Source organism: Gorilla gorilla, chromosome 5 (genome assembly GCF_029281585.2).
Source record: "Gorilla gorilla gorilla isolate KB3781 chromosome 5, NHGRI_mGorGor1-v2.1_pri, whole genome shotgun sequence".
Classification (NCBI taxonomy): domain Eukaryota; kingdom Metazoa; phylum Chordata; class Mammalia; order Primates; family Hominidae; genus Gorilla; species Gorilla gorilla.
Genome location: NC_073229.2, coordinates 23574394 through 23645825, shown reverse-complemented (window position 1 = coordinate 23645825; position 71432 = coordinate 23574394). Strand labels below are relative to the sequence as shown.

The 71432-nt window shown below is 44.9% G+C and overlaps 1 protein-coding gene, 1 long non-coding RNA gene and 1 pseudogene across 5 annotated transcripts in view; 2 read left to right on the top strand and 1 right to left on the bottom strand.

The window, feature by feature from the left end:
• The window catches only part of LOC134758700 (uncharacterized), a 5756-nt gene extending 3758 nt beyond the window's left edge, over positions 1–1998 (top strand). Inside the window, exon 2 of one of the 2 annotated variants that reach the window (XR_010134173.1) lies at positions 1598–1998. This is a non-coding gene — a long non-coding RNA (uncharacterized lncRNA). Of the gene's footprint in view, positions 1–1594 lie in introns of both variants that reach the window. The other variant, XR_010134172.1, reaches the window with a different exon arrangement.
• A 20253-nt stretch (positions 1999–22251) lies between these two features.
• Positions 22252–31819, top strand: NRN1 (neuritin 1). 3 transcript variants are annotated; one of them, XM_063707304.1, is made up of 4 exons: positions 22252–22343; positions 22708–23132; positions 27340–27484; positions 30618–31819. In XM_063707304.1, the coding sequence occupies exons 2-4, from the start codon at positions 23078–23080 to the stop codon at positions 30844–30846; spliced, it is 429 nt and encodes a 142-aa protein (XP_063563374.1). In that variant the 5' UTR covers positions 22252–22343; positions 22708–23077; the 3' UTR covers positions 30847–31819. The 3 variants fall into 3 exon arrangements, with proteins under 3 accessions (XP_063563374.1, XP_004043279.1, XP_018885684.1); XM_004043231.4 differs by having other exon boundaries at positions 22313–23132; XM_019030139.3 differs by lacking the exons at positions 22252–22343; positions 22708–23132 and adding an exon at positions 25726–26121.
• A 24005-nt stretch (positions 31820–55824) lies between these two features.
• Positions 55825–57548, bottom strand: LOC101144694 (pyruvate kinase PKM-like; annotated as a pseudogene).
• Between the last annotated feature and the right edge of the window lie 13884 nt (positions 57549–71432).

Below are 71432 nucleotides of genomic sequence, written 5' to 3'. Positions count from 1 at the left end.
AAAAATCATGAACTATGCTCAACTCACTCTACATTTCTCATAACTTCCAAAATCTATTTTCTTCCTCATACCTGATGCATATACATTCTGCTCCCTGGCTCCTTCAGCTGTACTCACTCTTTAAGTCCCACAATTACCATTGTTCCTGGCCCGGACTTCAATCTGGCCTCCCACATTATTCCTGATACCACACCTGACCCCCATGACTGTATCTCTCTGATCCACCTGATATTCACCCCATTTCCCCATATTTCCTTCTTTCCTGTTCCTCACCCTGATCACGCTTGATTTATTGATGGCAGTTCCACCAGGCCTAATCGCCACACACCAGCAAAGGCAGGCTATGCTATAGTACAAGCCACTAGCCTGCCTCTTAGAACCTCTCATTTCCTTTCCATCGTGGAAATCTATCCTCAAGGAAATAACTTCTCAGTGTTCCATCTGCTATTCTACTACTCCTCAGGGATTATTCAGGCCCCCTCCCTTCCCTACACATCAAGCTCGAGGATTTGCCCCCACCCAGGACTGGCAAATTAGCTTTACTCAACATGTCCCAAGTCAGGAAACTAAAATACCTCTTAGTCTAAATAGACACTTTCACTGAATAAGTAAAGGCCTTTCCTACAGGGTCTGAGAAGGCCACCGCAGTCATTTCTTCCCTTCTGTCAGACATAATTCCTCAGTTTAGCCTTCCCACCTCTATACAGTCTGATAACAGACCAGCATTTATTAGTCAAATCAGCCAAGCAGTTTTTCAGGCTCTTAGTATTCAGTGAAACTTTTATATCCCTTACGGTCCTCTGTCTTCAAGAAAAGTAGAACGGACTAAAGGTCTTTTAAAAACACACCTCACCAAGCTCAGCCACCAACCTAAAAAGGACTGGACAATTACCACTTTTGCTTCTCAGAATTCAGGCCTGTCCTCAGAATGCTACAAGGTACAGCCCATTTAAGCTCCTGTATAGACGCTCCTTTTTATTAGGCCCCAGTCTCATTCGACACCAGACCAACTTAGACTGTGCCCCCAAAAAACTTGTCATCCCTACTATCTTTTGTCTAGTCATACTCCTATTCACCATTCTCATCTACTCATACATGCCCTGCCTTTGTTTACACTGCCGGTTTACACTGTTTCTCCAAGCCATCACAGCTGATATCTCCTGGTGCTATCCCCAAACTGCCACTCTAAACTCTTGAAGTAAATAAATAATCTTTGCTGGCAGGACTATGCTGAATCTCCTTAGGCACTCTCTAATCAGATGTCCTAGGTCCTCCCAATTCTTAGACCTTTTATACCTGTTTTTCTCCTTCTGTTATTCCATTTAGTTTCTCAATTCATCCAAAACCATATCCAGGCCATCACCAATCATTCTATACGACAAATGTTTCTTCTAACATCCCCACAATATCATCCCTTACCACAAGACCTCCCTTCAGCTTAATCTCTCCCACTCTAGGTTCCCACGCTGCCCCTAATCCCGCTTGAAGCAGCCCTGAGAAACATCGCCCATTCTCTCTCCATACCACCCCCCAAAAATTTTCGCCGCCCCAACACTTCAACACTATTTTGTTTTATTTTTCTTATTAATATAAGAAGGCAGGAATGTGAGGCCTCTGAGCCCAAGCCAAGCCATCGCATCCCCTGTGACTTGCACGTATACGCCCAGATGGCCTGAAGTAACTGAAGAATCACAAAAGAAGTGAAAAGGACCTGCCCCGCCTTAACTGATGACATTCCACCATTGTGATTTGTTCCTGCCCCACCTTAACTGAGTGATTAACCTTGTGAATTTCCTTCTCCTGGCTCAGAAGCTCCCCCACTGAGCACCTTGTGACCCCCGCCCCTGCCCACCAGAGAACAACCCCCTTTGACTGTAATTTTCCATTACCTTCCCAAATCCTATAGAATGGCCCCACCCCTATCTCCCTTCGCTGACTCTCTTTTCGGACTCAGCCCACCTGCACCCAGGTGATTAAAAGCTTTATTGCTCACACAAAGTCTGTTTGGTGATCTCTTCACACGGACGCGCATGAAACTTGCCACTGAGGCCAAGAATGTTCTCTGGTTCTGCCGAATCTGAGATGGAACCTCTGTTGATTGGTCAGCTTTGTTATAACATTGTTTATGACCTATTGCTTAAGACGTATTTCTGGGATGCAACCAGTTTTCCTGATAGCTGATATTTGTTTATTTACCTCTGCATATATTTATTTAATATGACATAACTTTGGCATTATATTAAAGGAAGGAAGGAAGAAAGAAAAGATGTTTCCGTGTGGTCAGGCTGAAAGGGCATTGGCAACAATTCATTGTATCTCATAGATTGGCAGAAATTTGAGTAAACTACTAGTCAAATCATATCACCCTCACCTTCTCTCCATTTTATTCCTTGAGTTTCCTAAGGCACTCAATAAGACAGATCCTACTTCCCAACACCAATATTATTGAGGAGTTCGCTTTAAAGGAAAACGAAATATACACATTAATAAAACTACTACTTTTCCATCAAAATGTCATTGTTACCACCACTGAAGAGGATTACAAATGGCACCTTAAGGTTAGGCTCAGTTCAAGGCAGATTATAACTAGTAACTATCGGCCACAAGCTTTTGGTACATTTTATCATGTTTTGTGGTTTAACACCAAACAATTAGGCCAAAGGGTGCAGGGAGTTGAAGCTCAATAAAGATCTGGGAGTCAAAGCAGTCATCTGTCCTTTTATTTTGCTGCTAATTAATATTTAATTGTTGTTTAGAGAGTATGTAAGTGGAAATAGCCATTTCCTTCCTGTGATCATCCTAGCAATGGTAGTTACTTCTCCACAAACAGAAACAAGAATTTCCTTTTAGCTGCTTGCCTGTGAATAAAGCCTCATGTATACATGCCAGCTAGTATGCTTCTAAAAGACTATGCAAGAATTTCACTTTAGCTAAGTTACTTATCTAAAGAAATAAACATTAGACTTTGAGTAGCCTTTGCTAAGACATTTGTTCCCATAGCTAAAGTTTTCTGCAATTTACAGTTCCTTGTGGTTTCATAATTTAGAGATCAGTTTATGGGGAATATATCCAAATCAATTTACTTATGCACTTATAATTACTGAAATGCTCCATCTTTCCAACAATACAAGGAAATACTTGCTTTCCTAGTATTTCTCATTTTTTCTAACAACACTAGGAAATGCCTAGTTTCCTACAAAGATTAAAATTCCCTAAACACTAGAGTTGAATACAAGCTTTATTTTTTAGAATTTCATCATGTTTGTGAGGATCCCCCCAAAATATACATTTTTCTCCTTTCTTAAACAGAATATAATATGTATATAATACTCTCCTTGGTTATCGGAAAGGCTGCCAACACTTACTACAGGTAGTTCTGGGGACGACTAAAGGGAAGTAAGAGATCAATTGCATTCAAAACTTGAACCCTTTCATGGAAATCACACAGTCCACCTTTGGGATTTATCATACCCCTTCTCATTCAAGTTTATAAAGTCTCTGGAGAGAAAGACATCCATTCCAAATCTCAAATACTCAAACACCCATCCACTGCCACACAAGCTCACAAAAAGAATACGCGGAGGAGTCACCAAGGAAAACCACTCTGCTTATCATAATTAGGCAGATGAGCAAACCCAATCCCCCCAGAGGAATCAGGTAGATACAATAAGATAAATCAGGGAAATGCTTGTGTGTAGAGAAAGAGGGAGAGTTCCACTTGTGAGGTACTGGAGAGCACATTGTCCAAAGGGGGAAGCTGCTGCTCACCTCCAGCTCACTGGGGCCAAGCAAGATTGCAGGTCCCCTTGCTGCCAGCTTTTCTGACTTTACAAGAGCAGCTAGGAGTACACATCTTTATGTGACAAGTCCCTGTTATTTACACAGTATGCGGAATAAACAAAAGCTGTCTCAGCTCAAAGGTGAACTGCGGGCTGTCTTTTGTCAACACCTAGTGAAAGGCATTGGACTCAGGCTCTTATATAAACACGAATTCTTGTGAATGAAACTCATCAACTGAGTGAAGCCACGCGCAAGCCCCAAAACTTCCATTTGGTGCACCTGGACCAAATTTTGTGTTAGAAATATTGATATCAATCCCAATCAGTCCTGTGGGTCCAGCCTCCTAATGTCTCAGAAATCCATCAACTTCTTTCCATTTTCACAGTTACCACCATCCTCAGATGAGAGAAAGACATTTATCCGAATCTCAAATGCTCAAAGACCCATCCGCTACCACACAAGCTCACGAAAGGAATATGCGCCTGCCACCTCTACAGCTTCCTGCACGGATGCCGTGTGACCCACCCAGTCCATGCTCCCCAGAGCTATTCATCGATGCAGACCCGTCTCTACCCTCGTGTGACACTGGCCTCCTTTGAAACTCTTCCATGGCTTCCCATCACTCCTAGAATAAACTTGAAACTCCTAAGGTGAGGTGCAAGAGGCCCTGCTTCTGTGCCACCTGGTCTTGTCCCTGTGTCCCCTTTGCTGTCCTCTTCACTGGCTGGGCTCTTTCAGACTCTCACATGCGCAAGCTCCTTCCGACCACAACTCCCTGTTTGTTATAGGTTTTATCTTTTCCTGGAATGACCTTCTTTTGGCTCTTTGCCCATTTTTCCCCTTTTTCCTTCAGGTTTCAATGTAAATATCATCTCTCCTTGGAGAAAACATCTATGATCCCCATGGTTCACCTCTGTATCTACCTGGTTCCTCTGGGGGGATAGGGTTTTCTCATCTGCCCAATTATGATAAGCAGAGTGGTTTTCCTTTGCGACTCCTCTGCATATTCCTTTCGTGAGCTTCTGTGGCAGTGGATGGATGTTTGAGTATTTGAGATTCGGAGTAAATTGTGTCCATCAAAATGATATGTCGAAGTTCTAACCCCGGTACCTGTGAATGTGATTTTATTTGGAAATAGGGTCTTTGCGGATGATTAAGCTAAGATGAGGTCATTAAGGTGGGACCTATTCCAACGTGACAAAACAGTGGAAATTTGGACACAGACACAGACAGACACACACACAGGAGGAATACCATGCGAACATGAAGGCAAAGATGAGGGTGATGCCGCTACAGGCCAAGGAACATGAAAGACTGCCAAGAGTTCCCAGAAGCCAGAAAGAGACCTGGGACAGATTGCTCCTCACAGCCCTCAGAAGGAAAGGACCCTGCTGACACCTTGATCTTAGACTTCCAGCCTCCAGAACAGTGAGAGAATAAATCTTTGTTGTTTGAGCCGCCCAGTTAGCGGTGCTTTGTTACGGCAAGCCTTATGAAACTGATACAACCACCCAATCTAAGTAGGTTCCTCCCGTGAGTACTTCTTTCTCATACTTTGAGAAGGCATGAGCGCCTGTTACAGTTTGTATTACTCACTGGTTTGTTTACCTGTGTCAAATACTTCTCTCCTACCAGACCATAAGAAGCACAAGGTCACAAACCATGCTCATTTTGTTCACCTCTGTATGCCTGGACAGCACCAGTCCTGCAGGGATGCTCAGTAACAGCCGTTTTCATTCCATGAATTGTGCTTTAATACTTCACGCTCCTTTTGGTTTTTGAGATGTGTGGGCAAAACTAAATAGTCCCAGATTGCTGGCCTGATACTTACTACTCCTTCTGCACTCTCAGAATCATGGAACTGTAGTGCTAGAGAGACCCCGGAAATCAGTTAGCTACCCACCACCACCAGCCCCCACTGGTTTTTCAAATGAGAAAATTGTGCCTTCTCCATATGCAACCAGCTGTCACTTCCTACAGCTGTCAGTCACTCCTGCTGCTGAACAGCAACCCTGTATTGGCTCCAGCTGCTAAGCCTGAGGGTCCAGAGGTGGCTTCCCCTCACCTGCAGAAGTAAGCACATGACTCTGTGACAACTGTTCACCGCTCAATGGCATTTCTGCTTTATTAGAATAATAGAATTTTATGCCTCAAAGAGTCCTGTGATGTCATCTGAGAAACCTCATCCCCTTATTTAATGGAGTAGGAAAAGTCTCAAGTCATATACACTTTAAAAGTAGTAAGACTGTGGCCAGGCACAGTTGCTCATGTCTGTAACCCCAGCACTTTGGGAAGATGAGGCAGAAGGATCGCTTGAGCCCAGTAGTTCGAGACCAGCCTGGAAAGCATGGTGAAACCCCATCTCTACAAAAAATAGAAAAATTAGCAGGGTGTGGTGGTGCATGCCTGTGGTCCCAGCTACTCAGGAAGCTGAGGCAGGAGGATCGCTTCAGCCCCGGAGGCAGAGATTGCAATGAGTCAAGATCACACCACTGTACTCAATCCTGGGTGACAGAGTAAGACCCTGTCTCAAAAAAATAAAGTTTTTTTTAAAAAGTCACAAGATTGGGCTGGGCTTGGTGGCTCATGCTTGTAATCCCAGAGCTTTGAGAGACCACAGTGAGAGGATCACTTGAGCCCAGAAGTTCAAGACCAGCCTGAGCGACATAACAAGACATCATCTCTAAAAAAAAAAAAAAAATTTAAGTAGCCAGGCATGCTGGCACCCACCCATAATCCCAGCCACTCTGGAGGCTGAGGCAGGAGAGTCACTTGTGAGCTGTGATTGCGCCACTGCACTGCAGCCTGAGTGACAGAGTGAGACCCTGTCAAGAAGGAAGGAAGGATTGAAGGAAGGAAGGAAGGAAGGAAGGAAGGAAAGAAGGAAAGAAGGAGAAAAGGAAGAAAGAGAAAGAAAGAAAGAAAGAAAGAAAGAAGAGAGAGAGAGAGAGAAAGAAAGGAAGGGAGAGAGAGAGAGAAAGAAAAAGAAAGAAAGAAAGAAGAAAGAGAGAGAAAGAAAGAAAGAATAAAGAAAGAGAAAGAAAGAAAGAAAGAAAAAGACAGAAGAAAGAGAAAGAAAGAAGGAAGGAAGGAAGGAAGGAAGGAAGGAAGGAAGGAAGGAAGGAAGGAAGGAAATTGCTGTGAATTACCCACTTCACTACTCTCAAGTTCTCCAGATATTCCTGAGCACTTCCCAATGGTCCACCTCCAATGGGCCAGGAATGTGCCCCTTGGACTTTTCTGTTCAAATGCCACCTGGGGCTGGCTATGCCTGGGGTGGCCCCAGCACAGCCCTGTCCTTGTGTCTCTTCTGTTTCCTTCTATTGACCTCTTGTCTACTTACCCCAAAAGTGAAACCTCAGTCTTCTCAACACAGCTGATGCAGGGCTGTAAACTGGTAGTGAGACTTTCCTGAAGGTTCATGAAGAATAGAAAGGAAATACAACACAGCAAACAACATACAACTGCTGCCCCCATCCACAGCTGTTCAAAGCCCTGCCTGGCCACAGCCTGCCTTCCCATGGTCAGAAAAGCTTACGGGGCTCTATCACCAGTGGGGGTACTTCAGGCTTCCCCCAGCCTCGAAGTCTCAGCCCAGTGGACCTCTGGCCACAGAGAAGGCAGAAAGCCCTTCTTTTAGCTCAGCCTAAGGCCCACCCACTTTCTGCTCTAAGACGAATACCTCCTAAAAATTTCACTCCTTTTAAGAAAGCCCCACCCCAGCCCTCCATGGTGTCATCTGTATGTGTGTGCTTCAGCTGCTATAATAAAGTGCCACAAACTGGGTGACTTTAAAAATAGAAATGTATTATCTCACAATGCTGGATGCTAGAAGTTCAAGGTCAAGGTGTTGGCAGGGTTGGTTCCTTCTGAGGGTTGTGGGGGGAGAATCTATTCCCGGCCCCTGTGCTAGATTCTAGAGGCTTGTCAGAAGTCTTTGGCATTTCTTGGTGTAGAACACATCACTCCAATCCCAACTCCATTGTTCACATGGGCGTCTTCAATCCGTCTTCCCTCTGTGCATGCCTGTCTCTGTGTCAAAACTTCCCCTTCTTAGAAGCACCAGTCATATCGGATCAGGACCCACCTAATAACCTCACTTTAACTTGACCTCCTCTGTAAAGACTCAATTTCCTAATAAGGTCACATTCTGAGGTACTGGGGGTTAGGACTTCAGCATATCTTTTTGAAGAGACACAATTCAACCCATAATACCCTCTGACCCCAGCAAGATAATCACACCATAGTCTCATAGCAATCTGTTTCTCAAAGTCTGCGTTATTCATTTTGAAATAGTGCCTCAACAACCGCCCAGTCCTGATTTGACTGCTTCAAGCTCATTCAAGTTTCTTATTCAGCACTCCCCCAAAACACTTTGAAGTCCGGGTTCACCCAGGGTTACATGTTTCACACACACACATACACATCAAATGCTTTGAACAATGTGTGACTATGTGACATTGAATAGTGACTGTGTGTATCAGGGGTGTGGGGTGCTGGTCACCTCTCCCTTTGTCCAAGGTTTTGGAAAGCAGAGGACACACGTGCACAATACACTGAATAGGAGACAAAGAAGAGCTTCATCAATCCAGACAAATACTCAGCACCTCATAGTAAACTGCTAATAAAACCTGGCTTAGGAAGAGGGGTGGCTTAAGCCTGAAGTCTAAGTGGGTCTCCCTCTTCCCACTCCAAATACATCTTGGGGTTAACATACCGCAACCACCTGTCTCTAGAGAAAGACAGAGAGAGATGAGAAGATTGCAGAGTGGGTTCCAAGTTCATGTACACAGCAAGTTTTCCACAGGTGCAATATAGGCCAACCTCAGGAGGCGCCTGGAAACACAAAGAAGACCATCACCCAGCCTAAGAACTCACCAGTCGCATAGTGACCTGACCCACTTGGGAGAAGTGACTTGAAAATACCAAGCTCCGAGGAACCAGCAGGGAATTGAGCAGCTGAGACACCAAAAGTGTTGCACTAATGTTCGCCTGAGTGAGGAGACCACGGTGGTCTAAAAATTGAAGGCTGAGGATAGAGAGAAGGCTTACTGTCTTCTCAGTTCCATGTACAATACATGCCACCTACCATCAGCTCTTTCAGTGCATCACACTTTCTCAACAACCCCCATTCGGTAATATCTTTATGCCCTTTTTAGATAAGGCATTAGGTAAGGAACCTAATGCCTAGAGACAGTATATAATTGGACCATGTTTCAGAGCCAATAAATTTAGGGAGGAAGCCAAAACTCAATCCCACATTGGGCTGTCTGACTCCAAGCTGTGACCCACAGTGTGAGCATTTCCATTTTGTGTTAATGAATGATTCATAATGATCAGGAATTCATTGATTGTGATCGGTGTGGTTGAATTTCCTGTTATTTTCAGGGCTAGACAGATTCACTTCCAAAAGTTTATTACCAGGAGCCTCTGGAAAGAAAGGAAATTTATCCAAAAAGTTTTCGTAAAGGTTGTACTCAACCCAGCCTCACACCAGGGACAGGGCTAGAGCCAGAACGCCCTTGTGGTGGCTGCCTCAATGCAAGCCAAGCTTTCTTTCCAGCTTCACAAAATAATTGTTGGCATTTGTGGCCAGGCTAACCTCAGAATAAGGGTTATCTCAGTGTTTCAGCAGCATAGGGTCTAAAATGGCATTTTTCAGAATTATAGTTGGGAAATACACACACACACACACACACACACACACACACACACATAATATATAAAAGGATATAATTCAAAAGGATGAATCAGTTGAACCTATTTTTAAAAAATTCACAGAAAACCTTAAGAGCAGGAAAGACGACACCAAACAGGCTCTGTCAGGAGAATTGGTTGCTCTTTCCTTTGTGTGGCCACAGGGTCTTGATGGGCAGGTGAAGCTTTCAGTCTCTAATGACAAATAGCCACTTTGTAAATGCCACTTTTAAACCTTCTAGGTGTAAAATAAAATGATCAAGTCAAACCATCTTCCATTGAAGCAAAGAAAGAAGAGTTTCCAAATTTAATAAATTTCCTGAAAACTGATAATTAGGTCATTCAGCAGGTAAAATAACTAGAAAAGGTGAATGTGGGAAGCTTCAGGCTCTCATCTCTACAAATGAGAGGGCTGCCTGCAAGGTAGGGGCTCAGCAACCTGCAACGAGATGATGGGAAATGCTGAGCCACAGTCATCTAAAGGTTGAGAATAAGCATCATCATGTAGTACACTTGCATTGGGTGAGAGTTTTGCAGGGTTTCAAGGTTTTTTAAGGAACACTGTTCTCATTGGGCATGGGCAAGGGATATCCTTCTGCTGGCCTGGGGAGTTCAGGGTAATCTCATGGTAAATATTATTGGGCTCATCCACCCAAATGTCTTTATCTCAGATGTTAGGGTACTACTCTTAGGCTACTACTAACCTAACTTGGACATAAGAGACGGATCAAGTCTATGCATTCATTCTGCTAGCTGTGGTTCCTTAAAATTAAATTGTGGGCCTCATTTTTAGCACAATCTGCAAGAAAACTCCTGAATGTAAGGGTATTTTTAAGTCTTAAACTATCCAGTATGGTAGCCACTAGCCACCATGTGTCTAATGAAGTCTTGAAATGTGGCTATTCCAAACTGCCACATGCCAGAAGTGTAAAATACATACTGGTCTTGAAAACTTAGTACCAAAAAGGTAGCAGGGCTTATTAATAAGTCTTTATATTTATTACATATTGAAATAATAGTTTTGATATATTGGGTTAAATCAAATACATTATTGGAATGAATCTCACCTGTATCTTTTTTACTTTTCACTTTATGGCTACTAGAAAATGTAAAATTACATATATGGTTCGTATTCTATTTCCATGGGGGCAGAACTGCTTTCAATGCTTCATGGCGTCTTCCAGGCTTTCCAAGTGTGCCTAGAGAGCAGAGTCGGCTATGCTGAGGTTGTTTTCCTTTCTCAAGGATTCTGAAGCTGTACAAAGTCAGTCAATTCCAATTTGCATCTGTCAAAACACATAGAACTTTATAGCACCAAGAATGAACCTTAATGTATGCAAATTTTTAAAAATCATTTAGGAGGTCAAAGAATCCCAAGACAGAATGCAGAATGTGACAAAAGAGTCTAATTATCTTACAAGTGTATGAAACAACCTCACTGAAGGGGGTGAGGGGAAAAGGTGCTGACCGAAGTGACTTTGAACTAAGTGGAGTCGAGTCTATAAGACTAAAGGCAAGAGGAACTGTACGGAAGCACTTTACTCAGCCAAAAAGTTGTTTCCCATAGTGGAAGAGGTTAACGATTCTGAAATCACTATACACACGTACTGTAACTGAACAATTAAGTACATGGCTGGCAGGTGGCAGGAGCCACATTTCCCACTGTTGGAGTGGGAGGTTACACAGCAGTGAGGCAAGGGGAGGGGACTAGAGTGATCCGTGTGTGATGGGTTAGAGTTGGAGACATCAATACGAACTCTTGTTTAACTTAACACAGATATGGATGGTTACATAGCAAGCTACTGATGGAAATGTGTGTATACACATACATATTTAACGTATTTCCTTGCTTAGTCAGCTGAGAGTGCCTAGAAGCAACAATACCTCAGCAGCAACAAGCACATTTAGTGCGCAGATTCTGTTTCCTAATACCATTTTCCGATAAAACGAAAGAGAGCTCCTTAGAAAAATAGCTGATTTTAGGCCTGGGGTAGAAAATATATATGATGAATGTAGAGAATTCTGTCACGCCAGAAAACAAAGAAGTGCTACAATAAAAGAAAAAGGTTCATAATTATGGGGTATGTTAAAGGAATATGACAGCCAACTGAAAGAGCTCCCAATGGTCAAAGCTGGAACAATTTGAGCAATAAAATAAATAAAGTAGTGTTGGATTATAACTCAAATCATAAAAGTAAATATCAGTGAGTCCACACTGATATAAATAAATGATTGAATGAATAAATAAATGAGGGATAAGAGACAAATATCCTATGCAGAAGAATTTCCCAAAAAATTATGTAGTTATTCTCAAGGATATGGAGCTTACCTCACCTACTCCATAAGTGAGGGCTGTGCACAGTGACTTCCTTCCAAAGAATACAGGATGGAAAGGGGCCAGAAAGAGTAACTTTATAGTGGAGAAACCTAGCAAACACTACCTGGGGCAGGTGATCAAGTTTAACATGAACAGTGATAAGCCATTTCTTAGTCAATTCAGGCTGCAATAACAAAATACCATAGAATGGGTAGCTTAAACAACAGAAATTTATTTCTCACAATCCTCCAGATGCAAAGTCCAAGATTAAGGTAGCAGCAAGATAGGTTTGGTTTTGAGGTGCAGCTGCTGTCTCATAGTAGGCTCACATGACCTCTTCTTTTTGTGTGCACGGGGAGAGACAGCAAGCTCTCTGGTGTCTCTTCTTATCTGATACCTTATAAGGGTACTAATCCCATCATAAAGACCTCACCTTCTAGTTATCTTCCAAAGGAATTATCTCCAAATACTATCACATTAGGGGTTGGGCTTCAATATATGAATTTTGGAAGGGACATTCAGTTCATAGCAGTCATAATGATAGCATTCTCTTGATATGTGATGAGAATGGCACTTAACCTCCACAGTCTTCTTTCCAAAAACACATAATCACAGTCTAGTTATGATAAAAATGTACGACAAATGTCCATTGAAGGACTTAATACAAAATAGCTGACTAGTACTCCTCAAAACTCCAAGGTCATCAAACACAAAGTCTGAGAAACAGCCACAGCCAAAAGGATCCTCAAGAGACAAGTAAATATAACGTGGTATCTTGGAAGAATTCTGGAGCAGGAAAATAACACAAGTAAAAACACAGGAAATCTGAATAAGTAGGAGATTTACTGATTATAAGAATATACCATATTAATATAATATAGTAACAACAGGGGAAACTAAGTGTGGGATGCATGGGAATTCTGTATCTTATCTTCACGATTTTTCTGTAAATCTAAAATAAAACTGTTCAAAAATAAACAGTTTATTTTTAAAAAAATACACAGAGGAATTTAGAAATTCTTCTACAATTGTCTTCCAGAACATAAATGAAACGGTTTAACAATAGTATAGACATAAATAAAGAGAAAATTTATGAAAGTTAGACAAATGACAAAAGAACATATTCAGAATGAGACATGGTAAAACAAAAGGATGGGAAATATGAAACAGAGGGTAAGACATATAGAAGACACAAGACACAGTGAAAAGGAACCACAAAAGACCCAGAATAGACAAAGCAATCTTGAGCAAGAAAAACAAAGCTGGAGGCACCATACTACCTGATTGCAAAATATACTACAAAACCATAGTAATCAAAGCAGTATGGTACTGGCATAAAAATATAAACATAAACCAGTGGAACAGAGTAGATAGTCCAGAAATAAATCAAATCATTTACTGTCAGTTGCTCTTCAACAAAGGTGCCAATAGCACACAATGGGATTAAATAAATAAATAAATAAATTGTAGTAAGGAAATTGTATATCCACATGCAGAAGAATGAAATTGGACCCTTATCTCACACTATCTACAAGAATCAACTCAAAAGGATTAAAGACTTAAACATAAGACCTGAAACAGTAAATCTACTAGAAGAAAACATAAGAAAAATCATCCTTGACATTGTTCTGGGCAATAATTTTTTGGATATGACTCCAAAAGCCCAGGGAACAAAAGCAAAAAGAGACAAATAGGATTGCATCAAACTAAAAAGCTTCTGCACAACAATGGAAACATAAAGTATATGAACAACCTACAGAATGGGAGACAATATTTGCAAACCATACATCTGGTAAGGGGTTAATATCCAAAATATGTAACAAACTCAAAGAACTCAAGATCAAGAAAACAAACAACTCAATTTAAACATAGACAAAGGAACTGAATAGACATTTCTCAAAAGATGACATCCAAAATGGCCAACAGGTGTATGAAAAAATGCTTAACATCACTAATCATTGGAGAAATAAAAATCAAAACCACAATGAGATATTGCCTTACACCTTATCTGGTTAGAACGGCTACTATCAAAAAGACAAAATATAACAAGTGTTGGCAAATATTTGAAGAAAAGGGAACCCTTGTACACTGTTAGTGGACATGTAAATTTGTACAGCTATTATGGAAAGCAGTATGGAGGTTGCTCAAAAAATAAAAATAGAAGTAACATATGATCCAGCAATTTCACTTCTGGGTATATATCCAAAGGAAATAAAATAAGCCTCTCAAAATACTCTCAAGTTTATTGCAGCATCAATCACGATAGCTAAGATATGGAACCTATCTAAGTGTCTACCAAGAGATGAATTGATAAAGAAAATGTGGTGTGCCTGTGTGTCTGTGTGTGTGTGTGTGTGTATGTGTGTGTGTATGTGTGTGTGTGTGTGTTCATATATAATGGAATATTATACTGCCTTAAAAGGGAAGAGAATCCTGCCATTTGTGACAACATGGTTGAACCAGGAGGACATTGCGCTAAGTGAAATGAGTCAAATACATCATGTTCTCATTTATATGTGACCTCTATGAGGTCGAACTCATAGAAGCAGACAGTAGAATGGTGTTTGGCAGGGGCTTCTGTGGAAGGGAATGGGGTGACCATGTTGGTCAAAATGTACAAAATTTCAGTTATGCAAGATGAGTAAGTTCTGGAGGCCTAATGTACAGCATGGTGAGTATAGTTAATAATATTATATCGTCTTCTTGACATTTGCTAAGAGTAGATCTTAAATGCTCTCACCACAAAAAAGGTAACCATGTGAAGTGATGAATATGTTAATTAGCTTGATTGGGGTAAATAATTTTATAATGTGTACCTACATCAAAACATTGCATCATACACAATAAATACATACAGTTTTCATCAATCATTCCTCAATAAAGCTGGGGAAAAATAAAATAAAATTAGAACTGAAAAAAATGAGAAGGTTTAATATGTGTGTAATTGGAAAAGAAGTAATAATTGAAGAGATAGTGGCATTAAACCAGTGATTCAAAATGTCTTAAGGACCCAAACAAATAAATTATTTTAAAAAATTCACACCAGCCAGATGCAGTGGCTCCACCTGTAATCCCAGCTACTTGGTAGTCTGAGGCAGGAGGATTGCTTGAGCTCACGAGTTCGAGGATGCAGTGAGCTATGATCCAGTGCACTGCAGCCTGGGTGACAGAGTAAGACCTCATTTCTAAAATAAAAAAAAACTTAATTAAAAAATGTTCCACATCAAGTATATCATGATGAAATAGCTGAAAACCAAAAATGAAAAATGTAAATGTAGCAAAAGAATAAAGATTAATTGTCTTCAAAAGAATAACAATTAGAAATGATAACTGAGTTCTCGACAGAAAAAAAAAAAAACAGAAACCAACAGACAATGAGATACTTTTTAAATGCTGAAAGAAACTGACAACCTAGAATCAAGTACCATGAAGGATATTTGAGGAAAATATAATTCAAGGATAACAGTAAAACAAAGCCACATTTGTACAAACAACCTGTTACTTGAAAGACTTCACTAGATAAAAAGGGACCTGGATGGAAGCTTTGCGATGCAAGAAGGAATGAACAACAAAAAAAAAAAAGGTAAATATGTCGATAAATATGTAGATAAATACGAATAAATACTAAATGTATAAAACAATAATAACAACACCCCGTTAGGTCTTAAATGTACAAAGAAGTAAAACACACAAAAAATGATAGTATATAAACCTGAACAGACAGCAAATGAAGTTATAGTTTAAAAAAATTATTGCATTTTCCAACAACAGGATAATACATACTAGACTCTGATAAATTTAAAACATATGCTGTAATTTATATGGTACCTCAAACCTAGTAAAAGGGTATGTAACTAGAGGGAGGAGATGGAATAATAAAAGATAATCAATCCAAAAACAAGCAATGGAAAAGATAAAAAGAAACATAGAACAGACAAGACAAATAGAAAGCACGTGATGAGATGGTAGATTTAAACCCAAATATATTGGTAGTTAGATATAAATGCACTAAGTGTTACAATTCAAAGGCAAAGATTGTCTGACGGTTTTTGTTTGTTTGTTTGTTTTTAAGACAGAGTCTCACTCTGTCACCTAGGTTGGAGTGCAGTAGCACAGTCTTGGCTCACTGTAACCTCCACCTTCTGGCTTCAAGAGATTCTCATGTCTCAGCCTCCTGAGTAGCTGAGATTACAGGCATGTGCCACCACATCCAGCTAATTTTTGTATTTTTAGTAGAGATGGGGTTTTGCCATGCTGGCCAGGCTGGTCTCGAACTCTTGACCTCAAGTGATCCTCCTGCCTGACATCCCGAAGTGCTAGGATTACAGGCATGAGCCACTGCATTTGGCCCTGACTGAATTTTTTTTGAAGGATGTGCTGTTTGCAAGAAATATCTAAAATAAAAGAATACAGATCGTTTGTAAGTAAAAATATGGAGAAAGATATATCACACAAACACTCTGCTCCCCCCCCCAAAAGAACCTGGATAGTTATATTGATATTAGAAACAAAAGTAGACTTTAAGGTAAAAAGCAGTCATAAAGATATAAATTTAATGATAATAGAAGGTTAGATTCAAGAGAAAGTTATAAAATTCTAAATTTGTAGGCATCTAATATAAAACAAAAGTTAACCAAACTGAAAGAAAAATAGACAAATCCAAAATCATTATATTTTCAACAAAGCTCTCAGTAACTGAAAAAGTGAATACATAAAAAGTCAGTAGAGATATGGAATATTTGAAAACATAATCAGCAAACTTGACCTAATAATGTTCAAAAAAATGCTAAAACCAAAAATTATAGAAAACATATTGTTTTAAAATACACCAAAAAATTTTCCCAAAAAATGGTTGAAACCATGCAACATGTAGTTTCTAACTACATTTCAGTTTAGCTATAAATTAATATCAAAACGATAACCAGAATATTACAGTCCTGGACAAGTGAGCTGCTGGTCCCAACCCCAAGGTCAACCCTGAAGAAACTAGAGAGAAAACTATGAGAATCCTTGAGGTGACGGGGGTGTTATAACGTGTGGTCATTGGGTAGTGGCTTTGACCAATAGACAAAAGTATCCACATAAATTCAGTTTTATAATACATTTTCCAAGTATAGAAATAGAGAAGTGTGTGGAGGGGGTAGGAACATGTGTGTATATATACATGTTTGTATTCCTACCTCTATCTTCTGAGAGGGCCCAGAGCAATGACACACTGGTAGCAATGAGCCCTACCAGGGCCTAAACCTTGTTTATGAAACTTTTGGAGAAATGACCAAGGGCTAGGTCAGGATAAAATGAGCCTAGAATATCTTTTTGCATCAAAAAGTAAGAATTCTCAATGAAGAATCAGGATACACCAAAAGAACACAGAAATCAGCTGGCAGGGCTCCTACGGGCTACGTAGGGAAAAATATAAGCATCAAAATAATAAGAATAGACCACGGCACATTAAATAAAATAGAAATCTGTGAGTTTATACTGATACAAACAAACAAATAAATAAATGAACAAGGAAAGCTCTTCCTTACAGTCAAATGCCAAATAATACATTTAAAAGAAATGAGGAACCACCATTTGGAAACCACTACAGATGTGGTTGATTCATACAGGAGTGGTGAATAGATACCAAGGCTGTAGGGTGGGGGAGTTGATGAGGGCTAGGATATCTGCATAATCCCAGAACACTTCCAAATACAAATTACTTCCACATACAGTTACAAAAGGGGGAAACTGTGAATTTAAGCAAGAGAAACCTGGCAGACACCAAACCAAGTTAACATCACCTGTGGTGGAATGGGTCAACGTGGTGACATAATTCATCCCAACGAGATGCATTGAAAAGAACACAGCTTAGTCTCTTAGGTAAGCCCACCCTAATTTTCAGGGTCCGAGGATGGTCATGAGGAAAAATCAGATGGACCATGGTAAGGTCATCCTAGAATGTAAGCCCTACAATCCCTGAAACCATCCAGGACATCAAAGACTGTGACACACTGTAAATTTTGAATGTTAAACCAGTTTGGACCATATTGCTGATTTTTCTTCTGTGAAACTTATTTAGGGTGTTTGTGTGTGTGTGTGTGTGTGTGTGTGTGTGTGTGTGTTCTTTAAAACAAAATTGGTTTGGGAAATTCTTAAGCTCTTGAGACTAATTTTTGTGAGTTTGTAATTTGCTCTTTCATTTACTCTAACATATTACTTTACAGACAAAAGTTTTTCATTAATTCTGATTAAATTTATGAATCTTTTTCAATTCATGCTTTTTAAAAGGTTTAAAAATATTCACCTGAGTGCTTCACTTCGTATTTCAAAGCTTTACTTTGAATATTTAGGTCCTTAACCCACCTGGAGTTGATTTTTTTTCAAATGATTTATTTTGAAATGACTTTCAACCTAAAGAAAAAATGCTGGAACAATGCAAAGAACTTGCATACCCCTTTAGCTAGATAGTCATTAGTTAGTAACATTTTGCTACATGTATTCCGTTGCTTTGTATTTATCCCCATTAGCAATATTCCTTTTTCTGAACCTTTTAAGAGCAAGCTACAGGTATGATGTCTTGTCACTCTAAAAACTTCAGTATATGTTGCTCCAAACAAGGACACTTTTTTCTATAATCAGCATACAATTCCCCGATCAGGAAATCAACATTGGTGCAAAACTAATGCCTAATTCACAGACTTCACTGAAATTTTACTGGCTGTTCCAACAATATCTCTGTCTTTTCTTGTCTAGAATCTTATCCAGGAATACAGGTTGCATTTAGTTGTCATGCCTCTTCCAGTTGTTTCAGTGTGAGTGGGGACCACATAGGCATTCCCTTTGTCATAAATCAATGAATTGTGCATGCTTGTTTTGTGCATTGTTCCGTGTGTATATTTCATGACAAAAACATTGATTTGTTTTAAATAAAGTGTTTATTTTTAAGATGGAAGTTAATCACACTTCTACATTTCAGATTTAGCACTTGCTCCTAGAATTCAAATTTCTGCATTCAAATCACGTTCAATTTTTTAATTTTTTTTTTTTTTTTTTTTTTTTGAGACAGAGTACTGCTGTGTTCCTCAGGCTGGAGTGCAATGGCATGACCTCAGCTCACTGCAACCTCTGCCTCCAGGGTTCAAGTGATTCTCCTGTCTCAGCCTCCCAAGTAGCTGGGATTACAGGCGCCTACCACCATGCCCAGCTAATTTTTGTATTTTTTGTAGAGATGTTGGCCAGTCTGGTCTTGAACTCCTTACCTCAGGTGATCCGCCTGCCTCGGCCTCCCAAAGTGCTGGGATTACAGGTGTGAGCCACCGTGCCCGGCCAGCAAGGCCTTGAAGTTTCAACTAATTTTGTAAAGAGTCTCAAGATCAGAGAGTGAAAAAAATCACCTTACCAAGCCACAGATGCAAGGGTAGACCCAGGCCTCCCGAAGTAGATTTTTACTGGGACCTCTACCAATGCATATACCTCCACAAAAATCTCCTTCCTCTCGTAATCTATATGATTGTTTAAATACAGTATAGTTATCATTTTAATGAAAAGAGTTATGTAATATAAATTCACATTTTTATTAAAGGTTTTAGCTGAAGATATTTAAATGACTGACTAAATTTATGAGAGAGATGTATTGCTAGACCAATCTATTCTAATAGAGCAGCGATTTTTTTCTGACCTAGAATACAAAGATGGGATTTCCTAGTGGCCTGACAACTGCTCTTGCAAATAATTTCAAAGGGTTGTTTGTCGAGATGGCAGCTTCTGGAAAGCAGACCTATGACGGATTCATAGCAGGAGTTGGGGAATCAACTGGCATACTGCTCATCCAGACTGGGGCTGTAGCGCCATGAACTGAGAAAGGAAGTTGGTGCCCACCAGGCTTAAAATTAGACATAGTCTCTTTCTGGCCGTTCTAGGGACAAGGAATTTTGCATATTTATTGCCTTAATTATGCAGACTTACTTTTGGGAGTTACTTTGGCTCAATTCAACATGCAGACCCAAACAGCACCTGTGACTTTTTCCCTCTCCTGAACTGTATTTGTTTCTTTAAACAAAATTGCTTATCAAAAAGAAATACGTTCTTTGCAAGAAGTTGGCTTATAAAAAGCACTCTTGCACGGATTTTATTCTTTGGATTGTGCATTTCCACTCCTAATCCCATTCACGGAATTCTAGAAAATCCTCAGTTCACAAAATTTCAAAGGTGAAAACAGCTTTGGAAATTACTTCATAGTCCACTCTCCTTCATTTTCCACAGTGTGGGGGTCAGCCTGTGAGCTGGGTTTCCCTGCCCCTGTTCACTGCTCTTCCCACTGCATCTTCAACCCCAAATATGATGTGAGATGAGCTTTTCACATTAATAAAAGAGGGAACGTTCTCCAACCATGGATGCTACCGTTCCCAGACAGCATGCGTTGACAACCATGAACTGCAATATCCTTTAATTAAAGAACTACGAAGAATCAACCCTGCATGGAGCCTGGACTGCAGAACGACCTGTAATTTAAAAGATGAGAATTTTTTTAAAAATAAAATGTCATGTGCATCTATCTACCCAGAAAATCATTTATGTAGAGTACCAACTCTGTTTGCCTCTCTCTTCTCCACGTTTAAAAAGACTCAGGCCTATGAGGGAGGTTGGGACGCCTGGGGAGGAAAGTGAAGAGAGGAAAAAGTCAGCGGGGGTTCCCTCCCGGGGTAGGGCGGTGCGGCGCAACCACGTCCCAAGGGCAAGAACCGGATCGGCCCGGGGCGCGGCGCGGGCGGCTGTGCGCACGCGCGTGGGTTCACCCGCTTCATTGAGGCCCTCAGCCCTGCCTACTCCACATCCCCAGCGCCCCACGCTCAGAGTTATGGGGGGGGGGGTTGGAGAGGATCCCAGAAAATGATGCTGTGAAGATCCCAGGTGGATAAGCAGGAGGAAGGCAAGGACGTCGAGGGCAAAAAACCTTAAGCCACTCCCAAGCCTGGGCTCTGCACGAGTCTGAGCGAGGTTGGGGGCCCTCAGCTGGTGGCCTGGTCCGGGAAAGCTGGGCCGGCCCCACGCGGAACCCCGAGCGAGGGGCGGAGCCGTGGGCCGGGCCGCGTGGCAACCCCCCTGAGGCCCCGCCCCTCGGAAACCCTCCCGCCCTGCCATTGGAAGACGTCGGGGGAGGGTCCGAGAAACGCCCCCCTCTCGCCACCAGCCCCCGCCCCACCCCCTGTCCGCCCACGTTTTCGGTTCTTCCCGGAGCCTCCGAGCTCTTGGAAAGGAAACACCCGGGGCCGCCACCGTGCCCCTGGACACCGGAAGGCGAGCCCCCAACCGCCCCGCCCGCAGGCCGGTGACATAACCAGGGGCGGGGAGACATGACTCCGCCCCCAGGGCCGGGAAGGCTGCATGGGAGTCTGAGGCTCCCGCGGGACGCGAGTTAGGGGCCACACATTGCAGACACCTCACGTCACCAAGTGCTGCAGTAGGACCCCCGCAGCTCCCCCTCAGCCCCCTACCCTCCACAGCCTGTCCTACCCCCGTTATTTTGCACCTTTCTCCCCCTTTCTCTGTCTATGCATCTCCAAATGTCTGAGTATGGGGACGGCAAGATTGGCCCTAGAGGGCACGCTGCCTGTAGAAGCAAATTCAACGCTTCTCCTTAATCCGTGTGCATTTCTACAGTTTGACAGCTTGAAGTCCTCTAGTGTAGTTTGGCAAAATTTGGGGGGTCGTTTTCATTTTTTTCTCTCCACAGGCTTAAGGATTAAAGCTGGCCAATGCCTTCTTTAGCATTTTATTAAAGACGCTACAATTTAGACTTTTTTTTTTTTCTGTTTGGTGCAGAAAAAAGGAAGAAAACCAGAGCTTAAAGGCGTTTAGAAAGGAAATAGCCCTGTTAGTTTTTCGGTTTTGACTCAAGCTGTCGTCGATAGCAGCTTGCACCGAGCACAAAGCCAGCTGCGGAAGTATTTTGTTGCAGGGTAGGCTACACCTACACAGGGTCTGTGCCTGAGCATCAAAAGACAGTGCAGGTGTGTGTGGGTCCGGGTGTGCGTGTGCGTACGTGATGTACGTGTGTGCGTGTGGGTACGTGTGTGTGTAGCCCAACAAATAAGCCCAAGAGGCGCATCAAGATTAGAAAGAAGTCCGCACACTAGCGCTTGCCTTGGAAATTTCCTAAAGCGCTGAGAGTTGGTTGGTAAATCACTAGTATCCGAAAATTGTCTTATCAGAGGCTCCTTCCCCGGTGCCCTACTCGCCCCCTAAAACAGGTGTCGCTGTGTCCCTTGAAGCGGCCTGTGGCCCGCTGGGGCGTCGGAGGTGGGTAAAATTCACAGAGGACATTCGGTGTTTATTTCTGGGGCCCCACGTGTGCAAACCAAACCCCCGGGGCCTGGGCGTGTGCGCGCGCTCGCGTGCCTTGTGTGCGGGCGGGCATGGGGGCGCTCGGCGCGGCTGGCGGGCGTGCGCGCGCGCGCGAGCGTGTGTGTGTGTGTGTGTGTGTGCTCGTGCGGGGGGCCGGGCTGCGTGCTCACGCGCTCCAGGCTGCGCCCAGAGCTCAGCTGCTGGGTTGGAGAAAAAGAGGGTAGGCAAGCGCAGGGGGCGGGCGGCCGAGGAGCGCTTTCGAATTAATCGAGCTAGCTTAGCTGTTTTTCCCTCTCCCGCTCCTTTAAACCCCCCTGCATCGTAGAGAGCGGGCTGGATTCTCTGTGGCGCTGATGGAGGAGGGGGAGCAGGTTGAAACAGTCGAGTGGGCGCGCCAGGACTCCCCAGCTCCTGGCGGGGAAGGGAGGGGGAGCCCCTGTTCTGCGCAGGGAGGGGGCGGGGTTGGGGGGCCCCCGGAACGAGGAAGAGGCAGGGGTGACCGCTAGAATAGGAAAGTGCTCACCCCCGGGAGGCAAAATTTCGTTCAGATCGCACATTAATTGGAGATATCTGATTAATTCCAGCTTCTGATGACTATAAATGGCGATTCTCTACCAAGGTGTCTATATTAAAAAAAAAAATCATTCCGTGTCATCCCCCACGTCAGGCCTGCTCGTGGGCGTGAGGCTGTACTTCCTCCGCCCCCTTCTAATGGAGTGAACCATTCCCAGCTCTCCCCCCCCTCAGCCTCTCTCTCTCTCTCTTTCTCTCTCTCTCTCTCTTTCTGTCTCTTCCTCGCTCCCTCTCTTTCTCTCCTCCCTCTGCCTTCCCAGTGCATAAAGTCTCTGTCGCTCCCGGAACTTGTTGGCAATGCCTATTTTTCGGCTTTCCCCCGCGTTCTCTAAACTAACTATTTAAAGGTCTGCGGTCGCAAATGGTTTGACTAAACGTAGGATGGGACTTAAGTTGAACGGCAGATATATTTCACTGATCCTCGCGGTGCAAATAGGTAAGTGGCCGCTCAGCCCGGCTGGAGGCTGGAGGCGGGAGGCAGCCTGCCCCGGCCCGAGGCGCGGAGGGGGACTAGCGGGCCCGCGGCCGCCCCAGGGTGCGGAGAAGCCGGCAATCCCCCGAGGGTGGGGGCATCAGTTCCTAGGGACTAGCGCGTCCCAGATCGGTTTTTCCTAAAGCTATAGATTCCAAATGTTCGCCAGGAAATGTGTGCGGCCGGACATTTTCTGGACACGGTTTTTTCCCCCCTTTTTCCTAAGCACACATCCATTTTTGTTTCCCTTTCTGGGTTTATACCAGGTTTGGTGCGCTCTGGGGCAATGTACTGGCCCCTGCGATACTGCAAGATATTATTTTGAAGAGTCGAAAGGTGAATGCAGGAATAAAATGGCTAGGCAGCCAGGACTGGAAAGTTTATGTGCTGAAAGCAAAGATATTCCAGGGCTCAGACTGCTGCATTTAGAACTTTGTCATTCTCCCGCCCCTCCTCCCCCCATATCCTAGCTGCAGCGTTTGCACGGGCACCGCAGACCCGGCTGGTGGGCAAATCGAGAGTGATAGGGAACTTCAGACCATATATTTTAACATGCTTACCATTGAAGAGGATGAATTCAGCCAAATTTACGTAGATATACTTTTCTAGATGCATTTGCCTGCTACTTTACCATTGGTGTCTGCATTTTATATATAGGAAAGGGTTAAGAAGTGTTTGGAATATGTCATGTTGGGTGTTTGTTATTTTTGTTTGTTTGGGGTTGGTTATGGAAGGAATTATTTAGTCCCCATTTTATGTTAAGGAATGTTGAGTCGTAGTTACGCTGTCAGGGGTCTTTTTAAAGTTCACATTTTTACCATCCAGAATGAAGAAAAGATATAGAAGAGGGCACTAGAAAACCCCCTTCTCCGACACTGGGTCAGAACATTAATTAACGTGGCCTAAAAGTGAAAGTGAAGCAGGTTATTAATAGAATGGACAACAGGGGGGAAAAAAGAAACTCCTGAAACGGAATTGTTTCCTCCTATCAGTTCAGGCTGTGGCATTCTTTGCAGAAATATCCTTGCAGTATTGGGGGAGGGGGTGCTTTAGGTAATTGGTTTGGGGCAAGAAAGGAGAATGCATAATATGTTTTTTCCATAAGAAATGTGAAGGAAACAAGGTTTGGAGTTCTCTAGACATTAAAATGGATTCTTTGCAGTGGGGTTTTATGCAACTGACATGATTTTGAGATTTTATAATGCAGAAACATTATAAAGATTTTAGAGTGTGTGAGTGCAGGATATTGGTGTTTTCCTTTAATTCCAAAAAATGACAATGCTTTAAATCTGGTTGTTTTGAATCTTTGACATTAGTGAAAAGAGCTGCTGTAAATAATATTTCTAATGGCAGCAAATTCCTTAAATGTTGGAAATAAGTGAATGTGGCATTTTGCAATAAACCTTTGAATTTTTAGAGATCAGGAGAAAGAGTTGTTTTTGAGATAGAAATTTTAATCGGAGAAGATTTGGGACTCTGTTTTCCCGGTAGGAAATAACCTTACTTTGAGAGGTTTGGAGGGAAAAAAAAGACGGTGGTCGTTCCTGAGGGACGCGTTTTGAACACATTAACCTCGGTCCAAAAATGACTATTTGTTGACTGTGGAATTGAAATTGAACGTATTTGTTCCCTAATGTCTGCCCTTTCCTGCACCAGAACCTCGGTCTTTATTAATTCATGGCTGGGAGCTGTCCCAAATCATTGACATTTGGCAAGAAAAGTGGGGGTTGGGAGGGGCGGGGAGGTAGAAGAGTGTGGTGAACACGAAAGAAGACGCAGCAGGAGGAAGTTCGGAATGAATGAGAGGTCGAACGAATGAATGAACGGATGGAAACCTCACAAGAAGGGGACGGCAGAGAGGACAGGGAAGGAGCCAGGGTCACCCGCCAGAGTCTCGCCTAAGCGGGGTTCAGGAAGGACAGCGAGGGACGCACGGGCTGCGACCTGCTGGGATGCGTGCGCCTGCAAAATCCGTCCCGCGCGCAGCCTCCCGGCCTCCCAGAGAAGGCTAGAGTCCAAGGAGTCACAGTTTTAAAAGACAGAAATGTTCACGACTTATTTTACACAGCACACACTCACACATGCGCGGTGTGCAGGGTCTTCTCCAGCAGCGCCTGGGAAGATAACGTGACAAGAGCGCTCCCGCCCCCGGCGAGCCCCAATTCCCCTTAAAAAATGTCAATGCATTTTAGGGGCTTCTTTCGCCACTGAGTTTTGGGGGTGTAGGCAAGAGGTGGGGAGAGACGTGGACGGGAAGATTGGACTTTATTTTATTTCGTTTCTTCTCTGCAAAGCTGTATTTGTGACATGCGTTATAGAGGAAGATGTGTGGAGTGTATTTCCATTTTGAACGAGTTCTATTAGAACAAAGATTCGTTTATTCTTAAGATTTTACGTCAGTGTTCGATTTGTTAGTATTGTAGTCGCAAGGGTATTTAATTTTCGCCGTAAGGTGAACTCGGAGGTTTAAGAAGGTTTACGTATCTGCCCCAGCGGAGGTCGAAGTTAACCTTGGTCCCTTCCCCAGTGCTTCCCGTTCCGGATTAAAAAGCGCAAGGCCCGCCTCGCTCTTCCTGCAGCAATTTGCAAACGGTACGCTCTCGGAAGCTGCTACGGGTTCGGTCGCCTTCCTCTTCGGCGTCTGGCCCGGCGCTCGCGGACAGGCGCCCGCGTTGGGGGCCGGGGGATTGAGGTGTCCCGTCCTCCCGGGACACATTCACACACAAGCGCAGCCGCCAGAAAGCTGCTGAGGACCAGGCCGGCGCCCAGGGTCGTGGGCGCCAGTGCGGATTTCGATTCTGAGATTCACCCTTTCTTCCCCGCCCTAACGCTGTGCTTCTCTGGCGCCCTCCCGGCGCCCGGGCTGCTTTGGGCCGCTAGGCACTCAGCCTCCAGCCGGGTTCGTCGGCCTCAGGGCGGAAAGAGATGGCCACAGCCGCGCGCCCGCAGCCTGGTACCTGTCTTTCCAGTCCCGTGCCTCGGGGTTTGGCCGTCCAGAGGCCAGGGGCTTGGGGGCTTGGGGCTTGGACCTTCGTGCGGCCTGTGTTTCCTCCTCCTCCCGCCGCTCAGCTTTTATCCCTGCCTGCTCTCTGCAGGGAGTCCTGAGCTGGGGCCAGGAGCCCCGGGCCGCGGCGAGCTCACTTTCAGCAGCAGGGCTGGGACCTGCAGAAGAACAGCCTCTCCCCGCTGCTGTCCGGAGTGTAGGCGGGCTTTTTGGCGGGCGGGTGGGTTGTTAAGAGTGCCTGGGGAGCTGAGTGGCGGACAGGGGAGGAGGAGAGAAAGAGGCCCGAGGTTCGTGGATTTGGCCTTTGCGGAGGTGACCCGGGCAGACTCATCCGTGACCCCGGCAGACTCATCCGTGACCCCGCCCGGCCTCTGGCCTTCTCCGCTCCAGACCACTCATCATCCGTGCCAGGTCTCAGGACGTCTAGGCTGCCCTCTTTCCAGTGGGGCGGGAGAGGGTGCATCCGAGGGTCTCACTCGGAATGCAGAGTCCACGGTAGGCAATCGGTTTTATAATGAAACAATCCATTTCGGTAACTGCTGGTGGCTTCCAGGGACTATATTCGTTCATTCATTCAGCAGTGTTTGCTGAGCGCCCACCAAGGACAGAGCGCCAAGCCTGAGGCTTATTCTCGTGATGTGGCGTTGGGTTCAGCTGCGTGACCCCACGCCCTGTCGTCTCCCCACCCCGTTCTCGCCCCCGCACGCTGCAGCCGAGACCCCTTCTGTCACCTCAAAATGGAAGATCGCATTGCGAGAGCTGTGACAGGGCTTGCTGGGGAAGTGTTGGGAGACGAAGGAGGGAGTGAGGAGAAAGAGAAATAAAAGGGATGAGGGAGGTGAGAAGAGGGGGCGATGGAAACAGAAAAAGATACGGAGCGAGATGCGGGAGGGAGCTGGAGGAAAGGAATGGACTCACCTACCTCCCACCCACCCACACCTGCTCACACACCGACAATTTGCACTAGACGCAGCGTTAGCTGCAGGTCGGGCATTCCTGGGTCACGTCTTTCATTCACCTTTAACACGGGCGAGCCCCGAGGCTGGGCGCTGGGAGAGGCCGCCCGATGCGACGAGGCCGCGCGGAGCCAGGGTCTCGCAGGAAAGGGCAGTGGGGCGGCAGGGCGGGGTCGTGGCGCTGCTGACCGGTGTTCCCTCCTCCCCGCAGCGTATCTGGTGCAGGCCGTGAGAGCAGCGGGCAAGTGCGATGCGGTCTTCAAGGGCTTTTCGGACTGTTTGCTCAAGCTGGGCGACAGCATGGCCAACTACCCGCAGGGCCTGGACGACAAGACGAACATCAAGACCGTGTGCACGTAAGTGTCCTCTCTGGCCGGCTGGACTTCGGTTTTGGGGGCGCTACTGAGGTCGGAGAGTGCCGAGCCTCCCCGCCTGCGCTCAGCGTTCAGCGCCAGCGCGAATCCGAATCGGCTCACTCTTGCCTTCTGGCTCCAAACTCCAGGCCTAGGACCAGGCCCCCGGGTTAGAACCTGCGCTTCCCAAGGGGATCCCACAGCCCAGGGTGGGATATGGAGGAGGATCCTTCAATATAGACCCAGTCCCAGCTCTACGCGGCCTCACAGGCTTGCACAGAGGTGCGCATGCTCAACATGCTGGGAGCCAGGGCAAGGGGCATGAAGAATTGCTACCAGTTCTTGGTGCTGCAAAATCTCTCTGCCTTGTAGCAATCTTGATCATTCTTTGCTCTTGCGTGAACGAGTGACCTGCCAGGTATTCTCTGAAGAACAGTTAGTTTGGATTTGAGGAGTGTTTGGGGTAATACTACATTTGCCTAAAGGGAAAGTCACTCGTCTCTTCTGTCCATTTCTCGTGACAAAACGCCCCTCTAATACACACCAAGGAAATGCCGGCACAGGCAAGGAGATACAGGTCTCCCTTCCTGTTTTCTAGGAGACAGGCTGAAACGCTATCTTATTGTGTGCCAGTGACTTTACCCAAAAAGAGTAAGTCCAGGTGGTGGTCCAGTGATAGACGCTTTGAGTTTACAGCAGATTCCGAGATTTGGAATAGGCACTCTCCTTGTTTCCCTTGCCCCCCTCGCACATCTGTAAGGTGTCCCCAGACCCGGACAGCTTCAAAGATAAAGAGAGATGGGTAGTAGTTCATAGCAAGGCCCAGTGGTGATTTCTCAGAGCTTGGCTGGAAAGCACTGCTCCCACGAGCAATAAGGTAACCAGCAGAGCCCTACTGCAGTGGACCTGCAGCAATTTAGCTGCTGCAGACCTTAGAAAACACCCCTGTCCTCTGCAACACCCATTCTTTTATTTTGCAAAAAACAGCTGTGTTCCCCCACCCCCACAATAACTGTTTCAAAACAGCCACGGCAGGTTGTGCCCCTTATTCCCTGAGGTTAGAGTGACCATTTTCTGTGGCATCATTTGTATACTGTGAAGTCTTTCCTCACTCCCCAACTGGGGCAAAGGGGACTGGTGGAAGGACGGGTGTTTGTTTAGGTTTTGCTAAATTAAATGGTGTCAATTTTGCTACTCTATTTCCTAAATGCCCCAGTGCCTACTAGGAGCCACAGCAGCTAAATGGCTAGTGCTTTCCTATCATGAAAGGGACAAAGTCATTTAATTCTAAAAGTCTCGTGATGGATAAGAATGTATATCTGTAAGGATAACAAAAGGTTGCATATAGAGCAGCTCCCAAATCCTCTGTCATTTGGTGGAACTTGTTTATTCCAAGCTATTTTAATTTTAAGCAGAACTTCAGTCTTGGAAAACAGGAAAGTGAGAACTCCTTCCTGAGGTCACAGGCCACGGCTAGGTCCAGGCCCTACTCATTTGGGGGAGCTGTTTGCTCAACACGGAGCTGAAGCCCACCTCTGCCCAGCCCCAGGTGGAGTCTATCCTTCTCTACCAGGTCCCTCAGAACTCTGCCCTCATCTGGGCGTACATAAAAAAAAAAAGAGCAATTTAGGCATCCTTTAGCAGGGGCAATTCCACAGACAGTCTGCAGGAAAGCTGTCCCCCCTGGGCCTCCTAATGTCCAAATGTTGCTGTTTATTACCAGTTGAGGAACCTGGAAGCTCTGTGTCCCTCCAGTACTCATAAATTAACACAGTGCCTGCCTTCAATGTGCTTACAGTCCAGGCCAGCCAGCAGAAGGAAGAGAGAGGAGAAAATACAACCAAACCATGTAAAGGGCAGGCGCCTGTGACCTGGTGCTCAAGGCCCGGGGCAGGTGGGGACCAGCCCGGAGTTACAGGAGGCACAGATCGACCCAGCTCTGAAAGGAGACAGCGCCCCAGGAATCGATCACGGGTTGGGATTATATTCAGTCTCAGGATCTATTTTGGGTTTTCAGAAGAAAGGGGGACAATCAAAAGGGACAGGTTGGATGAAGGTCGTAGGGGCGGGTCTAGGAGCTGAGCCTGGGAGGAGGAAGTGGTTGAGTTAGGCGCCAGGCTCCGTGAACTGACCGCAAGAGGAGGACAGAGGGTGGGGAGTCCTCGAGGGTTGGCAGAGGTGGGCACCACGCCTTCCCCGCAGTTCCGGCCTTGGAGGCTGGCGCTACATCCTGAAAGCTGTGGGGAGGAAGCCCCATGGGGCCCAAGCCCACGGAAAAGACTGGGGAGGGAGAAACAGGAGCGACCCAACGCGCAGGCCTGGGGCACTTGGATTCGCAAGAGCAGATGAAGGCTACGAAGCCGGCCCCAGGTGCTCGGCCACTAACACTCACCGACCCCGGGGAGAAGAGAGGCAGGCAGGAGTCTCCAGGCCGAATCTGAGCCGGGAACTGTGGAGAGCAAGGAGGATCGAGGCAGGTTGCGGGAAGGAGGAAGAGGAAGTGGAGAACAGAAGAGAGGAAAGCAGACGGAACGGAAAAAGAAAGAAAGGGAAAATCAGGAGAACGGAAAACAAAAGGAAGTGGTAGTGGGTGGAGGGAAAGAATGAGGGCGAAGGCGAGAGTACCGCGGCGTGGAGAAGGAGGGAGACAGAAGGGGCGAGGGGGAGGAGAATGTAAGAAGCCCCGAGGGGAGGGCCGTGCTCGGAGCTAGTAACCCATCTTGCAAGCTAAGAGGCATTAATGGGCGGCAGCTTGCGAGGCTTAGCACTGTTTTCCTAGCTTTCCCCGAGGAGGGCGAGCAATCTGTTTGCGGAGGCCGAGGTGCCAGCGCGCCACAGCGGGTGCACGACCCGGCTCCCGGCTGCCTAGTCCTCTCCCGGCGACTGGAAGGGAAAACCAGACAGGAGGGGGCGCCCCCCCACCCCCGCTTTAGACAGCCGCTTCTGGGGTAGGCGGAGGTCCCGCGAGTCCCGACCTCGCGCAGGCCAGGCGCCAGGGCGGTGAAGAGAAGGTAGGGAGGGGACACCCCCGGAAGTTTGCGGGGCCAAGAGCGGGGAGGCGCAGGGGCGCAAGCCCGGGGTGTTCCCGGCGTCCCAAGTGAACCTGCTTCTTCTGTTTTGTTCTGTTCCTCACCAGATACTGGGAGGATTTCCACAGCTGCACGGTCACAGCCCTTACGGATTGCCAGGAAGGGGCGAAAGATATGTGGGATAAACTGAGAAAAGAATCCAAAAACCTCAACATCCAAGGCAGCTTATTCGAACTCTGCGGCAGCGGCAACGGGGCGGCGGGGTCCCTGCTCCCGGCGTTCCCGGTGCTCCTGGTGTCTCTCTCGGCAGCTTTAGCGACCTGGCTTTCCTTCTGAGCGTGGGGCCAGCTCCCCCCACGCGCCCACCCACACTCACTCCATGCTCCCGGAAATCGAGAGGAAGATCCATTAGTTCTTTGGGGACGTTGTGATTCTCTGTGATGCTGAAAACACTCATATAGGATTGTGGGAAATCCTGATTCTTTTTTTTATTTCGTTTGATTTCTTGTGTTTTATTTGCCAAATGTTACCAATCAGTGAGCGAGCAAGCACAGCCAAAATCGGACCTCAGCTTTAGTCCGTCTTCACACACAAATAAGAAAACGGCAAACCCACCCCATTTTTTAATTTTATTATTATTAATTTTTTTTTGTTGGCAAAAGAATCTCAGGAACGGCCCTGGGCCACCTACTATATTAATCATGCTAGTAACATGAAAAATGATGGGCTCCTCCTAATAGGAAGGCGAGGAGAGGAGAAGGCCAGGGGAATGAACTCAAGAGAGATGTCCACGGACGAAACATACGGTGAATAATTCACGCTCACGTCGTTCTTCCACAGTATCTTGTTTTGATCATTTCCACTGCACATTTCTCCTCAAGAAAAGCGAAAGGACAGACTGTTGGCTTTGTGTTTGGAGGATAGGAGGGAGAGAGGGAAGGGGCTGAGGAAATCTCTGGGGTAAGAGTAAAGGCTTCCAGAAGACATGCTGCTATGGTCACTGAGGGGTTAGCTTTATCTGCTGTTGTTGATGCATCCGTCCAAGTTCACTGCCTTTATTTTCCCTCCTCCCTCTTGTTTTAGCTGTTACACACACAGTAATACCTGAATATCCAACGGTATAGATCACAAGGGGGGGATGTTAAATGTTAATCTAAAATATAGCTAAAAAAAGATTTTGACATAAAAGAGCCTTGATTTTAAAAAAAAGAAAGATGTAATTTAAAAAGTTTATTATAAATTAAATTCAGCAAAAAAAAGATTTGCTACAAAGTATAGAGAAGTATAAAATAAAAGTTATTGTTTGAAATGGGGGTGTCGTTTGTTTCCTACCCCAACCTGCTTTCTTGACCCAGTTCTCAGGGAACCTGAAGGGACACAGGATGCCGGTGATAAGCTCACCTCTTCAGGAAGCCGCTTCAAGCAGACCTGCCACCTTCAAGCAGACCCGCCACCTTCAAGCAGACCCTCCTCACTTAAGCCACTTGGCCACTTCCCCGAAACCGTGCTTCCTTAAAAAAGAGAAAATGAAAGTTGTTTTTAAATTAATTACAAAGCAGAGATTCTTTCTGTTTGAGGTTTAGAGGAATTGGGCTTGCTCGCACAGGCAGACAATGCCAGTGGCCGGCCGTCTGCCCCCGCCTCAGGCGGGCCGGAGCCCTAACCACGATCCTTGCAGGCTCGGCCTAACCACGATTCGCCTCTTCCTGTGCGGTGGCCAGAGGCAGCTTGCGAAGGAACCGCCATTAAGGGCTCCAGCAGAGGGGCCGAGAGGCTGTGTTCCCTGGCAGGGATCAGGTGAATCCTTTCATAATTAATAAGACAGCTCAGCTGAAATGGCGAGGAGACGGGCCCTATTGATCTGGCAGTGGGGCTGATTCCACCTCTCCTATTTATAGGCCCCGCATGGCCTTAAAGTGAAGTAAACATTCTGGAGTAAACAGGGGCAGAGGCGACCCGGGTCCGGGGACTGCAGGCCTGGAGTAGGCGGGGGAGAAAGAACTGCATGTAGGTCTCTGGGTTCAGAGAAATCGAAATCTGATTTCTTGGAGAAGGTGGCTGTGGGAGGAAGCTGCGGGGGCCCCGGGGCGGGACGGGGGAAGGGAGGATGGAGACAGACCAAGGGGGCTGCAGCAGGTTCCCGCACGGAGAAGCCCGCCGCCCGCTGCGGGGAGGGTGGGCCCGGGCTCTCAAATGCAATGTGTAAACAATTGCTAGTGTAACAGTTCATAAATCAAACCCAGTGAGTCGCAGCCCAATCTGCATTCCCCCCACGGATTGAATTCCAGCAACACATGCGTCCCTGCGCCCGGAGCGCTGGAAGCTGCACCGATTCTTAATGGCAGCATATATTACGGCCGCGCGTTCACGCACGCGCCGCTCGGGGCCACTCCGGGGAATCATTTAGCCCGCTAACTCCCACCCAGTCCCCTCCTCCCGACGGAGGTCTCAGTCAAAACCCGGGTTCTCAGTCAAAACCAAAGCAGATCCGCGCTACCTGCGCGGGGTGGTCACCCACCAGCAAACGCTCGGGGTTTTGGAAAATAGTTGCATTTTGTTGGTTTCGTTTCAATGGTTATTTTCGGTCTGCGTATAAATAGGATGATTCTAACTGGAGTTCAACCCCTGGAATTCAAATTAGAATGCCTGTGCCTATCTTAAATACGAATCTATTTAACAAGGAGGAGGAGAACCAGGATAAAGAGGGAGGGTCTTCTCCATTTTTGCCATCGTAGCACGCCGCCTCCTATCAGTATCTTTTCCTCTACATATTGGGGGCAAACAAGTGCTCACAACTAAGCCCATTGCTTGTCAAAATAAAAGGCAGGCGCCCTTCTGCTCCGACTGTGGAGAGAAGGGAAACCCCCCCACGACCCACAGAGGACGCCCCTCCCCTAGCAGCGCGGGCTTCCTACTCAGAAATCAATCTCCTGGAAGATCTAGGAAGAGGCAGGCTAAGGGCGGGGCAGAAGGGGCGAGGGGGCGGGGACTGGGAGCGCGGGCTGGTCTGCTCTCCTAACAGGGTTCTTCTCTAGGAACCCTTGGCTCCTACTGCGGTTCCAACTGCTTCCCAGACGGGGCCGCCCTAGAGGAAGGGCGCCATCTCCCCTCTCTCAGCCCCTCCACGCGCTTCCAAGCCCCCATGCCACGGAGTCCCAGATCGCCCTGGGAATCTCCAAACCTTATCGTCCTGTCTGGGGCTCCCTTGTCTGTCCCAAGCCGAGGACCACGCTCACGTGAGCACGGAGATATCCCTGGGAACGCAGGGCCGCGAGTCTTGGAAACGCAGGCTTCCGCAACTGGAGCGTTAGAGAACGTTTCTTCTCGTGGTGATTGTTTAGATTATTATCGCGCCGTCTTCGGCTATAATTTGCCGTTTAATCATGATGACATCTCCGTATGTTGGTTGATGTTATCGGTTTTAAGCAGCAAAGCTGCTAGCCTCGTTGGCAGTTCAGGGAGATGACATTAACCAGGGCGAGCATGCCCCACTGATGAGATGGTGGGAGTATTGGGAGTGGGACGGAGTGGGCTTCAGGCACAGAGGACATCGTCATACCTACCTCCTCCCCCCGTCGGAGTAGCCTCTCCGTATCTTCCCACAGCCCGTGGCTCTTCAAGTGGCCCACTCAGGCTGGCTTCGAGCCTTTGAGGAGCTGTTGGGATTAGAGAAGGACCTCCTTTATCACATCCTCTGTCCGAGTAAGTTCAAGACAAGGTAGTTCACTTGAGTACCATGTCTGACAATCATTATGAACATGTCAGGCCAGTTCCAGAGCCCTGCCTGGGCCCGAGGAACTCCAGGGCCCGTGGGAAAGGAAATCGGACGGAGGGAGGAAACTGGCACGAGAAAAAGGACTCGAGCCTGGAAAAGGGGAGACACGGGGAGAAACGAGGGGGAAAAAGATCCGGAAGTAGGGTTAGAAGGGAAGAGAGGTGGGCGATCACCTGAAACACAAAAGGAGATGACGGAGAAGCTTGGAGACGGAGATAGAGCTCTGGGCAAGAGCTAAGGGACAAAGACGACCTTGGGACTTATTTTCATTCAGAACCCCCAGAGAAGAAAATGCGCACAAGAATCTCGACACAAATTCTCCTTCTGCGGACCCAGAGATCTTTCCACTGTAATCAGTACCCCAGAGGGCCAGGACCGCCGGGGACCTGGCGTCTTGGGGTTGGACGGACCGAGGCAGGAGCGCCAGCCCCGAGCCCTCTCCCGGAGCCCACCCCAGGAAATCCGATGAGTCAGGCAAAGATGGAGCCAGAGATTTCCCCCTTGCCGAATTCTCCCTCAAATATCAGGAAGGTATTCAACCATTCTCTCCCCGCCACCCCCACTTTTCCCTACAATACACGAGCTCTAGCTTTCACGCTGGCCGTCCATCCTCTGGAGCTGTCTACCGCCCCGACCCAGGGGCACGCGAGGGAAGGATCCCTAGCCACTCAGAACACCTACCAGGGGAAATCAAAGCGTTGGTCTCCTCCCCATCACCGCCCCCCGCTCCCCTCCCAGACGTGAAAACGAAGTGGTGAGCTGGGGGTGGGGGGTAGGAATGGAAAGGAGCGGCGGAGGACGCCAGCTTAGGGCTCCGGAAGACACCGCACCCCCCACCCCGCACACACCTCCACACCCGGTCCCAAATCATCGTACCTCCCTAGGCTAAGGAGTCTAGGAACTTTGTAATCTTGTAGCTTGTGGTTCCCCCACCAACCCCTCCACTACCCAAGAGAAGAACAGTGTAGAGAAAGCACCCCCTGCAGGGCCCTTTTGGAGGTTAACGCTTGGGCAGCCTCGGCCCCCAATCCCGAATGCCGGCGGGAGAAGAGTTAGCCCAAATCCTGCCCAGCCCCAGGAGAGGAACCTCAGCTTGGCCCCACCGAACTCCGGCCATCCCGGCATGCGCACGGAGAAGGCCCTTTCTCCCCACTCCACCCCCACCGGGTGAGGGGAGGAGAGTGTAACATTTGCGCCCAGAGTTGCGCCCTGGAAGGACGCAGCCTTTAGTGTGGCTTCCAAGAGCCAGGACTTCGGAGCCGGAACACTCCTGTTCCCACCTGCACGACCATGGGCGGGGTACTGAACCCCGCTATACCTCAGTTTCCTCCTCTGTAAAATAATGATAATAATACTTACCTCATAGGATTGTACCTTGTATCAAATGAGACAGTATAGGTAAAGCTCTTTCGGACAACATGCCAGTTACCTCGTGCTAGGTAGTACTAATTTAATTTCCTCAGGTGGATCTCACCGAATTCTTCAAAATAACCTTGAGAACCTCATTCTTTTAATATTTTGGGAGCAGTTATTCTTTATGGTAAAGCGTTTTAAATTCCTCTTACTACAGGCTACTACCCAGTGATCCATCGTCCTCTCTGGCCTTCTCAAAGGATGCTCTAGATAAGCTCCTTGAGTTCAAATAGCCAGATCGCTCAACAATGTGTGCATCCCCAGACTCTACTCCACCCCATCCCCCTCAGTGCCCAGGCCAGACCCCTGGCTTTTGCTTTCTGCAAACCCCCAACTAGAGTGGCCAGGTTCTCCCACCATGGGATTTCTCCTCTATCTTCCTTGACAACTTCTCTTCCCTGCCCCTGCTCACTCCCACCATTTATCTTAAATTCCTCACCCAACATTGAAAAATGTAATGAAGTTATTGTAAACAATGAAGCAATTCAAGAGTACAGAGAGGGAAGAAAACATCCTCCCTCCACTAATAAATGGTAGCAGGCTGACGTGTGTTCTTCCATGCCTTTCCCCGTGCTGTTACACACATATACACACATACATATATGGAGGTTGGCTTTGGGTTTCGCTTTGTTTCATTTTTGCAAAATTGTAATATGTATTTCTCTGCAACCAAATTCCTCAAGAGTAATAGTTAAATATCTCCTTTTAAATGGTGACATAATTCCTTCTATTGATGAATATTTAAGTTTTTCAAGGTTTTTTTGTACTGTATAAGTACTGTGTTCATAAATATTCCTGTTCAAACAACGTTATGTACTAGTATTTTAATTTCTTCAATACAATAGGCTTGATCAAAGTTGGATTGCTGGGCAGAAAGGTATGTATGCGTGCTTTTCATTTGAGAAGATGTTTGTTTACTTTCCCAAAGGATGTAGAGATTCCCTGCATCCTTATCAACACTGTATGCTAACACTTTTTGCCCTTTTTGTCAACCCAGTAAGTAACCTTGCTGCTCTGGAAGGTCAGGCTTTCCCACCATCTGCATTAGATCCCTTGGGTCCCTCTCAGGCCCTGATCACCACCAGAGTGTCCTCCTGCACTGGTGGGGAAGGGTCAGCTGGACTTTGGGTTCCCCTCCCCAGGAGCAGTGGCAAGGGCTTCGCAGGGAGTGACTTTTGTGCAAAGTCAGGCATAATTAGTCCTGGAAGACCCTGGCTCTCACTGGCTAATCTAATCAAAATGCCTCGGGGAGTTTAGGGCTTGGACCGTGCTGGGCTGGCTCAGTGAGTGATTGTGAACTGGCAGAGGTGGGGCTCAGCTGCATGTCTCCCCACTGCTCCTGCAGTTTCCATTCGGGACACTTAGCCTGAGCCAGCTCTGCACCGAGGCTGCGATCCCCCGGCCTGTCTGCAGTGGAGGGCCAGCGATGGAAGGAGGCAGCAAAGGAAAAGAAAACAGCAACCACAGAACAAGGGTGGCAAAGATGACAGCTGAACTTTTCTTTTCCTCTCTCACCCACCCAGAGAGCCTGAGAGGCTTCTATGAGCAGGATCCAACCCATGGAGAGCAACAAGGAAGGCTGAACCATCTAGGGGGATTCAGGGTACAGAGATCTAGATTGTACTGTCTCTTCTCTCTCATCACTCCCACCCCACCACATTTACTCTAACTTTTTAAAAACTTTAACTTTCATTGAGCACTTACTACATGCTAGGTGTTACGGTAAAGCTTTACAAACATCATCCCATCTCCTTCACAATTTCTTTAAGAGGATTGTATTATCCCCATTTTACAGATGATGAGCTGAGGTTTGGAGAGAGGTTAGTAACTTGCCTAAGGCCAGCAAGGAGCAAGAGCGAGAGCTGACCTTTGAATGCTAATCTGTTTGGGGAACCTGCCTTAAGAGATCACTTCGCTTTGCTTGTTCTATTACTATTTTGAGGCAAAGAAACACAAAGAAAAAACACAACAAATAAATTTAAGTCCTGTGGTAAGCAGCAAAATGTCCTTGCAAAAATGTCTGTGACTCAATCCCTGGAACCTGCCTGTAAATGTGTTAGTTAATGTGGTAAAAAGAGAATTAAGGTTGCAGGTGGAATTAGACTGCTAAATCGGCTGCCTTTAAAATAGGGAGTTTATCCTGGATTATCCCTAGTGGCCAATGTAATAACAAAGGTCTTTAAAAGTGGAAGAGGAAACAAGAAGAGGTCAGAGTCATGTGATGGGAAAATTCAACCCACCCTTGCTGGCTTTGAAGATAGAGGAAGAGGCCAGAAACCAAGGAATTTGGGCAGCCTCTAGAAACTAGAAAAAAAAAAGAAAACTGATTCCTCCCTAGTGTCTTCAGAAAGAAATGCGCCCCAGTGATTTTAGCCCGGTAAACAATGTCAGACTTCTGACCTTCAGAACTAATGGCAAGATAATAAAATCATACTATTTAAGCCATCAAATTTGTGGTAATTTGTTAAAACTGCAAATAGAAAACTAGCACAAGTCATTATTTGCACTGTACCAGTTTAGTTAAGGGAATACATCACACCAGTGAGGCCTGAGGGTTCAGGATGTATGTGTACTAGGAATTTCTCAGGGCCCTTCTTTGTCCATGTGTGTATTCAGAGGAGACAGCAGCTTCATTTCAACGTGGGGTGATGGTGTTTGTGAGAAAAAGAAGACATTGTAGAATGAATTTCTAAGGACAAAAAACAAAACAAAACCTTGTGTTGATTTTTCACAATGTCTCGTCATAGAATCTTTTTTTGTTATTTTTTCCCCTTTTTTGTGCCCTTTTTAGCTGTAAGACCTTCCTGTTTTCTTCCTTTCCCTCCAGTAATTTAATGGACATGCAGTTCTATTAAAGGAGTTATTGGTTTCTGTAACCATCACAGGCCTGCCCAGATATGAAAAGTTCATTGTCACAGTGATAGATGACTTGAGATACATTCATGAAAAATCTATCACCAGGTAGTTATTCTCTCGATAAATCATGGTGACTAATATTAGCTACATACCTCATCACCTGGACAAATCACATGTTGAATTGCTTTTAATGGGGGTTGCATTTCCAACCTTTACATTTCCCAGGACACAGAAGGAATGGGTTCAGTCTCTATGGAATGCCTGGAATGAATCCCTTGCTGTGGAAGTGGTAAGAAGGGAGAAACATAGGAAGACACCAAACCAGACAAACCTCAGGCAGCCACTGCCTTTCACATCGAGAGACACTCCTTAAAATAGTCCAAGTCCCTAGTAAAGAGGAGAAGGGAGAAAAGGACATGTTTGTCCATCCTTGATTTGTTAATCAAGTCACAAATTGCTTTGTTTACATTAAGACACCACCATGGGAGTCTCTTCTTCATTAAGAAAGAAGCAACACCAAACAAGCAAGCTTGTGGGGATGCCAGGCTGGATAATTAACTTCAGCGCACCTTCCTGACCCGGTTGCCACAGACTGCAGTGCCTGGGCCTGCCTCAGTCTTTCCATTTCCTGGGAGGGTCAGCTGAGCTTCAGCAAGTGACTATAAAAAATGGCTTTCATAGTCCTCAAAGTCCTCTGCTTGTCTCCTCAGGCTGTCACCTGAAACAAGTTGGATTGCGCTCTCCCTGAGGCAGGGAGAGAAATCCCAAGCAAAGTGGGTCATTTAACTCTGGCCAAACACAAATTCTTCAAAACAGGCAACTTTGAAGGGGATAAGGAACATCAAAGCACATGGGAGGCACATCCATCAATCCCTGTCCAGAGACATGATGGTCCAGCCATGTGGCAGCCAGGTCTCCCAGAGGCTTGTATACTCTCAGCCGGCCTGGCAGTCATGTTGGTATCACACACACCTTCTACCTTTTGCACCGCACCCTTTGTGCAGCGTGTTTTCCTGTGTAACCATTCTTCTCCCATCCTCTTGTAATATTTTCTGCTCTTTGGAACATAACATGGGGAAAACTGCATTTCCTCACTTGCTTTGTTTATTGGGGTTGTGGTATATTGTTTCCTATTTCTGAATAGCCCCTGGACTCTTTTATAGATAGCAGAGAAAAATGCCTCCAATTCTGCCCAAATCTTTGTCTTCAGGAGTCACTATAAATTCAAATCCAAAATGTGCTCATGTGTACACATTTATACAGATGTTCATACATTCTCTAATTTAGATATTTTCTGGGCCACAGATACACACACACACACACATACACACTGCATTTGCAAACCTGATCGTATTCCTTCTGATTGGCTCTTGGACCTCATCTTTTATCTTTTCCATTGTTTTTGACATTTTGTGTTTCATTCTCCACATGCTCCTTCCCCTGAGCTTACAAACACACTCAAATCTCTTATAGCCTAAAAAAAAAAAAAGGCCTTCCCTGTCCATCCTTTTACTGCACGCAGCCGTTTCTCCATTTCTCAGCCATTTCACAAATACATGATTGCAAGTTCCTAGAACAGTGCCCAGCCCAAGGCAAACACTCAGCAGATATTGGGAGACTATATGAATGAAATCCTCTCCTTCCCCTTTTTGCCAGCTTCCTCCTGGCTGGCCTCCAGCCTGTGGCCTCCAGAGCCAGGTTCCTCCTTACCAGTGGCAGACACTCCACTCTCATTGGCCTCCTCCTTTTCCCCCATGTGTATCTTACCCTTTAAAAACTATTTTATGTATTCTATTTTTAAATTTTCACCACATGTCCACATTCACTATGGGAAAATTAGAAACTGCAGGTGACTCAAAGGGGAAAAATTTAAAATAGTCATAATTTCTTCAACCAGAGACACACATTTTGGTCTCAGTGTCTCTGGTATTAATTCTCCCATTTCCACATGGGTGTGAAAATGTCGTTTCCCTCCTTTAAGAACCTTCGTTTCCTTCCCATTGCTGAATCATTGCTGAGTGACTCTGACTCCCTGCGTGACACCGAAGATTCACCAGGATCTGGTCCCATCTCATCTTGCCAGCCTTCTCCCCATCCACAGCCCTCTATGTTTCCCACGCACGTGCTACAGCCGTACTGACTTCCTTCTTGCTCCTTCAACCCATGCAACCCCTCCTCTATTCGATGCCTTTGCTCATTTAGTTCTTCCAGGTTAAAATATATTGCACTTCCACCCCAGCGCCTCCCATCCACCCTTGCATGTCCTATTCCTTCAAGATCCTTCTCAGGCTCAACCTTGCATGAACACTTCCCTGATCCCCTGGTCAGAATTATTGGGATGCCCCTCAATAACCTCTTGTTGTTCTTAATTTTGTATCCCAATTAGAGAACTGCTGATCCATTTTGTCTTTAAACCATACGTTCCTTGAGGTCAGGGACTATGTCTCACCCATCTTTGAACCTCCCACAGTATCTGGCACTGTGCCTGGCACAGATGATTATTGAGTAAAGAACATTTCCAGTCCTTACCACCTCACACATATGTAGTTGCATGTTCTAACTTTAAAATAAATAAAGGTGTTGCTAATGCCAACACTTCTCTGGGCTACTTCTTGCTAATGCCTTTCTCCCTCAGAAACTCCTCCTAGGCAGCATGCGTGTGTATTCCTGGTGAGTAGAGGCATAAAATTGTTGGCTGCATGTCATGGAGTACCTACCAATGGTTAGAAACAAAGCAACAGACACATCCATAGCAATGCAGATAAGAGAGAATGAAAAAATGGTGGCTAAAACAAAAGGGAAAGAGAAAAGAAGCAACTGAATACATCCTGTTTATGCCTTTCAGAACAACTAGCTCAACATATCATTAGCTTGTTATATTTTTTCACGGGCTACACGGAAACCTGAAGGACTCATGGTCCTTCTTTCATTCCTTCTTTCTCCTTCAAGGAACTCTTGAAATCTATAACTTTCCTGGCCCCTTGTTTGAAGAGGAGAGTTTTCCATGTCTCATCTTCACTCAGACTACGCGCTTATCATCTCATGCATACACAGTGACTATGCACATGGGATCCAGCCTCCAAAAGGGCCTCCAGTGAACTTGACTCCTGGTATATGTGCCTGTGTGTAGTCACTTTGCACAATGAATCAGGGCTGGCTTTGTGTAACCAATAGAATATGAATAAATTAATGAAATTTGACTCCCAAGGATAAGTCATAAAAGGTATTGCAGTTTCCTCCTTAGTCCCTTGGATTACTTTATTTGGGGGACGCCAGCTGCCACGCCATGAGGCACTTAAGCAGCCTTGTGGAGAAGCCCACATAGAAAGGAACTGAGACCTCCTGCCAACAGCCAGCACTGACTTGCCAGCCCCAAGAGTGAGCCATTTTGAAAAGTAGATCCTCCAACCCCAGTCAAAACTTTAGACGGCTGCAGCCCCAGCTGATATCTAACTGTAATTTCATGGAGACTCCGAGCCAAGACCATCCAACCAAGCTGTTCTGAAATTATTTACCCACGGAAACCATGAGAAATAATAAATGATTGCTGTCTAAGCCACTGTCTAAGGATAATCTGTTATGTAGCAACAGATAACTAATAAAGTGTATCTGGCATATTCTTTCATTTTAATCTGTAATGTTTGTTCACTTGTCCATGTGTGTTCGTGTGAGTTTTGATAGGTTTTGTTTGTAAGTTTTTTGTTGTTGTTGTCGTTTTTCGAGACAGAGTCTTGCTCTGTCACCCAGGCTGCAGTACAGTGGCATGATCTCAGCTCACTGCAACCTCCATCTCCTGGGTTTAAGCGATTCTCCCATCTCAGCTTCCCAAGTAGCTGGGGCTACAGATGTGCGCCACCACACTGAGATCATTTTTAATTTTTTTTTGTAGAGACAGGGGTCTGCCTATGTTGCACAGGCTGGTCTCGAACTCCTGGTCTCAAGTGATCCTCCTGCCTCGGCCTCCCAAAGGGCTGGGATTACAGGTGTGAGCCACACCATACCCAGCCTTTAAGATTTTTTAAAACAAGGATTTTAGAGATTTAAGTCATTTTGTATAGCAAATAGCAAAATTCTTTGAGCATCTAAAGTCTTTAAACAATGATTCCTGTCAACCAGGAAGTGGTTTCAGAAAACAGCAGTAAGTATACAAACAGGAGAAGAGTCATAAAGAGAAGTCATGTTACTCAAAGATGAGCAGGGAAACACTGCAGTGATTAGGTCTGAAAGAGTAAATGGGAAAATGGCAACCACAACCGGGCCATTATGACACTATGCTGCCCTTTGCATAGCTGGAGACACCCCCAGAAGCTGAAGGGAAAAACCTTGTTTCAACTTTCCTCCCACCTTCCAATCTTCTGCCAGAGCCTCCCATTGGCAGAAGCTAACAAGAAGCAGTAGGCAAAGGAGTCTGGAAAGTGTAGTTTTCAGGCTTCCTGCCCTGGCAATGGAGAAAAGATATATTAATAGATAGGGCAACCATGGAGCTGAGCCAAAAACACACTCCTTATCACCAGGAACAATAACAGACATAATGGGGAAAAAAATGTATGTGTTTGAAGGGGCTCTACTCAAAAATGAAGTAGCCAACCTGAGAGATTAGAGAAAGAGGAATTCAGACGCTCCCACATTCATCTTCCGAGATGTATCCCAGGAGCCGGCCAAAGACTGGGAACCCACCATAGGTATAGGCCTCTAAATTCTTCAGATGAGCTGCCACAATAAAGCCCTTTTCAGTAATTGCAGTAGAGCACCCCTATTAAGAAGAGCTAACACATTGGACACACGATGAGTCAAGTGCTGTTCTAACTGCTTTTCACTTAACTAATTTAGCTCATCAACATCTTCATGATGTTGGCCCTATTGTGATCCATTTTACAGGTGAGCCAGCTCAGTCCTAGAGAAGTTAAGTCACAGAGATGGTGTCAGAGTCAGGTCCCAATATGATAGCCTGGCTTCAGAGGCCGTGTGTTTACCATTCCGTTATCCTGCCTCTCACTTGCTGAACCTATGCCCAAAGTTTATTAGAAGAGATGAACAACACAAAAAGGAATTAGAGAGCAGGCACTGTAGAAACCCAACTCCTGAGCTACAGGGCCAACCTTAGACTCAGCTTGTCCAAATGTTGGCTGACAGACAACCCATCAATTCCTTTAGAAAAACCACGGTTTATTGAATATCTGGTGGTCTTTTTCTGAAATTCTGGAAGACCCTTCTAACTCTGGAAATATCCTCTGCAAACCAAGTGTGGAGGAGGGTTAGCAACCAGTACTCAAGAAAGACTTATGCATGTGAGAGCCATGTGCTTGGGCAGTAATGAGAGTCCATGCAGAACACTAAAATTAGGGTGCAGTTTCCTGCTACCCTATACTCAGGCTGAACACATAGGAGCTGATCATTTCAACAAGCTTGCCTAGCTTTTCCTTTTGATGGAGAGACACAGTGGGAAAAGATTGGTTCTTCAGAAATTTCATTCCAGTGTCTTTGACAACTTCATTTTTTTTGTTTTTGGGGGATTTATCTTGTTTTTTAAACAACACGTGATTTGCACCATTTTGAAATAATCAGTGCCTTTCTCATCATAGCTTGAGAGAGACTAGGCTAAAGAACTAGAGAGAGGAGCCCAGAGGGTATGGAATGCATCATGCAGTAGCACCAGACTCTTCTATCAATTACCACGTTTTCTGAAGGTGGTGTTTCATTCTTGGAAGTCTCCAAGTTGGGCCTGCCTGTTAGGTTTTAAAAGGAGCAGAAGGATAATAGTGGTGCAAACGGCTTTACAAATATTTTTGATGGCAGATCTACAATATCTGGGTCTCACTGAGTCAAATACCAGAAGCACTGATGCTTCTTGCCCACCACCTTCCAGTGGAGGGAGGAAGAGCCCTGCTCCGCTTCGTCCAGAGCAGTCAGCAGGCTCTTCAGGACGTTGCTGGGTGCTGGGTTGCATTGTACAAGGCTACCCAAAGTGGGTCCAATTCCTGTCCTCTTGGAGGGGCATCTGAAGCAGAGAACATTGACATGGGAACATAAAGAATGACATAGCTGTAATTACGTAAGCTTAATATAAGACACTGGTTTTCATGTAGTTTATGAAAATAATGTTCATTGTTTTATAGTCATCCCAGCTACAGACTTGCATAATAAACCAATCAGCATTCCCTTTGCTATATTTTCCCTTGTTCATAGCCACAGGAGAAAAATTGGGATCCCCTAAGTAAAAATAAAAAAGACCTGTTATTTTGATGACCATGGTCTCTGCGTGGTTGTGGATGAAGGGGTGAAGAAAAAGAAATTATTACACAATAGCCTTTCTCAAAATGAATGGCTTGTTTTAAACAATGCATTTTTCTTGGCAAGTTCAGAGCTACTACAAAACAACCATCACTGCTGAAACCTTGCAGAACCAGCAGGAGCGAGTTATCTTCTCTTGCTCAAGGGACACGCCAACTGTGAACTCTTCCCTCCTCACCTCCTGGCAGGAAGATAGGTAATTCCAAAGCTCATATATACCCCAAAGTAGCCTTTTTAGGTTTTGTCCCTCTCCCTTTGGGTCTTTTATAACACAGCTGTCTACATGAAGAGAAGAAAGTCAGCACCAAGCTGATGGACTCTAAGTGATCACAGATACAAAGAGACAGTGGTTTCTGAGTAGGTGCAATGTTATGAAACAGGGTGAAAACTATCAAGCACAGGTGGGTGTCTGCTACTGAGAGGGACTGCAAAGAGCTGAGACAGCCCATCAGGGTAAGGATCATTTGCTCTTTCTATAATGTGTCTCTCCCTACTTGATCCAAGGCCTGCCTTTTTCTCTTACCCCACTGTTTACCTGCTGTTTCTCTGCCTTGCATGCCCCACGCTCATTCAGCCTTCATGCCTTTGAACTCATTATTTCCTCTGCCTCTCCCCAGAATCTTTGTGTGGAAGGCTCCTTCCTGTCATTTTGTTTCAACCTCAATGCCACCTCTTCGGAGATACCTTCTCTGACCTTTCATTGTAAAGTGATAGCCACCTTCTCCCGGAAATCCTCCCAGCAAACAGGCACTATCACATTGCCTGATTTTGTTTCATTTACAGCATTTGACACTTGCACAACTAAAAAAAAATTGCTTTATAACATTGCTTCGTACTCTAAGTTTCAATGCCCTGGGCAAAGCTGGGCCCTAGGCCTTGGGCAGACAGTCTTCTGTGCAGTTTTCTGTCTCCTAAAGGTCTTGAGTGGTCACCTCCAGCCTCTCCCCTGCTCCCCTCTGCCTTTGCATCACTACAGTTCCACATCCAGATTTTATCTTCACCACTCAGCTCACATCTTGGTCTCTTTCTTTTGAAGGTGGAGTCTTGCTCTGTGGCCCAGGCTGGAGTGCAGTGGCTCGATCTCAGCTCACCACAACCTCCGCCTCCTGGGTTCAAGCGATTCTCCTGCCTCAGCCCCCCAAGTAGCTGGGATTACAGGCATGTGCCACTATGCCCGGCTAATGTTGTATTTTTAGTAGAGAGGGGGTTTCTCCATGTTGATCAGGCTGGTCTCAAACTCCCAGCCTCAGGTGATCCACCCCCCTCAGCCTCCCAAAATGCTGGAATTGCAGGTGTGAGCCACCGTGCTCAGCCAACATCTTGGTCTCTTTTGCTCTTAACAGTAAGCAGGCCTCGATATAGGACCAAGAAGCAAGTGCTGGGCACCTCCAGAAGATCCCATGTGGCTGCCCTCAATCATCCAGAAGAGCAGAAAGTAAGCTGATACAAACCATGTTCTTCATGGCCTGCGATGGGGCACACGAACCCATGACTGCATGAGTAAATGTCGCCGCAGGGCTCTGTGTGGAGTGTGACTGGGGCGGGGGCGTGTGGATCCTTAGCAAAATGAATCAAGAGGCAAACTTTGCCTGTGATGGCAACACCACTCAGGTCCCCCACTTCTCCTGTCTTTGGGGTTGACTTGCTCCAGTTGGAAAGCAGCTTCCCTGAAGCTGCTTTTCCTGCCCTTTCTCCCCTAGGAAGCTGAGGGGAGGAGGAAAATGAAGTATCTGATGCAGGGTTAAGGTTAGACAGAAAACATAAGAACAAGGAGGAAAAGAAGCCCTCTGAGACTCTTGGGTGAGGACATTGAAGGACAGAATATATATTTCTAGGGTCCCTAGTTGGCATTCGGAACATTTTTCCCCACACACCAGTGTTCCTTAACCAGAGGTAATTGTGTTCCACAGGAGACATTTCGTAATGCCTGGAGACAGTTTTGCTTGTTACATCTGAGAAGGGGGTGCCACTGGCATCCCTGAGTAGAGGCCAGGCATGTTGCCGCGCATCCTACAATGCACAGGACAGCCCTTGCCACAAATAATTGTCTGTCCCAAGATGTCAGTAGTGCCAAGGTTGAGAAACTATGTCATAGACCAATGATGTATTTGGTAATTTTGCTTAATAACTCAACCATAGTGGCTTAAATAGGTTTTGAAGATTTCCTGTATTTATTCATTTATTTATTTTGACAGGGTTCCCCTCTGTCACCCAGGCTAGGATGCAGTGGCACAACACAGCTCATTGCAGCCTTGAACTTCCAGGCTCAAGTGATCCTCCCACCTCAGCCTCCTGAGTAGCTGGGACTACAGGTATGCACCACCACACCTGACTGATTTTTAAAATTTTTATAGAGATGAGTTCTCACTATGTTGCCCAGGCTGGTCTCAAACTCTTGTGCTCAAGCAATCCTCCTGCCTGGGCCTCCCAAAGTGCTAGGATTACAGGCATGAGCCACTAAGCCCGGCCAAGCTTGACTTTAATATCTCACTACATGTCTCTACTAGAGAGTATCTTTTAAGCTTCCCTTGGTCAAATAACAGCAATTACATGGCTCACACATAGCAGGTACATACATCACTTTGTTCATTTCCTTCACAGCACTAATCATAAAGGGGAACAACCTTTTAAATTTGTTTAATTAATAGCTTTCTGCTCCAACTAGGATATAACCTCCTAGAATATTGCCTGATCTAGAGTAGACACTCAATAAATATTTGCTAAATGAATGAATTCAGACAGTTGGCTACTGCCTGTTTCTTCTTATAGGCAGAAGCCATCTCTCGTGTATGTGTCTATATCTATAGCAGCTAGCCCAGATTTTTGTATATACAGAAAACTCAACAACTGATCTCTGAAACCATGAATGAAGGCGTGTGAATGAATAAATGAGTTAATTAATATATAAATGAATGGGCAAACAGTACTAATATTCCTATGTCCACTGTGAAAAAATTAGTAAGCATGCATGCTACTACAGAGGATATTTCAGAATGCGTGGTGAGTTTAAGGGCCTTGTTCTACACTCCAGCTTCCTCTCTGTAGAACTTTCTCCCCGGGAGTCAGGTGAAGAGTACAGATTGAGTGCTAGAGACAGTGGTTTTCAGCAGAACTCTGAACCTAAGCCAAGGAAGTGATGACTCCTCTCCCTTCCTAACTACTTTCTAAGAATGTTTTGGCCCTCTGCCATCAAAGGATGAATGCTGCAAGTAGTGTAAGTTAGTAATATGGCGAGTGTGATGATTCAAATGGCTCAAAGGAGGCAAAAAAAAGTCTTTGTTGCACAGTTCTCTTTCCTATTCTTTTCTATAAATAGCATGTTGATTTTTAAGAGCTGCCAGATTTTATAAACTTCTTTTCCAGAGTGATTTATTAGTGTCAAGCATTACTATCATCCTGTAGTTCTAAACTCCTCTCCTGTGGGCAGTAATTTAGCCCTAGTTTTTTCTCTGTGATAAACCTTTGCATGATTAGTGAGTCTCTAATTAGGGATCATAGTTACCTTGCAGGTCTCCACAAAGAAACAGCCAACAATCTCAGGTTAAGAGACTCAACACAAGAGAGAAACCAATTTTGCAAAGTGTCCCAATAATGTCTCTCATAGAACTTTTTTTCCCTGAGCCAGGATCCAAAATAGTATCATGCATTGCACATAGCTGTCATGCCTCTTTAGTCTCCTTTAATCTCAAACAGCTGATGGGGGGATATTTGCAGCAAGTATCCATTAAAAAATACTTACACTCTCCAGATACATCAGCTTGGTTAATTGGAAAGCTCTTTAATAATTGTTTCAGTATGTAAAATTAAGAGTTTCCACAAGAATAATTAATAATACAGTATTTTATAATAATAAATATTTATATATCAACTGACTATGGAATTTCAACTTGCAAAGCACATAAATGGATTTTTCACCCTGAGTTACATCTAAAATGCTTACCTATATTTGAAAGTGATGGAAAGCTGGTGAGTAAATATTCCCCTATTCTGTTCCTTGGGTGGACAATTCTGAGACACATTCTACACATTTTCTAAGAAGGTTCTGGCAGCATTGAGATGCATTTGCTCACAAAGGTGTCAGTCTCAGTCTGTACAGGCTGCTATGACAAACATGCCACAGCCTAGGTGGCCAGCAGTCAGGTTCTGGTGAAGGCTCACTTTCCTAATTCTAAGACAATGTTCTTGTTGTGTCCTCACATGGCAGAAGGGGAAGAAGTGAAAGAGATATTTGCAGTCTCTTTTATAAGGGCACAAATCATTTTCATGAGAGCTCCACTCTCATGACCTAATCACCTTGCAAAGAACCCACCTCCTAAGACCATCACCTTAGGGGTCAGGATTTCAACATACACATTTGGGGGATCACAAACATCCAGTCCATGACAGTGAACAAATTAAGAGCTCACCCTTGCAAGGATCCAAGAAGGAAGACAAAAAAAAAAAAAAATCAGTTAAAAGAAAAATATGATAGGAAAGTTGAAAGACATTGAAAATTGAAAGACATTGAAAATTGAAAAAGATTCACTCATGGAAACTCCAGAAGGAGAGAACAGAGAAAATAGGGGAAGTAATTGAAGAAATAAAATAAAATTTCCCAAGCTGAAGAAAAGCACCAGTTGTCAGATTGAAAAAGCCTGCTGAATGACATCTCCAGAGAGAAGAAAGCCAGTTACCTACAATGAAAAGAGACAAAAAATTGGCACCGTACTTCTCATGGCAACATGGATATTAGTCAACTATGTGGCAAACCATGGCAATAGTTCAGTGGGTTGGTGGTGAAACCCTGTTGTTGTTTTGTTTTGTTTCATTTTTGAGATAGGGTTTTGCTATATCATCTAGGCTGGTCTTGAACTTCCTGCCTCAAATGATCCTCCCCCCTTAGCCCTTTCATGTATTTCCTTCTTGGAGAGAGCTGTGTCTTCATTTTTCTCTCCCTGATTGTTGTAGCAGTCTGGAGTTATCTTAAGCTCTGCTTTTCTATTCTAGGCCCCTACACCAGGACGCCTTAAGGGAAGGAAGTTTGCTTGCTTCAGAGTGTAGTTCTCCACTTTTAACCTGGGATCAAACACGTGTGTTGTGTGTATAAACCAGGAGACAGGAGAGAGATGGTTTCTGGGCTGTCCTCTCTGACCTGATGCAGCTGTTTATGACTCACTAGAAGCATTGCTCCATGGCTCCTTCTCTTCTTGTTCCATTTTTTCTCTCTAAGTTTGGAATTTCCCCAATTGGCCTCTCACTCACGGATGTGTTGGCATGTAGTTTTCTGTCCACGCCTGTTATCAGTCTCCTCTCATTCATTTCTATCTTCTTTCCAGGAATGTCTCGAATTTCCTGGTCTTTTAATGGTGGTTTCATTTCATGTTTTCCTAGAATGCTGTAAATGTATTCTTTCTAAAATATAGCTTTTTATTTTAATAGATTCAGGATTGGAGGGAAGGTGAAAGATTGCACTGTTTGTCAACTAGATCTAATATCATTCATGTGTATATATATGTATATCTGTTTTATATTTTTATTTTGTGTACTATAGAAAAATTATATTGTGAAACGTACATTAATAAATTGCATTGTATGTGTTATTTTATAATCTCTTTTTCACTTGGCATTATACTTTTAACACTTCCCTATAGAAAGACTTCATTAAATTTTTCTCAAATGTAAAGGACAACACCATGGGTAAATTTAACACATAACCAGAAATAGGACACTAAATTTAGGAGCTGTTAATTAACTAAATTGAAAAATGCGTGATATATTCTTTTTCTTTCTTTAATGCCAGATCTTAAAACGTTTGGATCTTATCCAACCAAAAAATTGATCAGATTATCAATGTATTTGTTAATTCAGTTGTTCTGAAGTCCAGTTGTTTTAGTTGCTTAATGGCCAGTTATATGCAAGAATCCAGTGATACAAGATCAAACATTTATTCTGGTTGGGTATATTTTTTGAATTTGGCTATATTCATAACATGAAGTGAAGATGCAAAGAAATTGCACAAACATCTCTGTTAGAAAATGTCTGTGTGGAAAAATCAGAATACATGGACTGTGTGTATAAATTTGAAAGCCTAGGGAAATGAAATAGAAGGCAAGTGAGAAAACTCTTTCTCCTCTCCTGGAGATTTTTTTCCCCCACTCTGAAAAAACAGGAAAAATATATAATCTGAACCCTCTCCAAAAGATCCAGAAGAAAGGATATACAACAAGGAAAAGCAACTTACATTATAGTTGATGACTCTAAGAAAAAAAGGGAGTGCAAGGAATAAAATAATGACATTGAGACTCTGCGTAAAACTCAGTGGGGAAGGGTAATAATGTTCTTTGAGGGTGTGCTGAAATATAAAGGAATTCTCCAAGAAATGGCAATCACTGAAGCTCTTAAATATCACAAGCATAAGGCTAGAGACTTTACAAGAATATCTTTTTGATTCACAGAGGAGCTCACTCAAAGTTCCAAAGAAAATCTCTAGCACCACCACCCCCACCTCGATTAATGAATATCTTTGAGGTAGGCAGAATAATGGACCCACAAATGTGTCTCCTTTTTTTTTGTTTTTTGACACGGAGTCTTGCTCTGTTGCCCAGGCTGGAGTGCAGTGTCACAATCGTGGCTCACTGCAACCTCTGCCTTCCAGGTTCAAGTGATTCTCCTGCCTCAGCCTCTTGAGTAGCTGGGATTACAGGCACACACCATCATGCCTGGCCAATTTTTGTATTTTTAGCAGAGACAGCATTTCACCACGTTGGTCAGGCTGACCAACTCCTGACCTCATGATCTGCCCGCCTCAGCCTCCCAACGTGCTGGGATTACAGGCGTAAGCCACCACGCCCAGCCAAATATGTTTACTTTCTATCCCCCAGAATATGATACCTTCCATGGTAAAAGGACTTTGCAGTTGTGATTAAGGTTAAATATTTTGAGATAGAGAGTGTATCTGAATTATCCAGGTGGACTCTATAATCATACAAGTCCTTAAAAGTGGAGAACCTTTCCCAGTTGCAAGTGAAAAGATGAGAGGGGAAAAAAAGGAAGAGAGATTCACAGTATGAGAGGGACTCAACCCACCATTGCGGGCTTTGAAGATGGAGGGAGAGGCCATAAGCCAAGGAATGCAGGGGCCTTCAGAAGCTGGGAATGGCCCTCCACTGACAACCAGCAAGGAAGTGAATTCTGTCAACAACCCAAATTAGCAGGAAATGGATTTTCCCCCAGACCCTCCAGAAAGAAACATAGCCTACTGACACGTTGGTTTTAGTCAAAGAAACCCATGTTGGTCTTCTGACTTACAGAACTGTGAGAGGATACACTGGTGTTGCTGAAGCCACTAAGTTGATAGTAATTTGTTATGGCAGCAATAGAAAAGGAATACAACTTTGATCCAGTGTTCTCTACCAAGTAGGCTCAGATTAAATGAAATATTTGAAACTTGGATTTCTACATATGAGTAGAGTTTGTTGTTGTTGTTGTTGTTGTTGTTGTCGTTTTGAGACGGAGTCTTGCTCTGTTGCCCAGGCTGGAGTGCAGTGGTGTGATCTCGGCTCACTGCAACCTCTGCCTCCTGGGTTCAAGCCATTCTCCTGCCTCAACCTACCAAGTAGCAGGAACTACAGGTGCGCACCACCACGCCCGCCTACTTTTTTGTATTTTTAGTAGAGACGGGATTTCACCATGTTAGCCACGATAGTCTTGATCTCCTGACCTCGTGATCCGGGGGCCTCGGCCTCCCAAAGCGCTGGGATTACAGGCATGAGCCACCGCACCCGGCCCCTAAGTAGAGATGTTTTAAAGTAAAAACATCATTTAAAACAAGAAATGTAATCGTGAACCAGCGGATGCTGTTGCAGCTTCGTCTGAGTCAAGATTCAAAGGCAGAAGTGGAGGGTGAGGGTGGTGATCACAGATGAGGGCACCTCTCTGCTTGTGGGCCCTTGCAGCAATCTTGCGTCTGAATGTTCCTCCTCCAGACGTGTCTGCAGCATGCCTTCTGCCCACACAGAGGCTATATTCCACTCCTCTTTTGTGGGAAGACTAAATTTTAAAATGGAAGCTCTTCTGAAAATAGAGTCCCATTGGATCTGAAGCTTGGATGTCATGACATTCCCTGAGTACTACTCAATGTGTAACTGTTTCACGACTTTTGTTGGATGAAATGAACAATATAAATTCCAAAAAGCTTCAGTCCATTTTTTTAGACTTTCAATCTTTTCCTGTGTTCTTGAGTGTTCTGCCTAAACTAGGAAATATTAAATTATCTAATTTCAGCAGTTGGAAGCTGTATTTGTAAATATTTTGATTAGTAAGTTTGTTAGACATTGTGTGGATAGGCCTAACTTCTAAATTTAACCTTTCAATTTTTTTTTAAACAAAAAAAAAGCTGTGACTGAAAATTATACCCATGCTGTGTGTGCAGATCACATACAGCAGACACTGATCAATGCAGATTCAGGACAGTACTTAAGTACATAAAGAAGATTTGGTGAAACAGAATATTTCCATGTCCCACAGGATTTACCATAGTCACTGAGTTTGGCTGAGACTATCAGCTTTTTTCTTCCCACCTGCCTTCCTTATTTCCTTTTTCCCTCTTTTATTCATTAGATGTTTATTGAGTCTCCACTATGTCATGTGCTATGTTAGTGCTAGAAATTCAGTGATTAGAAAAGCATGCACGGGGCTTAGAATCTAAGAGGTCAGTCGGACTTTAAATAATAGCACCAAGGTATATCAATACACTGAAATAAAAGTGCTTCAGGAGAGTATATAGCAGGGGGCCTAGAACTGCTCTGGAAGTTCAGAAAAGCTCCCTAAGGGAAATAGCCCTAAGCTACACTGTGAAGGATGATGGGGAGCCAGCTAGGAGACGGCAGCTCATGCAAAGGTCCTGAAAATAGAGGACCATGTCAAAGATGTCACTATCTGAGACCAGTGGTATGGAGGTGAGAAGAATTTACCAAGACAGTTGTTAGGTAAAGAAAGGCAGGTTTCTTAGAGAAAGTATAAACATATGCTGTAAGGGAACAATGACCAGTTAGTAAGAGAGGAGCTGACTGCAAAGAGACAAAGGCTTGCTGGGGATTTTAGAGAACAGTGCTTATGCTGTGTGCTGAAGAGGGCTTTTTGCAGTACTGATAACGCCAAGGTGGCAGTGAGCTCACTTGCATTTTTCTATCAGCCAGCCAAGGGTCTGATGATAACTGGGTGCAGGAAGATAGTGAGTTATTTGCACAGGAGGGCTACGTGTCCTGGACCATGAAGAAAGTCAGACACAACTTATCTGCTTTTTCTTTTTCTTTTCTTTTTTTTTTTTTTTTGTTTGAAACGGAGTTTCATGCTTGTTGCCCAGGCTGGAGTACAATGGCGCAATCTCAGCTCACTGCTGCCTCCGCCTCCTGGGTTCAAGCGATTTTTCTGCTTCAGCCTCCCAAGTACCTGGGATTACAGGCGCACACCAACACGCCCAGCTAATTTTTTTTCCTTTTTTTTTTTTTTTTTGTATTTTTAGTAGAGACGGGGTTTCACCATGTTGGCCAGGCTGGTTTTAAACTCCTGACCTCAGGTGATCCACCTGCCTCAGCCTCCCAAAGTGCTGGCATTACAGGCGTGAGCCATGGTGCCCAGCTCAATCTGCTTTTTCTTTTTTCTTTCCCTCAGTCTTGCCATCCTGACTCCTTTTCCCTAATTAGGACTCCACAAAAGATTTCCATCATTATCCAAAAAGAAAAAGGAAAACATTGAAGAGTTTAAAATATAGAAAAGAGAGTCAGATTTTTGAATTTTTAAAAAATCTTTGTGGCTGCATAAAATAGGCAAGGGAGGAGTAAGGAAAGCTAGAGTGGATCGGGAGAGAAATGGTGGTCTGTGGCTGTAGGATAGAGTGGAGCATGGGGGTGGGGAGGGTCCAGACTCCCTCCTAAGTCTCTGTTCTGAACATTAGATGAATTCACTTATGACACCATCAGCTCTGGGACTTTTCTTTGTCTGGAGTTTTTTTTTTTTTTTTTTTTTTTTTTTTTTGGAGACACAGTCTCACTATGTTGCCAAGGCTGACCTCAGACTCCTAGGCTCAAGTGATCCTCCTGCCTCAGCCTCCCAACCAGCTGGGACTACAGGTGTGCACCACCACTCCTGGCTGTCTGGAGATTTCTGATTATTGATTCAATCTCCTTACTAGTCATAGGTCTATTCAGATTTTCCATGTCTTCATGGTTTAGTCTTGGTAGGTTTCGTGTTTCTAAGAATTTGTCCATTTCATCTAGTGTATCCAACTTGTTGGGGTACAATTGTTTCTAGTACTCTCTTACAGTCTCTTACAATCTTTTTTATTTCAGTAAGTATGTAGTCAATGTCCCCACTTTCTTTCTTTATCTTCAGCTGTTGTTTATTGACATAGAGATAGGCTCTATAGCCACAGGCCCAGAGGCGGCTGCAGTAGTGGGGGAAAATGGAAGGTGGAGGGTGAAGTGTTTGCTGCAGGACAGCTGAGTGGAGATCGGGGACAGGCGCCAGTGAGGAAGGCCCAGGGGATTGGGAAGCAAGTAAGGGCCAGGGCCAGGGTCTGCTTAAACTGGAACTACTGCCCCATGCCCTAAGGTCCCTAACTCTCACTGGCTGTTTCCTGACCCCAGGACAGGGTTGGGAGTCCTCTGGGCTTCCATTTTCTAAAGCAACTAAACAGAGTACACAGAGGAAAGGAAACTGTCACCCTCTTGCCATACACTCTGGGGGCCTCTGTTCTGCATTCCTCCTTCTTCCCTTGCTCGGGTGGGGCCACATGATGGGCAGCCAGGCTCTGGGCTGTCCCACCACAGCAGGCTCTAAAAACAGCCATGTTTCAGCGAGGCATAAATCTTCTTCCCTGGTGTTCCAGCCCACCAGTGGCACACTACAGCCCAGAGTGAGCTCTATAAGCATTGCTGGCCTAATGGATGCATTGGGGGAAGGGGGTGGGACAGGGGCTGGAGGAAGAGCTCTGGAGTCCATCACAGCACAGGAATAACACACATGGTGTTGGAGAAGCCAGAGCCAGGGTGTCACCAGGTCAGCACAATGACCACATCATCCTTCTTGAAGAAGCCTCAGGCCTTACCAACATTCATGGCCAAGTTCACTCGGAGGTCCACATCCTCAGCCTAGGGCTCCTGGATGGGGTCCTTACACAGCACAGGGAAGATACTATGGTACAGGTGGGCCTGGCGAGCTGCCTGGGGATTCCATGTCACAACAATCATGGGGGCACGTGGGCAGTATCTGGCCACCTGGTGGGCACACCTGCAGACTTGGTGAGGACAATTATGGCCCCACTGCAGCACTTGAAGGAGGCCTCCACAGTGCCCACGGCAGTAGCTTCTGCGGGGTCACTGGTAATGGGTGCCAGGTGGCAGAACTCCTCAAATAATTGCAAGTGATAGATGGTGGCCTCTGCCTCACAGGCAATCAGGTGCTGCATGTGCACAGCCTCCAGAGGATAGTTCCCTTTGGCTGTTTCTCCAGACAGCATGATGCTGTCAGCTTCCACCAGAACTGCATTGGCCACACCACTGCCCTCAGCCCAAGTGGGGTGGAGCTTCTTGATCACATCCTCCAGCATCTGAGTGGCAAGATGACAGGCTTCCCAGCTTGGTTGCACCACCCAATCATCATCCTCTGAGCAAGGAAGACCTTCCCTGCAGGAATCTCATCTCGACGGCTTGTGGTGGATCACCATGAGCTACCATAATCCCATCGCTGGCCTCCAGGATTTCATCAAACCTCCAACCCCCATCATGATTCTCAATTTTGCTGGTTATCTTGCTGTTCTTTCCTTTCTCTCCCAAGACCTTCCTAACTTCAGGGATATCAGATGTCTTGCAGATGAATGATGAAAACATCATATCGACATCTTGCTCGCCCCCAAACTTCAGGTCCTGGATGTCCTTCTCCAACATGGCAGGCAGGTCCACGGCAGCCCCAGGAAGGTTCACACCCTTCTTGCTGCCCAAGGAGCCACCATTTTCCACCTCTGTCACCAGAAAGTGAGCATCCTTCTGCTTCACTTGGAGAGAAATTAGCCCATCATCCACGTAGATCTTGCAGCCCACTTCCACCACCTTGCAGATGTTCTTGTAGTCCAGCCACAGGATGTTCTCTTACACTTTTCCATGTAGGTATTATCCAGCGTGAACTTGAGAATGGCTCCCTTCTTCAGCTCCACCTCTGCAGTGCCGCTGCCCTTGACGGGCCCAGCTGGGATCTCAGGTCCTTTAGTGTCTGGAGCCACAGCAATGGGCTGGTAGAGGATGGAGTCAGAAGCAAAGCTTTCCGTGGCTGTGCACACGTTCTTGATGGTCTCTGTATGGTACTCATGGGCTCCATGAGAGTTCCGATGAGCCACATTCATTCCAGACTTAATCGTTTTCTTCAGCATCTCTAACAATGGAGAAGCTGGGCCCATAGTACAGATGATGCCAGTGCTCCAGGCTGTGATGGGTGGCGAGTCAGTGTCCAGGCAGCACATGTGCTCCAAGAATGTGTCAGCCATGGCTGCGTGCAGCTGCTGGGTCTGAATGAAGGCAGCCCTGGCTTCACTATGGGGCTTCAACATGGCTTCTGAGGTCCTCCAGTGCTGACCGACTTGGGCTACGCTGCAAACGCAGAGAGGTCAGGAGCCCCGGGATGCACAGCAGCCGTGCCCACTTTCATTTCTAATTATAGAAATTTGAGTGTTTTTTTTCCCTTAACTCATGTAGCTAAAGGTTTGTCAATTATGTTGATCTTTTCAAATAACCAACTTTTTTTGATTTTTTGATTTTTCATATTATTTTTCTATTTTCTAGTTCATTTATCTCTGCTCTAGTTTTTCTTAAGGAAAATATATTTTTAAAACATAAATTAGCTTTCTTTATTGTTAGTTACTAACTTTGAAAGTTTTATTCTTTTTTAAGGAAAACATATTTTTAAAAACATAAATTAGCCTTCTTTATTGTTAGCTACTAATTTTGAAAGTTTTATTCTGCACATGGTAACATGGTACACAATTATTTTTAAAAATTTCAATCTCCACAAATGCTTGTGTTTGAAAATCATCTTGTTCTTCTTCTCTAAATCCTTATGCAGTTGGAATCTATTTTATCATTTTTACTTTATTTTTTATCTTATTTTATTTTATTAAAGATTCAGGGGTTCCATGTGCAAGTTTGTTACACAGATATATTGCATAATGCTGGGGTTTGGAATTCTAGTGAACCCATCACCTAAATAGTGAACATAGTACTCTACAGGTATTTGGAAAGGTATTTTTAATGAGAGAGATAATAACACGTTTTATGCTAATGTCAATGATCCCAAAGAGAAGAAAAATTAATGACGTAGCAAAAGGATTTCTGGAAGAATGTTTCTGGGTTTGTTAGAGGAGGTGTCGTTTAGCATGAAGTGGTAGGATGGTTTTGATAAGAGCATCGATAGGAAATCTGAAGTCCTGGGTGGGAAGGCGGAGAAAGTGGGTACAGATAGGTGAGCAAATGTCGGGGCAATTACTGCTGCAAGAGAATCATTACTTCTGTGTGCCTTCCTTATCTCTATAGCTATACTCTGGGGTGGGATAGAAAAGAAACAGAATAGGAGGGAGGAACTGGCTTTATTATTTCTCCAGCTGGGAAATCTGCAGTGTGCCCAGCAGTCCATAATGGAACATGGGCCAAGGTTGTGGGGTGATGTAATTCATGAAGGACATGATTTCCAAATGGCATCAAGAGATGGTCATTGTGTGAGTGTGTGTGAAAGGTGTCAAACCTAAACATTTGAAATAGATGACAGTATGTTGCTCTTTATTATTTTAAAAATATTATTCAGGGTCCTCAAACAAGAGAACTAACTTAGATGTCTCATCCTCTGATAGGTCCTACCTGCCTTACACGCTAACTTGATCATCTTTCTCACATTGAATTATAGTGAACAATGATTAAAGTTTAGCTGGTTCTTTACTGGCTTGTCTTGTAAAGGTCCCAGGACCTGCGTAGGATTGTCACAGAATGGGGCTGAGGTATGTGCCTTCAGCCTACCTACCTCATTCCTCTACGCCATGGGGGGAGAGGACTCACTACCATTTAACACATTTCTCTACCCTCTGTTTCCTGTGGGTTATACTAAGATCTGGTGGCTTGATTAGCTTCAGATTCCATCTAGATGGTGCTAGTATTGTGTATTTTGTGACATCTGGGATACATCATGTCTGCCAGTTCCACTGTTCCATTTCCAGTAGGCTAAGGTTGACCAGTGGGTTCATGGATACCCATCTGTTAGCAAGGCCTCGCTCAACCTTCACTTCATGGTTTTAATAGCCATTGATGATCATTCCTGATACCATTATTTCAATGAGTTGCAAATTGGTGATTTTCTAATTCTAACATTCCTCCTCCATTATCGATTGTGATTGTTTTTTTTTTTTCTTTTTGAGACGGAGTTTTGCTCTTGTTGCCCAGGCTGGAGTGCAATGGCACTATCTGGGCTCACCACAACCTCCACCTCCCGGGTTCAAGTGATTCTCCTGCCTCAGCCTCCTGAGTAGCTGGGATTACAGGCATGCACCACCACACCTGGCTAATTTTGTATTTTTAGTAGAGACAGTGTTTCTCCATATTGGGTCAGGCTAGTCTCGAACTCCTGACCTTAGAGGTGATCTGCCCACCTTGGCCTCCCAAAGTGCTGGGATTACAGGCATGAGCCACTGCGCCTGGCCAATTGTGATTTTTCTATAAATGAAAACTTTTCTTCATCAGCTACTTGGTTTCTCTGAAAAAAAAAATGAATACAGAAGAAACAGGATAGATGTTTTATTCCTTTCCTTTATTCATCAGTCTTCAGAATAATGACTTGGTGCCCAAGCAACTCCCAAAGGTAGTTAACCACTGAGTTGAGTGTTGCGGTTTTTGTGAGAGGGTGGTATGGTGTATTATTATAAACTCTTGGATTTTTATATGCTTGACATTTTCAATCCATTTCAGCCATTATTCTTTTTTATCCAAATTATCCATCTCTAGCCAGTGAGTATCATTTCAAGTTGATGCGTGTGTCCTTTCAACATGACCCCAGGAATCTAATCTTTGACTGCTTCTTTTCTTTCTGCCTCAATTTATGCATTTCCTGCCCCAAACCTGGAAATGGCTACTTTTCTAAGGAGCCCTGGTACGTTTTTGTGAAAGGTATATAAAGTCCACATTCTGAGTGTCTGTAAAGTCTTCTAAGTTGTTTTCTAGGTTCTACTCCCCCCCTCACAGATCTACCATAAGTAGCATTGCCATATGAAAATTCCTGGACCCCTGGTGGGATAGATCATCCCGCTGCTAAAGACCTTTCAGTGAACTTTTGGGGCCAACAGCATACAAGCCATTCACATCAGCTAAGACATTCCTGCCCCTGGCCCTGCTTTTTCTCTCACTGCAGCTTTGCAAGAACACTAGGATACAGGATACAGCCAGGCAGCCCTGGGTCCTGGAGAAGTTCCTGCCACCCTATATGTGTCATGGTTGGGGTTGAGCCAGAGTCAAGCCAGAGAATGGGGTGTGGGACACGACAGCACCAGGGTTGGTCCCATCTCTATCATTTGCAAGCTGGGTGATTTCAAGTTCATCATCTCCCCCTCAGTGCCTGCAGGCTCCTCATTTACAGAAAAGGAGAGGAAAACAACAACCTCACAGGGTCATTGTGAAGATTAAGTGGGACCTACATACAGCACCGAGCCCAGGACACTAAAAGACCATAAATAATAGTTTCCTGCCCTTTCCCAGATCACTTACCCTCAGTTATATAATCAGATGGTTCAGAATCTAAAAATTCTGAGTTCTTCCTAAAGTGCTGCAGCTATTTTTACCTGTCCTTTCACAAAAGGTTACAGTCCTGTCCTATTGCCGGGGAGAGGGCAGCCCTGAGTCACTTCCTCCCTCCCTGTGCTGGTCCTTCTGTGCCGAGCTGGACCAAGGCCAGGCTGCTCACCGAGAGCTGCCCATGCCACGACGGCTTATGCTCGCTGACATTCAGGAGGGTTTCTGTAAAACCACGGGCTTTGCAGGAGACTGGGCTGATCTCCCACTTCCTGAATTGGTCATGCACTTTTACTTCCCTGACATCCTTTTTCTGAAATTGATCAATGTTTCTCCCAAAGTCAGCAATAACTAGCAGGTGGTTGATATTCAGATTTGAGGCTGATGTCTTCGGACTTCAAACAAGTGATAAGACTATTTCCTTTGAAAGACAAAAATGTATGTACAGCTGTGATCCACAGCTTGACAGCACCTCGGGATGACCAGAGGAGCTTAAAAATAGGGATGCCTGCATCCCACTCCAGAGACTCTGACATAATTGGTCTGGGGTGTGGCCTGGGCTTTGGGGTATTTTATAAACACCCCCAGGTGATTCTAATGTGCAATGAAGGGTGAGAATGGGTAAAAAGTAAGTGCTTAGGTAAGTGCAGTTTCTCTGCCCCCAAGCAGGTGTCTTATCAGCTGGTGAGCCACAAAGTAAAGTTGGCCTTTTTTTTTTTTTTTTTTTTTTTTGCATGACAACTTTTTTTATATACACTTTAAGTTCTAGGGTACATGTGCACAATGTGCAGGTTTGTTACATAGGTATACATGTGCCATGTTGGTTTGCTGCACCCATCAACTCATCATTTACATTAGGTATTTCTCCTAATGCTATCCCTCCCCCAGTCCCCCACCAATGTAAAAATGGCCTTTCTCTGGCTTTCAAGACTCTCCTGTGTGTCATGCCTACAGGTGAGTCAAAAATGAAAGCACCTGCCAAGTTACAGAAGGTTTATGAGCCATGCCAAAGGGTCTGGGCTAGCTCTTGCTAAAACCCTTGTCCAAGAGTTTTCAGCAGAATGAAAAGTTGGTCAGGTTTGCATTGTAGGAAACATTGCCTGGCAGCACTGAGGAGAATGAATCTGAGTGGCGATGGTCACAGGAAGCTAAGAGACCACTGAGGTCCCAGCAAGAAGGTAAGAACCTGAAAAAAGGCAAGTACCATAGCAGAAGGCCAGGGCATGGAGAAGAAGAAAGAGGGGGCTTCTCCTCTTCCCAGTGGTGCTGGCCCAGGACTCTTGGCCTCTCTACACTGAGCCCATTCTCCCTGTTGCCTTGTGATTTGTTGGACTTTTGTATGCAGGCCTCAGTGTCTCCACTGACTTGTTTCTTACTCGTAATAATGACTCACATTAATTATGCTTTTGCTGTGGGCCAGCCACCCACTCAGAACATCTCACTTTACCAATACGAAGACTAAAGCTTAGAAAGGTTAAGTGATTTGCCCAAGGTCACACAGCCAGTAGGAAGTGAAGGCAGATACAGAGGCAGATTTCTGACCAGTAATCTACCCATTTCCACTTCTACCTGTATTGCCTCTGTGCTTCTCCCCTGGCTGAGGCCACCTCCTTTTGAATTGAGCCTCAGAACCTGCCGCACCCACAGGCTCTTTCCAACTTTCTATCCTGGGGCTTCCTGGTCAGCCTGACCTTGGAGTCTTGGTGCTCAAAAGAAGGAGAGGGTCCAGCTTGTGGTTCCATTGACTTGATTGACCAACCTCTTAAAATAGTTCTAATTTACATTATTTCAACTCCTACTGCCTCATAACTAAAAAGACCCCCTGGTCCCTTAAGTTTCTCACATGCTAAAGTATTAAAACTCCACAAATTCACCTTTTTTTCAGAGAAAATTTTTTAAAATAGTATTTATAAAAAACTTAACCTTTGTGAATGGGTCAGAGTTACAGGCTGTAGGTGTGAGTAGTTTAGAAGTTTCTGCGTTAAGACTTTGAGTTCAGGTTCCCAGTATGCCTAGAGAAATCCAGAAAGCATAGAGGGAAGGAGAGAAGGCTTACACTTTAAGAATTTCTGTGTCAACATTGTTTGAAATGCAGCCTGGAATTACCACCACAATAGTTAGAACAAATCTTGGGATCTTAAGAAGAAATGATTCTCTAATCATTGCTCCTTTGCTCATTAGCTGTCGCTGACTGAAAATCTATTTGAAACATACCAGTGATGTCATTTTACAAAGGATAGAGTTAAATGGAAATATTACAATGCTATCTATAGGAGAAACCTGTGAAATATACAAAAGCAAAGCTCAGAGAGACTGTTGGTAACAGGTGAAATGTGTGAAGTGGTGGACAGTAATATACAAAGTAGACTATAATTTGTTGCTGAGAGTCTTTAACAATACAGATAATGGTTAAGAGCCTGGTGTTTGGGTTAGACAGGTCTGCTTTCAAGTACAATTTATTTTTCTTGTTTTCTTTTTCTTTTTTTAACTTTTAGGTTTAGGGGTACATGTGAGGGTTTGTTACATGTCACAGGGTTTGCTGTACAGTACAGTTTCTATTATATATATATATTTTTTTGACTGAGTCTTGCTACTATGCCCAGGCCGGAGTGCAATGGCACGATCTCAGCTCACTGCAACCTCCGCTTGCTAGGTTCAAGTGACTCTCCTACCTCAGCCTCCCAAGTAGCTGGGACTACAGGCGCATGCCACCATGCCTGCCTAATTTTTGTATTTTTAGTAGAGACGGGGTCTCACCATATTGGCTAGGTTGGTCTTGAACTCCTGACCTCAAGTGATCCACCTGCCTCGGCCTCCCAAAGTGCTGGGATTATAGGCATTAGCCACCGTGCCCGGCTCCTATACATATTAACTTAGAAAGTTTGGCAAGTTATTTAGCCTCTGGTAGCATCAGTTTCCTCATCTGTATAATACGGATGTCATAATGAGAGATAATCTATGTAAGGTACTATCACAGCATTGCCATACAGTGTACACTCACTCACTGTTAATCATGGCCAAAAAGTATGTAACATGGATTAAGGAAATGGTACCACTGGAAACTGACAGAGCCTTCTTAAGATCCCAAGAAGAATGATTCTCTAATCATTGCTATGGCTATGTCATCACTATGTCCATGGCTGTGTCTTTGCTTATTGTGTAGTGCAGCAGGGATACTGGCCACCTGGATAGCCCATGACTAACTGAGGGTTCATTCAGCCTTCAACCAGGTATGGGGCACGGGATAAGTGTTCCCTCCCAGCCTCGGTTTCATGCTCTGAAATATAAGCTGTCTTGCAGCGCCAACCTTCTGTGACTCTCTCTGGCGAGCTGCTGGCAGTGCCCTAGTCACTCTCTGAAGAGTAGTCTGGTTCCATGATTTTACAGCTTTGTTGTTGGACACAACAGTAGCCTCTTTTAAAACAGGAACCCATCTATATTATGCAGAACCTGCATTTCCCAGTCTATGACAACCATTAGCATCAACCTGTTGTTAATAAAAATAAGTAACAGTCGATTCAATAAGAGGTTGCTGACAAAACAAAATCAGCAGAATTCAGGCATTTCTGACCACTGGAGACTCCACTGATCACCCTAAAAGCCAGTCATGGCCAAGCGTGGTGGCTCACGCATGTAATCCCAGCACTTTGGGAGGCCGAGGCGGGTGGATCACGAGGTCAGGAGATCAAGACCATCCTGGTTAACATGGTGAAACGCCGTCTCTACTAAAAATCCAAAAAAAAAAAATTAGCCAGGCGTGGTGGTGGGTGCCTATAGTCCTAGCAACTTGGGAGGCTGAGGCAGGACAATGGCGTGAACCCGGGAGGCAGAGCTTGCAGTGAGCCGAGATCGCACCGCTGCACTCCAGCCTGGGCAACAGAGCGAGACTCTGTCTCAAAAAAATAAAAAATAAAAAATAAAAATAAATAAAAAGCCAGGCAACTTTGAGGAGACCCAAGCACATTCAGCCCTGGACTGCCAGCACCTGACTCACCCATCCATCAGACGGCCTTGCCGGAGCCACCTGCTGGTAGTGTTGTTCTCCATATGCAGTGGGGTGTATTTTTAATTTTAGGAATTCCAATCTCATTAGCAGTTTGAAAGAGCTCTTTGGTGATTCTTTTAGGAAAGCTAAGAATTATTTGGTGACATGGGTAGTTTCCTCAACTCCATTAGGGGAGGAGAATTTTTGTGTGCTAGTTGTTGTTTGAGTCTGGAAATTTCAAGCCTTTGGTAACAGAACTGTGAACTCCTCTGCTACACTGGGAGCACACTGTGGGTAGGAACCATAAGCAAATTTGCCTGGCACAGGGCAGGCACTAATCTATAATTGTTGAATAAATGAGTAAATGATGAATGGTTGAATTCCAGGACCCCAAAGGCCTTTGAATTCAAATTTCTTAGCTTTATAAGAACCACTATATAAGAATCACTGAATTTACTTAAAGGCTATATATATATATGTATATACACATACATACACATATATATTTCTCTTATTTATGTTACAAACATATTGTATACATTTTATAGATTCTTCTTATACTGAAGAGAGTGGGATGAGAATAATTGTTTATATTTATTGATGTTTTCCAGTATGGCTTATGATTAGACAATATGGCTTTCTTTGGAATAAAATGGTACATGAACAAAGGCAGGAAACTGTATGGGAGGGAAATAAGTGCCAGAAGAATTTTTCTTCTTCATTTAGGTAGAACTGAAGAGTCTTTTCAGGTTCTTCCATAAAGAAGAGACTTGTAAAAGCTTCAGTGTGATATTCTATTGGGTTCTGTTGACATCATAACCCCAGCAAATATTTTAAAAGATATAGTATTCAAGTAAAATAATCCCTCAACTATGAATATGAGTCTTCATTTAGGTAAATGAATATAAAATTGATCAACTGGTGCCAAGCAACTCTTAAAATTCATGTAATTATCTGGGTAATATCTTAAAAGTCACCCTCTGTCTGTATAGCGTGACTTATGAGACTGTGTGCCTCTCCCATTGGGTAGACAGAACTGGTGCATTTCAATGCATCAGGTATCACATTAGGCAGAGTGTGGGGTGGTAGTGGTGGTTGTTTGGAAGTTTAAATGTGGGAAAGGGATGTGATGGATTTTCTGCTTGGTCTGTGTAACCCAGCATCCTCCCTGACCCCTGCTGCACTGTATTCTGCATTGCTGGAGCAAAGTCTGCAATTTCTTTTCCCAGTGTGGTTCAGAGTTAGGGCTTCCCAGTGAAAAGTGGAAGAAAAAAATTCTGTCATGCAGATGACATAATGCGCTGTTGCTTTTGGGGGGATATCCCCCAAGAACAACATACTGCAGGCAAGCAGCTGAAATTATTGGTAGCAGCTGCCCTTGGCTCTGAGGTGCCCTCCTGAGAATCTCTTGCTTCGGTACTCCAGGGCAGCTGGAGTCTGGGTGGCAGCTTCCTCTAATTCCTACTGTTCTAGATTTAGTGAAAGCAGATTTCCTGACCTTGACAATCCCAGGCCTACTCAATGATCATGTACTTCCTTGGATTTAATCTCTTTCTGCTTAAAATGCTTGGTTTCTCCTTTTCTTTTCTTGCCTGAATGAACCTTGACTGTTAGACTATCCTCACCAGCCTCACTCTAGATGAGCCTGAGTCCCAGGGTTTTGGCAGTATTGGAATACGGATCGTGACAGAGCTGTCCAACGGCCAAGGGTAAACAGAAGTCACACCCCGGGCAGCCCAAAACCAGGGGACTAAAGGCAGAGGGAGGAGAGCAGGAATGGAACCGAGTTTGGGTTGTCTGCAAGGATTGGGGCAACATGGAGAAGTGGATCCTAAGAAGTCATCAAACAACGCCTAGTAGAGAGAAGGATCCTTTAGGGGAGTCTCTGGATGGGGGTGTTGACTGTTGGGACTGCTGGGTCAGTTCTCAAAGATACCTCTGACCATTAGATGGCATGTATAACAAGGAAACAGACCCCTCAAAAATAAAGTAAATGGAGTGTCTTCGTGGGGAAACAGTATCATGGGCAGATTTAACTTGCCCTGAGTGAACTAGGACCATGTCTTTCACGTGGTTAAAAACACTGCATCTTAAGGATTGAATTGCAATAAATTAAATTATTCGTCCCATTTCTTTATTCTTTACTAGTAGTGCTAGACAACCACATTTAGCCATGGCCTTGTGGTGTGAGAAATGTACTTCCTTGACCCTTGATTTGGGGTTTGGTCATGTGACTCACTTTGGCCAATGGGCTGTTAGCAGATGTTGATGCAAGAAGAGGCTAAAAACACACTAACAGAACTGGGCTCATTCTTTTGTGCATCTGCCATGACCATGGGAAGAATATACCTGGATAGCCAATGTCTCTCCAGCCCAGGCCCTGGAATGAAACACAAGGAACAGAGATGCTGCAACTGACTCAGAGGCCCACAGGCACATGGGTGATATATGCTTATTGTTTTCTACAGAGATTTGGAGGTTACTCGTTATGCAGCAAAGTCATAGCAATAGCTACCTGATACACGTTGCGTATGTCATATCATAGACACTGTTCTTTATGGTGTAATTAAATAATTTTCGGGGATCACTTTGACCACATTCAGTTTTTACAATCCATGCGCTAGCTTTAGTCTCAAATTCACAAATGAAATGAGATCCCACCCTGCCTTCCATGACAACTTTGTTTAGTCTTGTTTCATAAGTAAAATTTGTGATAATTTGTTGCAGCTGATATTCTAGCTGGTTTTTATATTATTTAGGTAATGAATTATAGGCCTAGAATGTATGTGGACAAAAACATCTATAGTTTCAAGTCCATAGAAACTACTTTTCTGGCTATCAGCATCTGAAACCTGTACTTTTAGATAATTTTACAATTGTTTTCATCTTCCATTTTTCATCTGTAGTTAAATTTACACAGCATAGAAGTGTCTTTAAGAATGAACAAACTTTAAAAAAAGCCACGAACAAACTGAGAAGTATACATGATCATTCATTTGGCACCATCTTCTAAAATTTCACACTTCAAGGATAAGCAAAATTAGTATAATTCACTTCTTAAATTGCTTGCTTACTAACATTGTAAGTGAGGCAGTGCAAGAGGAAGGAGACTGTAGCTTTCAACAGATATGACAAGGCAACCCTCCCAAGGGTTTTAGAGAATGGAGTGATGCTGACAGATGGCAAACCTACTGACCCCAGCCCAGATGGCTCCTCAGTGGGGGGCTTGAACTGTCTGACCCATGGTGTCCCCTTTGCATACTACACCCAGACGGCGGGTGGTCATGGAAAATATTTCAGCCACCAAATTTTTCCACTTGCTTTTTGCTGCCCAAGTTCAATGTCAGTGGTAAGCTATCCTGTTCAATAGTTACTTCAGATAAATAGTTCTTTAACATAAAGCTCTCTTCTTTCTATGGGGGTAGAGATCAGGTTGTATCATTGTTGTTATGGTTACACACTCCTTCTTTGAGTTCAGATAGTGCCTCTTAGTAGCCAAGAGAACTCAGTTTATGTGAGCCTGATCCTCCACTCAGTCTGAGGGAGTGAAGTGAGAAATGTCCCAGCCAGTTTCTTTTGGTTTCTTATTGTCCGGGTCAAGGGAGGAACACGAGGCCCCTGTGATGGGGCTCCCACAGGTACCCTCGCATCGCTTGGCTCCATTTGATCCCACTTGTCCTTGCTCCTGTGGTCTCTCCAGGTCTTTCATGATGCAGTATCGTGTGGCTAAAAGCACATTAAAGCTTGTGTCTGAGTCCCTGCCTCAACACTCATTAGTTGAGGAAACATGGGCAAGGGACTGGACTAATTTAGACTGGATCATCTCATCTTCAAAATAGAAGCAATAATAGCACCTACTTGGCAGAGCACGGTGGCTCACGCCTGTGATCCCAGAGCGAGATCATGCCACTGCACTCCAGCCTGGGCAACGAGTAAAACTCCGTCAAAAAAAAAAAAAAGCACATACTCTATAAGACTATAGTGATAATTAAATGAGATAATCCTATAAATAGCCTAGCACAGATCCTGATACGTATGTTCTCAGTTAATTTCAGCCACTGCAATATGCTGGTAATTACTCTTATGAAGGGAAGATGCCACAGAGTGTAGGTGTAGGTGTAGGGGGTTCCTAGGTGTAGGGAGCTTTGGGTAGAGTAACTGCAAAGTGGACAGTTCCTCTTCCACCATCTCACCCTTAACGTCAGCCCCCAGAGGATCCGGAGAAGACGGCAGGGTACTGAAGGATGTGGTGTCTTAAGTCCTGATCCTTCACAAGGCTCTGAGGCCCTTCTCACACCTGCCAGGCCTAGCAGAGTGGCCCGCCAGTGTGGTGGCACAGAGCTGGCTGAGAATTGACTCCTGGAGGAGCAGGATGGTGAGGCAAAAAACATACCCAGCTTCTAGGGGCCGATTTTGACATCTTATTTCAGATCTGCTGAAGCTGCCCCAAGCTCCCCCAGGCTGCTGTCTTTCATGGTTTGACATACACGTCTGTCATTGGGTGCATGCCATTTGGGGCCACAGAGTGACAGGCAGGGCCATGTCACCACGAGCCACACAGCAACACCATCTCTGGAGCCACCACATGGAACAGCATGAGCATGACATGCCTCTCGTTTCTGGGATGTGTCCAGCACTTGCCCCCGTCCTGTTGGGGTTTGGAAGAGATGCATCTGCTCCTCTACTCTGCCCCAAAATGCACTGCTTCAAGAAAAAAACAGCACTGGAAGGACTTGAGCTCATGTGGTTCATGGGCAGATTTCTTACAGCTCAGTTTGGGGAATCTCACCGTGGGAGCCCTGCTCAACCTAGGGCAGGTTGGCTCCTGGCTTCCCTGTGCCTTAGCTTCACTTTCTCAAACTGACTGTAAGTTGTATTCACTCATCTTTTCATTCCAGGTGGAGGAGCTAGATATTGTGATAAGCGCCAAGGCACACAGCCTGCGCTGAAGGAACTGACAGTCAGTCAGAGGGGCCCCCAGGAGGCAGCGAGCTGCAACGTCCTGTGGTACATATTATGATACAGCTATGGAGTGGAAAGGTGAAGAAAGGATAAGGAGGGACCTAGATCTTCCTAATGGAACTAGGGGTGGGGGCCATCAAGGAAGGATTATCCAGGAACTGACAAGTGAGAAGGTTCTAGAAGGAATTCCCCAGGGGGAGAAAAAAACAAGTCGGGTGTAAATAGGAGAAGGGATGTTTCAGCCTGAGAGAAGAGCACAAGAAAGCCAGGGACACCAGAAGCCGGGCAGGACACAGACCCCGGGAGATTCTTCAGTGTGGCTAGGACGTAGGGTGTGAAGAAGGAATGAGATGTAAAAGGCTGGCAGGGCCAAAATAGCAAAGAACTTTAGGTACTTAGAATAATGCATTTAGGGAACTTTGTGAATTAGTCCTCTGTATAGAATAGTATCCCCAAGATCCACCTGTAAAACCAGTCAGTTGAGCCATTTTCAGATGGCATCAGGGAGAAAGAAGACTAGGAAAAAATAATGGAAGTACCCCTTCCTTTAAGATTAACCTTTTTGCTGCCTTGGATGAAGGTCAAAGGTAAATCAACCTAGAAATGCTCTTTCTTAGATTACAAACTCAACTGGTCATTTTAATGGAAGGAAAAAGTGAAGTCAGAAGAATGAAGTGCCTCACTCAAGTTAGTAGGAGGGCTCAGACATAAACCCAAGTTATCTAATTTCCAGTCCAATCCAACATCTTCATTCATAACATGCTAGAAACAGAAGATAAGCCACCTTAGGGAGTCTCGTTTTATACCTGAGAAAACAGAGATGTTCAAGAAGTCAAGCGAGGTCATGAAGTCTTAAAGTTTCCAATGACAGAGGCACAACTTGGATTCAGAACTCGAAACTGCTAACCCTTAACCCCTAAGGAATGTTGAGGCATCTCTTCTCCTATTCACACTGACTTGTTTTTTTATTCACCTGGGGAATTCCTTCTAGAAACTTCTCAGATGTCAGTTCCTGGATAATCCTTTCTCGACACCACCCCTCCCCGCCCACCCCCAACGCCACCCACTGCAGTTCCATTAGGAAGATCCAGGTCCTTCCTTATCCCTCCTCCCACCTTGCACTCCATCACTGTGTCATGATTCAGAACTCACCTAATTAACTACAAATCCCTTACTCCCATCATAGCAGGGGAAGCAGCTGTCCTTGGAAGTGGTGACTGGCACCACCTTTGTTAGAGAAGGAGTGCATCATTCTATAGAAGCTTATGGAGGTCATGGGAGGCGATTTGCAAAATTTACTACCCCATGCTTACAGGATCCTTTCTTTTTTTTTTTTTTTTTTTGAGACAGAGTCTCGCTGTCACCCAGGCTGGAGGGCAATGGTGCGATCTCAGTTCACTGCAACCTCCGCCACTTACAGGGCCCTTTCTAAAGCATTTTCTGGAGAGTAGGGCCTGAGAACTGTGACTTCGCGGAACCTTTCCCAGCCTTCTCCACAGAGCTCAGCAGTCTCCTATTTATTGTGTACCTGGGCACCACATTCTAGGCTAGCCCAGTGTTAGGAACACCTCGCAAGCAGACCACCTCTCCTGGGGAGTAAAACAAACGCACAGAGTCCCTTTCTGGATCCCAAGCTCCCCACCTGCAATGTGCGAGCAGTTTGGAAGAAAAAGCTGAATTCTTCCCAGCCAGGCAGAGACAGACAAGTTGTCACCTGCCTTCGGTGGCCCATACTTTCTTTTCCTGCAACTGAATTTGTAGCTCTTGGCCATCTTGTCCCTGTGTGGTTTTGGCTGTCTGCTTTGGTCTCTCGGCTGTCACAGTTTGGCTTTGGTAACTGAGGGGA

Excerpts from the sequence above, each read along its gene's own strand:
- NRN1 (XM_063707304.1), top strand. The coding sequence starts at position 23,078 with ATGGGACTTAAGTTGAACGGCAGATATATTTCACTGATCCTCGCGGTG. Across the intron at positions 23,133-27,339 it reads GATCCTCGCGGTGCAAATAG|CGTATCTGGTGCAGGCCGTG; the intron begins GTAAGTGGCCGC and ends TCCTCCCCGCAG. Across the intron at positions 27,485-30,617 it reads AACATCAAGACCGTGTGCAC|ATACTGGGAGGATTTCCACA; the intron begins GTAAGTGTCCTC and ends GTTCCTCACCAG.